This window comes from Tachypleus tridentatus, chromosome 11, assembly GCF_004210375.1.
Source record: "Tachypleus tridentatus isolate NWPU-2018 chromosome 11, ASM421037v1, whole genome shotgun sequence".
Lineage (NCBI taxonomy): Eukaryota > Metazoa > Arthropoda > Merostomata > Xiphosura > Limulidae > Tachypleus > Tachypleus tridentatus.
This window is the reverse complement of record NC_134835.1, coordinates 94,948,443-95,020,531: the sequence shown is the minus strand read 5'-3', so window position 1 is coordinate 95,020,531 and position 72,089 is coordinate 94,948,443. Positions and strand designations below refer to the sequence as shown.

The following is a 72,089-nucleotide window of genomic DNA, read 5'->3' as shown; positions in this document are numbered from 1 at the left end:
CTATTAAATATTATATATAAAATGTGATATTAATATTATAATAAAAATAATATCTATGTCACATATTGAAAATTTAAATTTACGAATTTATTATCACTCAGTAAAGCTAAGATACGAAATATAGAAGCATGTAGCTGAATTGCTTGCTCTATTGCTGCAAAGGTCCATGTATTATGTTATTGCATATGATTTTAAGCAAGTAGTCAATAAACTCTAAGATTCTTCTAGTAATAATGCCCAGCAACGGGAATGGAGTAGTTTATAAGTTACATTTAAATAACTCAAAAACAACATATTTTTATGTAATAGAAAGAACGAAATTAAACTTACAGTCTCTTCATACTTATGCTTCTAAGACGTGGACCAAACTGCTCTAGCATTGTTTTTTTACTTTGGCCATCGCTAGCACTTATCATTGTTCCTCTTATATATATTTGTTTCATAAACAGTATTATTATATTTTACTTATGTATTATGGGTCTGTGTTAATTTTAGGTAAATAAATATGGTGATTAGTGTTAATAATTTTCTAAACCTATGGATTGAGTGTCCGGGCGTATTTTTCTTATAGTTAAACAACATCAAACTATCTACTGTGTCCACCAAAAAGAATCGAAGCTCTGATTTTAGCATTGTAAATCCATAGTTTCATAGAAACTTCATAGGCCTGCTTGCTGTCTTAGCAGGAAATGAAGTGAGTGTAAGGAAAAGTGATGTTAAACTATACAGTAGAAAATTCCACTACTTTATGATTATCACAACTCTTTCAACACAGAGTCGGTCTATATACCAACCATGTGACCTCTTTGTACTTATTTAAAGTCTCTTTGTAGTTTTAATACTTCTAACTTAGAGCGGTAAATCTACGGATTTACAATGCTAAAATCAGGGGTTGGAGTCCCCTCATGGACTCAGCAGATAGCTCGATGTGGTTTTGCTATAAGAAAATACCTGCACCTACTTGTAACTTTCAATATAATGAATATATTTTCGCAAAATCTGACAGTATTTAACTTAATAAGTAAGTTTTTAACATACAAAAAGCATATGTTTAGTAAAGTGATTCTATTAAATAAAATAAAGATTTGTAAATATACTGAATATCTGCTTCGAATAGTCCGTGTGCAAAGTAGTTGTCATGTTAAAATTAAAAATACTTTTCGTTATTTCAAAACTCAAACTTCCTTTGTTTAATCCCTAACACCTCGTTATTGCATTTCAAACGTTATTTGCAGTAAAACTTGATAGTTTATATTATTTTCTCTAACTCACAACGGGAATGGTAAATCTGACCGACCTCGTAACTACCAAAATAATATCTTCATATTGTAATATAAAATACATTCGTTTATCCTAATTATCTCTATGTTTCTCTATGTTCAGAACAGTATACATCTATCTATAGTTAACTTTTATTGTTTTATTGTCCTTGGAATCGTGACTAATTACTGTTTTCAGGCTCACAAACTGTAACTTACTCAGGGAACGAGCACGTTACGCTATCGAATTATATTACCCACGAGTTACTCCAACATGCTAATGTAATATAAAGAATAAACATGAAAACAAGAAATAAAATATTTATAAAATCCTCTTTTTTGTTACTTTTGGTTGTCGAGGAGAGTTAACCCTTATTTTTTTTATAACACTCGTAGTGCTGCAATTTATAATATTTAATTAAATAATGTTTTAAACAACATAAACTAATAGCATTCAAAAGTAGACAAATTCCCTTACCTCTCAAAGCTGACTTCCTAACTTTGCCACTACAGTCGTTACAAATTCATCCAAGCTAGCAGCGTTAACGTTGTGTGTTTTTTTTTAATTAAGCACAAAGCTACACAATGGGCTATCTGTGCTCTGCCCACCACGGGTATCGAAACCCGGTTTTTAGCGTTGTAAGTCCGCAGACATACCGCTGAGCCACTGGGGGGGGCAATAGAACTGCATTGATCGGTAAACGACTCTGAGCGAAATTCACACCTAACTGTTCAGAACATAATATTCTACAGGACGTCATTTGATAGATGAAAACATTGCGTTTGTATTGGTTACTGGTAATATATATTTAAAGGAAAGAGCGAACTGTTAACGAATTATGAAAGTGAGGATGTGACAGAAGTAGCCTGATTTTCTATTCAATAACTCTGTAACCAAACATAGTTTAATTTCCAAGGGGTGTTAGATAAAATATGGATTATGACATGCTGAGAGAAAATGTGTTATGTTTGTCACACTAGGGGAAATTCAGGATTTTTGTAAAATTATTGCCTTGTAAAATTAAGAACGTAAAATTTATATACTATTAAAACGTTGATTATTAATTAAGATTTTATGCTATTCTAATTGATATAACTTAAACAAAAAGTAGTTTAATAAAATTTTTAAATGTAAGACACTAAAACTTTGCGTCATGCACAGTGAAAAATACCCGGGTGGACTGAGTTAAAGAATATTTCGAAAGCTCTGAGATTTCCAATAAAAAGACTTGGAGCTATTATAAGTGTTTCTTATTATCTAGCATGGTAAATCACATCCAATGCTAATTAAGAAATATAATGTGAGTAGTATAGCTTATAGCTGCAAGAAGGTATGTTATATCATTTTTTCCAGCCACCAAGAAAAGTTCTGTATCTGTGCTGAAACTAGCGGTCTTGGTCCCCAGAGCTCTGACTTTGCTTTAATGTTAAGACAGAAAACCACCAAAATGTTTCATGCACTTTTATCTACATTCAAAAGCAGCTTGATGCATTTTATGTGAATTTTTAAATGGTGAAATTAATTTTGTTTTATAACTTTATATTAATATTTTTAAAGTTTTTGATTACTTGTAATTTTGTGAAAAGAATTTGCTTTCTTTTCTGTAATTTTAAAGTGTATCTTGTATTAATATTACTGTGCTACATTCAATTTGATTGCGTATTTTAAGATGATTTTCCGTTTTAATTTATAATCTTTTGTTTTGTGTAAAATTTTCTTCTTTGTTCTTTTTGCTTATTTTTTATTTTGAAGATAATATTAAGTTACCTCAATCTCTTGATAGAAGCACCAGAGCTTTTAAGTATTTCTTACATTTTAATGTTAGGTACATATGTTATGGTCTAAATGTATAATGTTTTGTTTTACATATCTTCTTATTTAATATAAAGTTTTATAATGTTTCTGCAAATGGAACTTGCAGTCTCAATATAAAATATAATTCGAGAAAGCTAATAAGTATCTCTTGGCCTAGTTACTGTTTTAAACTGGGTCATGTATGTAGGATATCACATACATTGTCTTGTGGAAAAGATTCCTGCAAAGTAAAACATAAAGTATTCAAATGATGATGTCTTTAACTGGAAAAAAATACGTCAGTGACAATATATCACTTATTTTGTATCAAGAATGACTGTCAATGACGTTAGTAGTGCTTTCAACCTTAGAAGAAAGGTATTGTTTGTTTTGTAGGTAATCTCATATTTTCACAAACTGTAAAGCACTAAGAGAGAATGAGTTATGAGATACTGATTTAATATAAATATAATTTCCAGCAAAGGCGATGAAATAATACAGTTTTTTAAAAACTTTATTATTTGTGTGAAATACAGATTTTTTTCAATGTGTTTAACTTGTGCTTGGTCTCTTTTTGTTTCTTTAAACTCAGTCGAAATTTCTCAATAATACATTTTCTGCTTAAATATATTATTATCCGATTAATTTAAGAGAAACCAGCACACTTGAGAATACTACATTTTTTACATTAATACCTTATTAAAATGTGTTTTTTTTTTGCTCAAATTACCGTGTTCCAAAATTATGATTGTTCTACTGCTCAACAAATATTTCTGTTTTTATGCTATAAATATTTTGGAACGAAAAAATATAGGTTAACTCAACGAAAATTTAACTTCTTAAATATTTACTACGATGGAAGATTTTAATAAAGCGTTGAATATGATTCGAAGACTCATTCTAAAATATTCCTGGGATATCGTAGCGTATTACACAATTTAAAAGAGGTCGTATCTGAGTTTAATAAAAATACAAACACTACAAAATATAAACATTTTATCGAAATTTTAGTTCTTCATAATATTTAACACTTTAGACAAGTTTTTAAAGTTTTTAAATAACTCATGAAACATTCTATAATTCAGAAAAAAATATTTTGAGCTGCATATACAACATTGCAATTTTGACGATTTCTATAATAAATAAAATATTTCCGTGATTATTTCAATTAAAGAACAAAGAAAAACTTTCTGTTACTCATAATCTGAAAAAATAACCACAAACGAAGAAGTGTGTTATTTTTTAATATAAAACACACTAGTTAACTAACCTTCATGATCGAACATATTAATGTGTAAGTGTCAGTAACGTACACTGGCACGTATCGGCACCATTTTTAAAAAAAATTATAAATGATGTTAAAATACTAATATCTCATTAAGCAAAAACGTGTTTCTGCTTTGATAACATAGGCCTTAGAAGTCAAACTTTTATAAGTTGTTTTCATTTTTATAAAGGATTTTACATAATTAAGCTAAGCAAATTTATTAATAATATTTTTAAAGTCGCAAAGATAAAAAACTCTTACTTAGATTAAATCATTATTTCATTTACTACAGTGAAGAAATCTAACAAAAGTACAAACACTGAGTAGATAAGATCGAGTGAATATTCGCCCAGGTGATAAGAGCACTGTTATTTCATTAAAAAATTAAACGATTATAAAATTATAACACTTCAATATACATTAGCACAATATAAAATTTTAAGAATTTACATTAAAATAAGACCATGGATCTAGAAACCTGTAGTAATAATAATATGATACAAGAAGGCAAAGCAACGGTCACGATTTCAATCAATAAAATATAAAAATACGAAAAACAAAAATACAAACATTTGTTTAGAACTTTAATGTATATATCAGGAAATATAACTAAGTAACATTTAAGTTACTGAGAAATTTAGGTGAAAAATACATCACAAAATACCATTATATAGAATTCGATTACATGTTTCCAGAATTATGTATAGCTTATGTATCTGAAGAACGATGAACGAAAACATTCTGGAACATGTGTCAACATAGTCATCTAACACGTTCAGAAGTTAAAATTAAAAATACTTGTGTAAATATAATTAAAATATTCAAACGATCAATGTTTTAGTTCAAAATTAAACACATTAACCTAGGAATGATTAATAGTGTTAAAATAGGAACTCTAAATGTTTAAATGTCGAATCACGTCATCTTCAAGAGTGTGAAAACAATACCTGTGTAAATCTTATGTATATATATATGCGAAAAATTCAAACTAACGTGGCAGGGGTTTAGTTTGGAGAGAGAGAAATCAGAAGAGTTCTCTCTCCAACTGGGGTGTTCAGGAACTTTGTAGTTCCTCTTCGTCCCCTTACATGAGAAATGTTTTAAAAATATCCGTGGAATTTTTACTTTATTTTTAACATTTCAAAAAATGGAGTGGTGTATTTGTGAGTGAGAGGAAGGACGGGAGAACCGGACGAAAGCAGCGAAAGTGAAGTGAGCCAGACCTTGGCTCGAGGACGGAGTACACTGGCGGCTGGCGAATAGATTTTTAAAATTTACTGTGATTGATTAGATACCCTTGACTGGGTAAAGTACACGCATATATATATGCGTGTAACCAGTAGGGTTTATATAGTGAATACATATAGATTATCACGCCATCTGCATACTTTTTTTACCTTTCAACCTTTCATCCTTATTTAAGATATAAATATTTAGTGTTTTAGTATTTGTATATTTTCCCTAATATTTCTAGCTGTCATATAACTTTTATTTTTAGCATTTATCTTACATTTGTTTATTTTAAAGGTGAATTTTACAGAAAAAAGAAAACTTTGCAGTCAAAAGAACTACTCATACTGATTAATTTTGCAGGTTTACATTTTTTATAAAAAATATGTTCTAATAAATGAAACATAGAACTTGGTGCAGAAAGATCCCTTTCCGAGCAGCAAACCGAACGTTTTAGTTTTTCCGTTTGCCGCTAGGAAAAGTACTATGAAGTAATAGTTGCCAAACAAACCGCCAACGCCAGCGCGTTGAATGTAAATAAACATGACCAGTGCATACGGAGAAACAGAGGCGAAGTCTGTTTTGACTTTGTGTTCTGAACAGTGTCGAGTAGCGCCATATCAATTCGAACCTACTCTGAACGAACCTAGAACAGTTACTTTTGACACAGATCTGACAAGTTCTAGTGATGTGGACAGTTCCACGAGCGAGAGTAGCGGAACTGTGAGTGATACTGACAGCGCCCAGGCCGGTTGGGAGTCAATCATACCACCAGTGGAAGAATGGTAAGTCTAAGTCATGACAACAAATATGGTCTGTATTATTTCACGTGCAATTTTAAGCATCTCGAAACCTGTCTGGTGTTTTTAAATTATTCCTATCACAGACTGGGTTTTATTTGTTTATACTTTGCCGACTATGGTAACTAATACTCGGCCCTTCCACAATCATTGTACTGGATATTTATGACTCGTAACAAAATGAATTTAATTATACATCATAATTCTGTCTATAGAATAAAACTAGATGTAGCAGTCTGAATAGTTAATTTAATATTTACCATAAGTGTATGATTTATATGACATATTCCGTATGTTTGTGCAAGGTGTAGGTGTGGTTTAATGCGAGCAGATTCCAACCAGGAGAGAGTCCGTTTGTTGTCGCTCATACGACAAGGTGTCAAACCGATTAAAAGATAAAAAGTGCATTACCCAACCTCGAGGCTTTGACAGAAATTGCCTGAATATCCATGTTTTGGAAGCATTATACTATGAATTTGTTGACTTCAGTGGTGCTTTCGGTGATGAGGAACCAAGTCACGAGTGAGTATTTTTCAAGATGCAGTTAAACCTAAAATAGTATATTCGAGTTTAACCTACAATTAAAGATACTGTTTATCCAAAACTATGATCCTACTTGAAACCCACGGAATCCAAAACAGTGGGATCCGACACAAAACATGAGCGTTCAAAGAGATCTTAACAAAGCTTTGCATAGTGTGAAGGAGTCCAATTCTTCCTATTGACCATTCGCACCCACTGTCACCACCTTGCCGGTTTCTTTTCCTTGCACGAAAACGAAAAGAAGCTTTTGCCCGATGCCGAACCGTTTTTACAACCATAAGTAACGCAGTAAACCATGTTATCATAAAACAAACATAAAGTAGCAATATCAAGACAAAATATAGTCTCATAAAGTATGTAATCCGAAAAAAACACAGATAGATTTACATAAAACGCCAGTACTGAAAGGAACAAAATGGTCGGCGCTCAACGAAGCGTGTTTGGCAACTATTACGTTATAGTTGTAAAATGTCACGAAAACAGCCGAACGACCGAGAGAAACTTGAGTTCGAGAACCCGTAAATTTTGTTTCATTTTTTACTCTAAAACTAAAGTGTTTAAAAATATGGCAACCACACAGGAATTATACCTAACCAAAGTACAGTTTCTGAGACATTTATTAAATTTGTTGAAAATTCACCTTTAAAGTTCTTCTAGTTTGACCAATATATATATACAGCCGTATTACATTTCATTTTATAAATACCAATTTTTTTTATATTATTATTATTCTCTCATCTTTAATTTTGTTTAATTTTTGACTAATTTTATTCAATGGCCTATAAATCCGATTAAGATTTTTTTTAATTATATCGAAATATTTGGTACAGCAAATTTGAGACCTATAATAAAAAAACATTTTAATTTTATCTATTTTATCGAATATTTTTTTAGATTATTCCTCTATCAACAGCGTTAGGTGAGAAACCTTTATCTAATGATACACATATTATCCAAAACAATTCATTTTTTCTTATTTGATAACAGACATAAAGAGGGTTGAAAATATTGTTTTTAAAGTACTTCGTGTGGTACAGTATGTTTTGGAGCATTATATAAAGTATTTATGCTAGAATTTTGATGCAGCCTTGCCTACCTATAGGGCCCGGCATGGCCAAGCGCGTAAGGCGCGCGACTCGTAATCCGAGGGTTGCGGGTTCGCGTCCGCGTCGCGCCAAACATGCTCGCCCTCCCAGCTGTGGGGGCGTTATAATGTTACGGTCAATCCCACTATTCGTTGGTAAAAGAGTAGCCCAAGATTTGGCGGTGGGTGGTGATGACTAGCTGCCTTCCCTCTAGTCTTACACTACTAAATTAGGGACGGCTAGAACAGATAGCCCTCGAGTAGCTTTGTGCGAAATTCCAAAACAAACAAACAAGCCTACCTATATCCAGAATTCATGGTAAGATGATTAGAAAGTTGAAAAATACTTGTACGTTAGATTCATCTTCAAAATTGACATTTCGTTCCAAAAGTTATTTATTCAAATATCTCTTTACTAAATAAAATGTGTAAAGTGAACTACAAAGATAAAATAAACTTACAGCTAAGTACAAGGCAACAACGCAAAAAATCATTTGCTTTCATGTTGTTGTTTTTGTTTTTTTGCAAAGCTAGGTACATCTTTATGCTCTAACTACTGTATAACGTATTAGACAAAATGATAATGGATCAAAATGTTTTTCTCATGTTTTTCTTGAAGCCATATTGTACAAGAGTTCAATTAGCAGCTTTTCTTAAAACACAAAGAAACAACTGTTATTACCTTTTTCTTAAACTCCAAATAGTGGTGATAATTATTAATATTTTTCCAAACCAGGGAAAAACTGTAGTAATTATTAACACTCTAAATTTAAAGAAAACCAGTAATTATTACCTAATATAATTAAAGAACTAGGAGTAACTAGTTTCTACTTTCAATAACAAAATAAAACGTAAAAATTATTACTTTTCTATACAAAAAGTTTTATAACTAGAAAAAATAGAACGTAATGCTCTCAAAATGCCAAAAAAACAGAAATGATTCCTGCTAGTTCTGTAAAAAACTTAACTATCATGAAGAAAGTTCAGATACAAACATTCTATCTTAATGATTACCATTTCATGGTGAAATGCTTTAATATTAGGTCGTTGTAATATTCTAAATACTTCAACTGTCATTCTTTTAAAGCGTTATTTACAATGAAGAATATCATTTTGACAAACGACTGATTTTCGTACTTCTCTTTTTCTTATATGATCTTACTTTTAAGTTCATTATGAGGTTAAAGACGCTGCACTGAGTAATATGCTTTATTGAATTGATAAACACTAGCCTAGAGTCTTTGGGTAGTTATGTTTGCTGGTACGTAAGAAGGAAAATGACATGTTCTTGTCACGAAAACAAACAGTTACATATTTTAAAACTCGTAATTACATTTCTGTTCTGAGCGATGACTCTTTCACTATTTTCAAAAAGTTCAGAAAAAAATTGGTAAAAAGATTCACGTCCTATGTACCTGATAAACGAGAAAGAAAGAAGGGTTATTATGATTAAGCTAAAACAGTAAAGACAGTAAATCGACTGTGTAATGTACAATATAAAGAAACACATTTGGATAAAATATAATAAAGTTGGTTTATTTTATTTTCACGATGTGTTTGGTATTTTATTATTATAACGTTTTTGTGATATATTCAAACATACTAAAGGAGAGAGGAATAACCGATTCATCGATCAACAAGTAAAACCTCTGTGAAATTAAAAACAATATGTCGATAAACACATACTGAGATACAGATGAATATAATTTTCAGAAGCCTTGATAAAACACTTTATTGGAAAAACGTAATAGCTTAAAATGACGTTATATAATTTAGTTTTCAATCCGTGACTTACACATCTAGAGAAATTCATGTCCTTGCTCAGAGAGCAAAAAAATTGAAGAGACTACACTTTAATTTCGGTTTATATAATTACCTGGTGCCAGTTAGAAACAAATACACTAGGTGGAGGAAACGAATATATACACCAGTGGTAGGCAATCTTTATTAATTGCAGGTAAATTATATTTATATATAATATGAGATCAACCTACTCACTTAAATACTTGTTGAAGAATCCGCAAGCGATTGCGGCCCTATGTTCCTAGATGGAATCTAATGGTGATAACTAACTAACTATAATATGAGATATATTTAGCATTGTCTTGGATCATTAATAGTCATATAATTTACAATAACCGGTACATGTATTTAAAAGTGTATGTTTATTTACAGCTTGAATATTTTTCTCTAAAATTGAATTTAAACTTCTCTGTAGCTGTGACTCTTTCCTTTAATGTTTTTGTTCTTCTCACCAAGCCGAGAATTTTGAACTTAGCAATGATTGTGCCCTCACGGGATGCAACCGTGAAGCCAACTTTTTGAGTGTCAGCCAAATCGTTGCCGAAGATCACAGGTTGCCGACTACTGATCTACACCATTACTTCTTGCTTTACTACAAATTCCTTGTAACTGAGTAACAATAACATTATGGGATGCGTTTACCAAAAGAAAGATGCTAAGCACCCAGTCGTGAGGTAAATGTGAGTTGTTTTCGGAGTAGAATTTTACTTTTTGTAATTTAACGATGGCATACAAGCATTTACAACTAAATTACTTTGAACTTTATATATCTTTCATTTTTCGAAACTTTTGATGAATGTTTTACTTTAAAATTTTATAATCGTAAATAATGCTTGCTTATATCTTTAATGTGAAAAATGTTGAATAACATTATATATCTAGTTTCTGGTCCTAATCTAAAGAATAATATAAAATTCATATACATATACCTTAAAATCTAAAACATGTTTTCGTGGTATGATTGATCTTATCTGTACAGTACGAATCCAATCAAGATACCATATGTTAGTTCTCGAGTATATACATAGTTCGTTATAAAGAAAATCAAGCCCAAATAAAAATAAAAAAAAACACTGCACGAACTGGAAGGTTTACCATGGTACAGGATACAATGTGGGATATGAAATGTTCCCTAGGTTTTGGAGGTGACTACGAAAGTCGAACTCACATTGCGGTGGCGATACACCGTTTATCAGTCTTAACCTCCGTTCGCTAGTTTCACATGAAGACTAATTAAATAACAAAATAATCAAGGAAATAAAAATAGAAATTGGGAGAATGATGTGTGGGTGCTCAAGCCCTCGGCGTCTCAAATTCTAAAAAAAGAAAAATTAAATGAAAATAATAAGGCACCACCACTTGAGAGTAAAAAATAACTTAACTAAACTTATGCCTCCCGCTAGTACAGCGGTAAGTTTACGGATTCACAACGCTAACATCAGGGGGCTCGATTCCTTTCGCTGGGCTAAGCAGATAGCCTGCTGTGGCTTTGCAATAAGAAAACACAAACACTTATGTCCTTAAGTTAGCATTCCAGCCCGCCATTATGGTGGTAGGGCAATAATTAGGAGCTCAGTGGACGAATTATACTAATGTGAGAGAGCCCCAACCGATTATCAAAACTAACTAGTATAACTCCTAATCACTACCGATTAGGTCTACTGTAACTACAGAATTTTAGACTCTAAACAAGTTTTGTATGTAAAAGTCGTTCATTTGCATAAAGTTGTACCAAGTTGTTTAAATGACCTTACTAAAAATACTTTAATTTTTACTTCTTTACATTTATCTAATATATTCTTATATTTATCACAGAATATTTTAATAATTTTATTTAAAATTATTGACTAAAGTTAAGAATAAACCTATATAAATCAAATTCTTATGTACATTTATCTTTTCTATACGCTATTCCTAAACTCCATAAATCTCCAACTAAGTCGCGGTCACCCGCGGGTACCGTAGTAAGTCTATGAATTTAGAACGCTAAAATCAGCGGTTGCTTCTCCTCGGTGGACTCAGCCATGAGAAAACACAGAAGCTAAATTTAGATTAATTTTAGTTCAATAAAAACAATTGTTGAACAAATTGTTTGATTGTATTTGAATTTCTCGCAAAGCTAAACGAGAGCTATCTGTGCGAGCCATCCATAATTTAGCAGTGTAAGGCTATAGGGAAGACAGCTAGTCATCACCACCCACCGCCAACTCTTGGGCTACTCTTTTACCAACGGATAGTGGGATTGACCGTCCCATTATAATGCCTACACGGCTGAAAAGGCGAACATATTTGATGTGACAGGGATTCGAACGCGTGATCCTCAGATTACAAGTTGAGTGCCTTAACCACATCGCCATGCAAATGTTTTGATAGAAGAAAATATTTTGCTTTTCTAATATATGGCTTACCATCTTTTAATAGTAATGTACCATATTCTTTTGATATATGCATAATAACTTCACATTTATTTAGATTTTTGTAAAATTTGTAATAAATTGCAATATTTATTATAAATATTGATACAAAAATTGATATTTAATAGATTCAATGATAAAACTTTAAATACATTTGTTAAAATATTCTGATATAAATATAAGAATTATATTTATAGAAATAAAAAGTAAAGAAAATTTGCTGAAAGTTTCTTTTAAATAATTTCAGTTGTTAATATGGTCATCTAAACAATTACTTTATGTGGATGAACTTTATGTGTCTTAAAAACAGGTGCTGGTTGGGAGTTATACTAGTTAGTTTAGATACCTGGTTGGGACCTTTCATACTAGTACAATTCGTTCCCTGGGTTACTATTTAGTGCCTTACCACCATAATTGGGGATGGAATGCCAACTTTAGGAAGTAAGTTTATTTAGGTTACTTACCCGCAAGTGGTGGTGCCTTATTATTTTTATTTAACTTTGTTTATTAACTTTTCTTCTTTTTCTTTGCTTTGGAGAGCAGTCATCTTCCAACAACTGTCTGCAGACTGTGAAGGGTGATATAGATTTGGAACGTTGTGAGTTTAAGCACCCGCACATCGTTCTCCTAATTTCTATTTCTATTCCTTTTACGAGGAGGTTAAGACTGATAGACGATGCATTGCCACGGCAATGTGGGTCCTACTTCAACAGCCACCTCCAAAACCTAGGGTTCACTTTATATCCCACATTATAACTTGTACCCTGGGATCTCTTAAATTGATACAAAGTTTTTTATTTTTGTTTGGACTAGGTTTTGTTTATAACAAATTACCATTGTTGTTTTTAATGCAGTCCTTCCATCTGATTTTGTTTTAGTTTCCTTACCTCTTCAGTATTAATATTTTCTCTCTTATATATAGAGACTTTTTTTCCTAAAAGTTATGGATTGAGCAATTTATAAGAATATTTAACCTTTAAACTTTAACAGATTTTACATCGAAATATTTTAATTGTTGTAAAGTTTAGTTCTCGTTATCCCATACGTTTTATTTCTTGCCACTGAACAGCGCCTACTTGCGGTTGCGAACATCTGATTCAATTTTGCAACAAACGAAATTCGATAAAAACAGTATTCTGCTTTTACTGTACATGATATTGATCTGCCATATACAGGTTGCAAAGAAACTACATCATTAATGGTTTGAGACATCTGTAACCAACTTAAAACTATCTGCTGTGAGTGGCTGACTTTTACCGATGAGGTGATTTTTCCATGTAGTGAAACATCCTTATGTGTTTTATGAATACTTCTTGTATGCTTCTTGAATAGTTTTAAACATTTCAAACATTGTAGTTCAACATAGAAAGTCAAACTATACAATGCTGTGTTAGACAAATATAAAAGGGATAGGCTAAATAATCACCGTTTGCTTTTTAGAGCACGTGATTTAAGGAATTTTCGATAGTAATTTTGCCTTGTCACATCTACGATATTATGGATTTTGATTATACTTTAGTTGTGTTATTCAGTGCAGTAGTTTCCATCGGCTGATAAAAACTTTAAATACTTTAAGTCAACAAATGTTTGACATTAAAAATAATAATTATTTTTAAATAACCATTTATCTGTTTTCGTATCTTTTTTTTCTTCTGAAATTTGATTCTAAGGTTGTGCTAAGTTAATGAAAAGAAAACGTTGAATTTATTTCAAGATTTGGTATTCGTTAGAGAGGAAAACAAAAAGTTTAAAAGAGTTCTGAAACACAACTTTCTGGTAAATATTTTTTTTGTATTGCATATTAGTTAAATAACATATAAGAATTGTGTCTTCAACATATAAACTGTCAACCATCTTTTGATCAAACTGAGTATTCTTTAGGTTAAGATATATAAGAAGGTCTGCCTTTTATTCAAGTCTTGAAAGTAATGTTTGAAAAGCTTTAACTCAATTAGATATAAACTTTTAAGCAACCCTTGTAAATATTGTATGGACGAGATAGAACACTGCTGACATATAACAGTGTCTTCCTGCTTACGTTAAAAGAAAAAACGTTAGGAAGCAAGAACGACATTACTCATGGGTATTCCATAAATGTATACTGTTATAACAATATCCGTAATACAGTTTTCTTAAAGCCAAGTTGTTTTTATATTCCCAACATCTCTGAATGCTGATTTTCTCTCCTTTTTTTTGTAGTTAAGTACTAAGTTACACAATGGGCTACCTGTGGTGATCCCACCATGAGTATCGAGACACAATATTAAGTACAAGGACCTGTCCGCAGAACCACTGGAGAGCAGGTGAACGCTGATGATTTCGCTAATCAACAGTCATTGGTGGAAACTAAAATTTTGTTCTAACTAAAATGCTTATAATTCACTTCAACTAAGTAATAATAATAGTATAATATCACACATTTCAAAATAGCTGTTTGTTTATAACACCGAAAACGAAGAAAGCTTATTTTAAATAAGCGCTTTGTAAAACATAAGCATATATTCTCATTCAGCACCTCACGATATTGTATATTAATTTAAAAAGCTTCTTCAGTTTGATAGTTTTTCACATTTACTAAACTCAAGTGCTATATCCTTGTGCACAAAATGTGAAGAGCACATTTTGACCAAACATTCTCTTCTATAGGCTTTGTCTACTTTCGCCTTATGTGTGCATACAGCTTGATCACAAACATTATGTACGAACATCAACAATGAAAACCAGTGAATCACTGGCTGCAAACAAAACTCTAATGATATTTCCATTGTTAAACATAGAATAAGAATTCGCTTTGAATAAGTCGAATGTTTTCAGTCAAAGCACATTATCTACTGGAGCTTACACTGATTATATACAGCAAGTGAATTATAGTTATTTCGGTACAAATCAGCGTTGATGAGTTTGCAATGTACAGATAAGAAAGAAATAAACTTGGGAACGTAAGTTTGGTATTTGAATTGCTACCACACAAATTCATATTATAAACAACACAATCATTGTGGGCTGAAAAACATAAAACAAATGTCTTGGCTGAAGTACAATCTTGGTTTTGAGCTTTATGTAATCTTCAGACACATGATACGATTATAACTTTAGAACACCATAATATATGTGCTTTAATTTCCATGGTACAGGAGTCCTGTATCGTCCAAAGCACAAGTTTTCCTTCCTCCAGGAATTATTATTAAACAGTCGAGGAGTTTGGCATCAGCTTCGACACAAGCTCTTCAATGTTCTTCTTATAATAATAATAATAATATAAAATAATACACAATTCAATTTGATTCCAGTTACATTTGTCCTTTCTATTTTTTAATTAAATGACAAGGAAAATTTTCCAATCAAGTGTTCTTGTCTTTTCTATTTCACATGTTATGTTATTCATAAAATATTATAGATTATATATTAAATTTTATAATAGATATTAAGGTATGTGCTATACATTAAATATTTAAAAAAATATCAGTTAATTAGTAAGTTTATTTATTTATAAAGTAACATTCGAGAAAGCTAAAGATACAAAATATGGAAGTATATATTTGAATGCTGAATAATATACATACATATGTTTAGTAGAAACTCTAGGTACCATGTTTTAATTGACCTTGCTATAGCTTTTATACATAGTGTGAGTGCAATAGTAGTTGACTCTAGAGTGAACACCGTCTACTTACAAATTTTGAGAAACGCCATTTTTCACACTCAAGCATCAGTGTTCACACACTCATTTTCGTATGAGTCTGGAAGATATCTATGTATAAGACTTTGGTTCAGCATCTGGCAGAATAAGCTGGTCCGTATTCACTTTTAGGCTTCAGTTAAGACATAGATGTTTGTATCGTTGAGACTTAAATAGCAGTTATTAACTTATTTCAATTTATTACAATATCAAACTTTTTAGTAACTGCTGTTCGTCATAAGGTTGTTAAATAAATGCATGTCTTAATCGAGTTTTTCTTTTTTTTTAACAAGATTAGGAAAAATAAAAATGAAATGGGACGAAATGATTACGCCCGATGTGCTATTCGACTAACGATTATTTAGTGATTACTAATTAACATTTTCCATCTTTCAGGTTCCTTCACCGATCTCTTCTATTGAATCAAAGAAGCCTCTTGATGTGAAGAAGAATTAAGCTGACAACTAATAATTATTACCACCTAAAGATCGTATGTTAAAGAACCAAATGGCAGTCAACCTCAGAAAATTTCAAGTTGTTCTAATACTGATTCCATGTGATTGAACAAACATATTCCAATCACGTTGTTAAAGAATTACGAAGGACCAGTGTGTTATTAATCATAGCTTCATTAAATACATGGTGTAAAATAACATAATAAGAGGCATTTCCAAAGACTATAAAAACCTTTGTATATGACAAACTGTGGCTACGAAATGAAAGATGAATAACAAGTTGACAGTCCTTCTACATATCATCCAATCATCAACGTCATAGTCCTTAATCGACTCTAGTGGTGTTACTTAGAGCAGCACATCTAACTTACATAATTAAAGCTGTTCAGGAACTGAGTGAATGACTCAGAAAATCAGATCACCTATCTATTATTGTCTTAACTGACTGCAGATATAAAAACTCCAGTAATATTTAGAAAGGCAGGATCAGGATTTCAGCAAATAAAACTTTTGACAGTACTGATGGAAAAGGTACTAACATATAGTATTGTATGAGTAGCATGTCTTCCGGAGACTTATCGTTAAGGTTAAGAACTAATAATGGTAAAATCCAGGATTAGTTTCCCTCGTCGGATGTAGCACAGGTAGAGCATTATTTAACAACGTGCTGAAACAATGTTACGAACACCTATAATGATGTAATGAAAATAAACGAACGAATGAAACCCTTTTTTATGGTTTATAATAAACGTTTATTTACTTTTTCGCAACCAAAACAAGACAGTCATTTTTTTATAAATATATTTTAAAATATTACCAATTTATTCAACAGGCTTGAGCGTCATAAAATGAGGCCTTAAACGTTGAATAGTATTACTTATATCATGTGATACTTATTCGTTTTCTAATATTGAAGAAGACATGTTTCTGATTTAAATGTGTTAGCAAACATGTCTAATAACATTATTTACCGCAATAACCTTAATCCCAACTACTCTGGAGTCGACAAGTATTTTATTAGCTAAATATTTTTACAAATGAGTTGTTTGATTGTAGTTAAATACAAATTGGCACAATACAGGTATTGAAACCCGGTTTCTAGCGTTGTAAGTCCGTATACATTCTGCTATGCCACCGATGGGGTGTAGCTAACCTAGTTAGCAAATATCTAGGACGAGCATGTCTGGTAATTTAAGCTTGAGACCTTCAGATTGCGAATCCAGTGGCCTAATCTTTAGGTCATGCCTAATACACTAGCATAAAATAATGTATTGCTTCTGTAAAAACGATTCAATAACAACGTCTAAAATGTATGTCCAACAGAAGTTAACCGATGACATTTCCTTTCTAACATTTCACAGTACACTACCGTGAAATCAACACCGCAAGTGTAATGTGTTGTGAGTCTTTCTTTTAGATATCATGGTTTCGTGCTTGAAATACCTTTGTTGTACTACATAACCCATAGAAACGTCCAATAATTTTAAGTAAATAATATAAAATTACGTTTCCACTTTTAATTTTGTATTTCTTTAAAAAATCATTTTGCGTGATTACTTATGTTACCGCTAAATATTATTTTTTTTAAATTTTATGTAAAACAATAAATTTTCAATATAATTTGTAAAAACATTAATCAAAAATCACTCATAAACTTTCAGTTTAGATAAGAATTGCTAATCTAAGCTAATTAATAAAGATAACAAAACTATGTATACGTTTTATATTTTTGTTTCTTACTAGAAAGTTCTCCAGTTGATCAGCGTCATTTTAAAGACTTACGAGACTATGATCTTTTACACTTGTAAACAACAAGAAATTACGAAATATAGTTTACCATCCCTGAAGAAGAAACGTCAGATCTTCTTTACAAAGAAGAAACTGCTATGATTATCGTCAACATACACAAGTTTTGATTGGTTTGCTTTACAAACTTATTTCATCTTTATATGGAAATTCTCACTAGGAATCTTTGAAAAAGTGTCTTGCTGCGAAAATTTCTGTTCATTTATTTTTTTTATAAAAACATAACATAGACGAAGATCCTGAAATTTCATAAATAAAACCTTGAATTGAAGTCCAAATAAGAAACACTTTAGTAATTAAGCTAATGCAATGTTGTTACTCCTCTGGATCTAATAAAATTACTTGATTTATATGTGGTAAGTCACACAAATATCCTAACAAACACAAGTAACATTCCATCTTCGCTACACAAGCTTGCATATTAACATTTCGAGCTAACCGAAGAAGACTCTATAGAATGCAATTAAGTGAAATTCCTTTCATTATTTTCTACCAGTTGATCAAAGTATTCCATCATCTAGTTTATTTCAGTCATGATGAAGAATGAACCATTATTATGTAGATTATGAAAATTTATTTCATGAAAATGAAAAAGGATAAATATTTGAATAATTAATTGTCTTCTGATTTATAATTCTGAACAATCAACAATTAATCTAGTTGCATGTTAACTGCTTTTCAAACCTCTTCTTACGTTCCACAGTTAAAACACAGAGTAACAAAGTAAAAACTACAATATTTAAACTAATGTAGGTTAACATGAACTAATGAAAATTGATTAAAATTAAGTTAGACAATAGTTTGTGTTTTATCTTAATTTTTGGACCTCGGTTAGCCAGGTGATTAGAGCTCACGACTCCTAATCTGTAGGTTGCTGGTTCGAATCTTCATCACATCAAACATACTCGCCTTTTAGTGTGTGGAGGCGTTATAAGTGACGATCATTCCCACTATTCGTTGATAAAAGAGTAGCCCAAGAGATGGTAGTGAGTGGCGATGACTGGTCTTATACTGCTGAACTATGGACGGCGCAGATAGCCCCTATGTAGCTTTGCGCGAAATTCAAAACAGAGCTTATTTTAATTTTCACACTTCGACTATAAGAAATATTCGTCTAACATTTACATTTCAACTACAGTGTGACGTCTTCAGATTTTATCTAAAACTGATTTTAGAATTTCTCAAAAATATCTTCAAGAATTACTTAAGCAAATATTTTCAAGCGTCTAGGTATCAATTGAGATATGGCTTAAAAGCTTTATTCAAAGTAAAACTCCATGTTTCGTATTAAGTTACTTTTGCTTCAAACTAACAACACCCCTCGGTGTGGATTCCTGTAGGTGGTGGGGGATCTCCCAAAGAAAGTTCTGTTCTTTCACATTATCTCTTCTGTGATTTGGTGGGTGGGGTCAGTGGGCGCTGAAATATTCTTTCTTTATTATGGATCCCCGAGTAAAAATAAAATAGTGAGAAAACAGAACATAGGTAAACGACCACGTTACGTCTTGAAGATTCTGAACAGCAATTTTCAACTTATTCAACACTTGTTCCTCATTTTCTAATACTACATTCTTTATCAGACAGATAGTAAGAGAAAATGTCTCCTCTTTTATTCAGAAGGGATTAGAAGAGCTTACTAGCTCTCCTAAGTCTGTCATAAAACAACGTACTGAGAAGATCTTAGTGAAAAAATCCACTGTAAAACACAGCGAACTCCTTTTGCATTCGAAAGCCATTGAGAACATACCCAGTGAAGGTACTTCCCATGCTACTTTGAATTTGTCACGAGAAGTTATTGTTGAGAGAGATTTGAAGAATACCCTTAGGTAAGAGATTCTCGCTGGTTTCTCCACTCAAGGAGTTTCTGCCGTGAGGCGTATATCCACTCACAAGTATGGAATTATGGTGCTGACCAATGTTCTAATTTTAACTTTTACATCACCACGTCCACCTGCCATCGTCAAGGCAGGCTATCTAAATTGCAAAGTACGGCCATATATTCAAACCCCATGAGATGTTTCCAATGTTAGCGGTTTGGTCACTCAAAGACATCATATTGTGGTTCCTTGGCGTGTACTCATTGTGATGGCAGGGACCATGATGCTTACGAGTGTGAAATTAACCCTCATTGTGTTAATTGTAGAGGCTCTCACCCATATTACTTTAGTTCATGCCCTAAGTGGGTGGACGAAAAAGAGGTACAACGTTTGAAACTGGTTCACAAAATTTCTTAACCAGAGGTTCAAAAGTTACTGTTTACCACTCCATCTCGGATGTATGGTGCTACACACCATCCCACTGCTATAATGGGAGTGCAGGCAAATCTCTCCGTGTTTCCAAGAAAGTCATTTTCAAAGCACTTGAAGAATCTTTTGCCCTCTGGGATTAAGAGAGTTGACGAGTCAACACCTGTCTCTATCCCCACCATTCCTTCCAGTGACTCCCCAAATCCATTTCCTTTGGCTCTGGGTTCTGGCGTTTCCTCGGGTCCATCTTTTTCTCTGGTACCGAGATGCATAACGATCATTTCTTAATGTCCTTACTCGCTGTAATCATTCTCCAACAACAGAGACCTGGCCAATCGACCCAGGGGAGGTTCGATGGAGGTCGATGGACCTCCTTCTAATAAAGACAATAAAGAAAAAAGACGTGATCAAAAACAGAAGGGTTCCCCACCCAATTATTTTCTACATAGATAAAAATGGCCACATTGATACAGTTGAATTGTCGATGTTTCCGTTCTAATTTAGATGGTATTAAGGCGCTGATCGACTCTTATAATCCTGAGTGTCTTTCCTTATAGGAACCGTTTTTGAAACCTGCCGATATAGATACCTTTCCGCAGTTTACTTTATACCGCAATGACAGGCTGTGTGATAGACGAGTGCATGGAGGTGTGGCACTGCTGGTCAACCAGCACGTGCCCGCTCAATTTCCTGGATATCATAGGGATCAATCAGACCTTGATGCTCTTAGTCTTACTGAACAGTTGCCTTCTCTCTTTCTAATCCTGGTGGACTTTAATGGACATAATATTCTCTGGGGATACTATTTATACTTATTTTTATGCACCTAGTCAGTCTTTTACTGCTATTGATCTCTTTGTCTGCTCCCTTTTACTTTTTTCTCATTTTTCTTGGAGGGTTGACAGTGACCTACGGGGCAGTGATAATTTTCCTATTATTTTGAAAGAGATTGGCCGTGCCACCTGTCAGGCGTTCCTAGGTGGAAGCTAGACGATAGACGACTGTGTGGCAGCAGTAACTAACTGACTGTGTTGTCAGCAGCTGCTCAATCTATTCCTAAAACTTAGATTCGTTTTCCACAGTATTCTCATCAGTGGTGAAATCCTGCTGTCACGTGGCATGGAAGGCTCAAAAACGGGCCTGCGATACTTTTCATAGGTTTCCCACACTTTTAAACCGCATCGCTTTCCAGTGCACGTGCTCAGCAGGTAAGATGTCAAAGCTAGAAGGAATATTGAATTAAGTTCATAACTAACATCTCTTTTGCCACCAGTTCCAAAGTCATATGAGACAAGATTCAGAATGTCAGTGGGCAATATACATTTGCCCCACTTTCAATCTTGCTCTCCGTTAACCAGGAAGTTGCTGATGCCTGGAGCATCATTGATACTCTCGGTGAAAGCTTTTCTCGTGCATCTATTACTTCTGCCTCATCCCCCATCTTCTTGGCCATCAAGACTCAGGCAGAGCGATTACCTCTTTCTTGTCGGGTAGATCATTTTGTATGACTATAATTACCCCTTTACATTAGTGAAACTCAAGCTTGCTCCTCATCGGTCTAGCAATACATCTGTCAGACCTAATAATATTCACTACGTGATGCTGCGCCATCTCTCTTTTACGTTTCTTGCTATCTTTCTGGTAGTATTTAATCGGATCTGGCAGGAGAATATTTTTACTGATGCTTGACGCTATGCCATTGTTCTCCCTTTCTCTAAGCCTGGGAAGGATTCCATGATTCATTCAAACTATCGTTCAAATGCTTTGACGAGCTATCTCTATAAGATCTTAGGAAAGATGGTTAATGTTTGTGTTGTTTGGTTCCTCGAATCAAACAACCTCCTCTCGCCCACCCAGTGTGAGTTCCGACAACAGCGCTTCACGATGGACCACCTGATTCGACTTGAAACGTTAATCAGCCTTTCTCAAGTGACAACATCTTGTTTCTATATTTAATAACCTTGAAAAAGCTTATGATACTATGTGGAGGTATGGCATCCTGCGAGATCTCCATTCATATGGGTTGTGTGGCCTTTTACCCATTTTTATTAAAAAAATTAATAGACATGCAATTCCAGGTCCGTGTGAGTTCGACACATTCCCGTTCTTTCCTCAGAGCCGTGTCTTCAGTGTCACACTTTTCATTATAGATTCTGAAGTGAACCACAGCAAACGGTTTTACCTTTTCTTATCCTAAAACAGTTGGCAGTTTTTTAACTCATCGTTTACTTCTATTCGGGACTGATGCATCAATGTATGGTCTGTGTGATACTCAAGTCATAATAGCCCATATTTTACTATCGTGCCATAATTACAACCGTGAGTGAGGGCAGTATTTTAGACATTTTTGTAAATATAGATTCGCCCCGGACATTGGGCAGTGTCATTGGCAATGGTGACGAAGTCCACCATATTAATGTTTTAAAAATTTAAAGGATATTGGACTTTTTAACACTAATTACCTTTTTATCACCTGTTAAAATTTATTTAGTTTTACATTGATTCATTTTTACGTTTATAACGATTTTATTTTAATTTTATTTTTTACTGGTTGTTTGGCGCATATAGCAAAGTAACTTTGCGCCAATAAACGCCAAACAACCAACCAATTAACAAGAAGAAATCTCTTCAAGAATTCCTACATGTTTCTCAATATTTAAATAAAATAATGCATTAAAAACTCAACTACAATCATAAGTTTACATTTCAACCAGTATAGTGGTGTAATGGTTTTAAAAGAGTTGAGACATTCTAAGTTCACACAGTATAAACTATTCTAATTTATGACTTACTTGAGATTGTTTTAAAAACTCATAACGAGAAGAATCCTTTCATTAGCCATTAGGTGTAATTTATCTAAGTATTCCGTAAGATATTACTTTACGAATATATCCGATATGACGTACTTTGAGTTCATCAGAACGAATATATTCTGAATTACCAGAGATTATTTAGTTAGAGTTTTCAAGCTTTATTCGAATCTATATTGCCTTGGTTCACTTGAGGTAATGTGTTGAATATTGCCTGAGAATAACTTTCTGAGTTTATCCGAGGTAGATTATTCGGGATTTAATTTTAGTTATTTCTTTGGAATAAAGAAAAACAAAAAGTAATGTTTTCATGTTCCATCATAGATAATACCTTCAGGCTTAAATCGAGATAAATTCCTGTAAGTTTCGCCACAAAAAAAAAACTTTCAGAACTAACCCGAAGTAACATTTTCTGAAATCACCCAAGGTAAAGTATGCAGATTCCACCACAGACAATATCTTCAGTGTAAGCCCAAGATCGCTTCTTTTGGGTTTAATAACTTTTAACGTCATCAGGTTCCATCAACGGATACCTGCAGAATAAATCTAATATCACTTCTTCTTGGTTTAATAGATTTTAACGTATTCAAGTTCCACCACAGACAATATTTTAAGTGTAAACCCGCGACACTGCTTTTGGATTTTACCGAAATTACATCTTAAGATAATGCTTCCAGAGTTAACACGAGATGACATCAGCTTCACAGTACGGTCTTTTGGTTTTAACATAGGCAATTCCTTCAGAGTAAACTTATACATAAACAAATATAGTTATAGATTTTAGCACTCTCTTGAGACCTATACTAATTGCAAGTGCCAATACACGAAACTTGGAAATACTTATAAACGTTCATGTATTAGTATTAGTGAACGTCCATCAAAAACAGCTGAAAGTTTCAAACCGGATTAAGAACTTATACATTAAATAATCACTTACCAAAAGAATATAATCATTCTTTTATTATTTCGTTTCCAACAGCTTAATTTCATTCTGCAGTAAGCCTACTAGAATTTTTATCACTTTGAATGCTCATGTATTATCGTTTTCTCTTGTTTATTTTGGCTTTAGCCTATTTGCAAAGTGAAAACACGAAACTTGTTTTCTAAAACCATCCGTCTTCTACCACTGTTATCTTTACTTCCTTAGGAAATGTATAATTCAATAACCTCGATTCAAAACATTGGTATTTTCTGTCACGCTTATAAAACTTTGTGTATTTAGTGGAAAAAAAAATCTTGAGAAATTTTATGATTCAAACATGACTCATATGAGCCGTCTCCTCACAAAGTATAAACTTTATTTCTTAATTTCTTATTTCTGCTGAATATTGTGATACTACTTATTAGAATTGTCTTTAATAAGAGACTGGCTAATTCAGAAATAAGACATCTTTAAGAGGTTTAAGTTGCTGATATAGGATCTGAAAAAAAACAGTATTTATCAGAAAATTCATAGATGAGATGAATGATTAACTAGTAATAGAAAGTTATCATAAATAATGATGAAACATGGAAAATAATATTAGAACTAATTTAAGAATCACATCCATTTAATACTAATTGAAAAAAAAGACATAGATCAAAAAACAGATTTTGAAAGTATGCCTCTTATATGAATTAAACAGAGTTTATAAAACGTTTACTTTTTATATTCCTTTATCAAATTAATAGATAATGGAGAAAAAAAAAGAAAATCAAAGGTATGCTAATACGATATGTTACTCAGCATGTTGAATACATTCAACAGAGGACGTGTTATAAAGTTATAAAAGTCACAAAATCGCTTATCTAATGCCTAGCTTTCGGAGTAATAGACAGTTTTTCATAATGGGTTAAAACGTATAAAATAAACTACGTATAAATTCTAACCTACGATGAAAGATCACTCGCTAGCCATACAAAAAAACTAGGATTTTGGATATTGATTTAAATACTAAAACTTGATTAACTGTAAAACGTGTGTACTCGATAATGATCGCACCAGTGAACAAAATGTTAAGCATATAATATAAAACATCATTTTGTTTTTTAAACTAGAGAGTGCTCTGTAAAACATTTCTACATATTTCTAGATAAAATTAAAGTCAGTCTCTCTCTTGAATGGTAATGCCCGTCTTGGCGGTGACAGCTACTGATTAGTTGATCTCTCTCATATGTAATTGTAAATTAGGGTCAGCTACGCTTGAGCCTTGAGGTCTCTATTCTAGCCATTTAGTCCAAGTGTCGAATCATGTTAAAAGTATTAGTATCAATGTGTAGAACAAAGTTATGAATAAAAAGTGATTGTCCATTTCATTAGCTCTCCTACCTCTGTGTGTGCGTGTGTGTGTGTGGAAATTACTTGGGAGAGCATAAGGGGAATTTCAAAAGCAACAGTTCTTGTCAGTATAAGTTACATTTTTTTTATAGATATCGGTACAGGACAACAAATGATTAAAAATCAGTTGGACTGAGATCCGGTGATTGTACTAGCCACGAAAAATCGTTGAAGCCCTTGACACTATTTGAACCACTTTCGGAAAATAAAAGCTGGTTTGATTGATTCATTATTGTTTTGGTGAGCTCCTTGTTCAGCGGGGTGGAAATGCATTATTGGGTGGTTGTAATAGCAAGATCGTTAAAGTATGCTCTGAATATCATTTACTCTTTTCAATGAATCAAACGGCCCACCCTGGCAAAAATAATGTCATTTACAGCGTTACATTACTACTAGTGGCTTCAACGTTTGAGCAGCAGAAGCAGAGTCAAGTATCTTATTTATTTCCCTATATATTTTTTTTATGATATCACCAGGGAGAAATGCAACTCATCAGGCTACATCATAAACTTTCAGTCGTTGACTGTCCTTTCCTCAGGAAGAAAGATGACTCATCGGGCCACATTACACACTTCCGATCATTCACTGTTCAGAGCTCACGCCTCAAAAATTACCGAAGACAAATTTTTCAGTTTGCATCTGATACCGGACTGGCTTGATCTGATATTTATTAGTTTTGTAATGTTCTTCACACTAAAATAAAATCCTGATCATTATTGATGAAAAACAAACAAAAACACTAGAATATAATATGTGCACCTATATACATTACACTTCGGCCCGGCATGGTCAAGTGGTTTAAGGAGTTCTACTCCTCATCTGAAGGCCGCAGGTTCCGAATCCCCAACCTATCAAACCTGTTTGCCCTTTCAACCGTAAGGCCGTTATAAAGTGATGGTCAATCCCACTATTCGTGGCGATGACTAGCTGCCTTCCCTCTGCCTACACTCCTAAATTAGAGACGGATAACGAAAATAGCCTTCGTGTAGCTTTCCACGAAATTTAAAAACAAACAAACATTACACTTCATTCTCTATTATCCATTACGTCGTTTATTTTATTAGTTACTATTCTGGGACAGAAATAAAAAGTACCCAGTACTACTAAAAAGAATATTGTTCTGAATAAAAAATTAGAAGCTCATCAACGACCCGAGTAAAATTGCAAACAAAAATTATGTCAATGATTTGACACTGAACACTTCAACCACTTGAATACGTTTACAAAATAAAATTACATGCTCTTTTCATAAATATAGCCCTTGTACAAGTTTGGAGGATAATAATGATAAAATTCAGAATTCGATTCTTGCTGTATTCAAAGTACTCATAGTTCATTACATAACTTTGAGCTAGAAAATACTCACGAATAACCTCAGTTCGCGAGCTATGGTAAATAAAACAGTGTAGTATAACAGCTTAATACATGAATCAAATATTTCGGGCCCGGCATGGTCAGGTGGGTTAAGGCGTGCGACTCCTAATCTGAGGGTCGCGGGTTCGCATCCCCGTTGCACCAGATATGCTCGCCCTCCCAGCCGTGGGGGGCGTTATAATGTGACGTTTAATCCCACTATTCGTTGGTAAAATGGTAGCCCAAGAGTTGGCGGTAGGTGGTGATGACTAGCTGCCTTCCCTCTAGTCTTACACTGCTAAATTAGGAACGGCTAGAGCAGATAGCTCTCGAGTAGTTTTGCGCGAAATTCAAAAAACAAACAAACAATCGCATATTTTGTAATAATCTAATTAAGTACATAAACTAAAAATAAAGGTCATAATTAAAATTGTGACATAAGCCATGTGATGTTTTAGTAATGTAATTAAATATTTAAGTTTCACACGTGATCCTTGTAATTTAAAAAAACATATATATCTTTTAAGTAATTACGAACCATATTTATATGATCGACGCAGTGCACTGATATGTTGAGTATGGTATATCTTATGTAAGAAATAAAATTACCTAGAGGAGAAAGTTTGTTTATTTTGGAATTTCGCGCAAAGCTACTCCAAGGGCTTTCTGCGCTAGCCGTTCCTAATTTTGCAGTGTGAGGCTAGAGGGAAAGCAGCTAGTCATCACCACCCACCGCCAACTCTTGGGCTACTCTTCTACCAACGAATAGTGGGATTAAACGTAACGTATAACGCCCCCACGGCTGAAAGGGCGAGCATGTTTGATGCGATGGGAATTCGAACCCGCAACCCTCAGATTACGAGGCGAACTCCTAAACCTACCTGGCAATGCCGGGTCACAAGGAGAAAGGATAATGTTGGCTGCCATGAGAACGATATGTATGAGTTAACTTAACTGAAGATAAGGATTAATTCTAAGTTACAGATACGTCCATATCCAATTTGTATTCACTTCCGTTAAAGATAGATTTCAGTTGTGATTGATTCACAGCTTCAAAATAAGCACATAATGAGGTCACAGGTCATAGCACTTTTTTATTTACTTGCCTTTTTCTTCAAATCTCGGGCATGATTATAATACGGGGAGATTGAGTTTGTTTTTGTTCACATTTTTATAGTAAATCTACTAATTACACGCTTCAGAAATACTATATTCATATCACCAGTTTAGTTATTGATTATTGTATCAGCATTAATAACTGTTAAAGGAGAACTACAGTAATAAATCTTAAGCACGATATGAGGAGGAAGAAAAACAACTAGAACGTTGTACACCACGTGCTAATTCTACTTTCCATTTCTAAAAATAATTTTGGTGTTGCATACTGAAATAGAACACTGGTTAAAGCTCGTTTTATATAATTCAAACTTTTTACCCAATAATTAAACGGGTTTGTTTCTGTATTTTCACCACCTAGACAAAACTGTATACTGATTTTTTTTATTATTCTATTACATTACTTTTTGGAAAACAAAAATTATAAACATTTAATACATTAGATGCCAGTAAGTCTAAGATTTATGATAAATAGTACATTAAATACAGATTTTTTTCCTCATAGTCATTTTAATTTGTCCATTTCATATTCTAAATTATAGGTGTGTATAAAATGCATATGAAATCTATCTCCATCTCCCACAAATCTTTGCCCTAGAGGCATTTCGTTCAATACTAAAACTTTTCAAGTCACAGTGGTCAGAACCTGATGAGCTCTAGTTTTGAGCCGAGCAAGTCGTCGGCAATGGATGTGGCAGACATAGGACGAATGAAATAGTATTATACGCTTTTCTTCTAAAAAAAAAAATGTAAACAGATCGAAAAAATATTATAGTGTTAAATAATACAGCATGCCTAGTACTATTGTTTTATGACAAATATAATTTAATTCATTACAATCACCCTTTGCATACACAGGCTTTCACACTTTCTTAATAGCTTTACTTTCATATCTAAATAAATACGACTGTTATGTATGTAATTGAAAACACTCAGCTTAGTACATTTTTTATAGAATACTTCGTTGTGTAGTACATTTTCATGGAATTCTTTGTTTTATAGCACACATTCATAGAATGCTTCGTTGTGTACGCTAATTGACGAAGTATGGGTGTTAAAATAACATCAATGTTTTAAAATATCTTGACATAACGGAACAGCACAATAAAATGTAGTAACAAGTATTTCAAACCTAATAACTTATAACTAGGCTTAAACTTTAAAGGAAGAACATTCTTAAAATTTCAAGAGATCCTTGTTTGAATTATTGAAGTAAGTTTAAAACGTTTTATTACTAATGAGAGTTTGGGAGTTTTATTTGTTATACTTGTATATTATCTTGATAACAAACCAGACTTACTAAATTAATAAGTGATCCAAACATATACACTGTTAGTAGCTAATCAAGGACATTTCGACCTCTTTTTTACGTAAATAATTGCAAACATGACATCTGAACGAAGTATATTAATGCAATTTGCTTCTCACTTGAACTAATCTTGACGTTGATGAGTTTATAGCCCAAGGTTTATTTTCTAGAGACACATTTTAGTCAGACAAATTTTCGAATAGAGTACATTAAGTATAGTAATTGGGTTACAATGACAATTAACGAATACGAGCTTGATATATATGTTTCAAAAATAAAATCCTTATCTTTATAAATGTGCTTAATTTATATTGCCAAATGGCCTTAATAAATATATATTTTTTTACTTATAAACAAATAAGTGTTCACCATATACAAACTAGGCAAAAATCACGAAAAAAAACGATAAAACTAAATATATAACATAAATATATCATTCATTATAAACGTAGCGACTTTATTCACATATCCTGTTGGTTTATAGAGAAAAACAAAACAGGATGATTAACTCCCCATTAAAGTATAAATTTGATGTTAAAATTTTACTGCATATTTTAATTTAGTCTTTTAGAAGGATAAAATTAAAAACTAGAATTTGGACAGTCTCATCAAAATGTCTTTGGTTGTTATCATTACACTAGAGACTAGCATGCTTAGGTGGTTAAGACACTCGACTCGTAATATGAGGGTCGTCAGTTCTAATCCCCGTCATACCAAGTATACTATCATTTCAGCCGTCGGGGCGTTATAATTTTACACTGGTAAAAGAGTAGTCCAAGAGTTTACTGTGGGTAATGATTATTGAGTGCCTTCCCTCTAGATTTACGCTGCTAAATTAGGGGCAACTAGAGCAGAGTCCTCGTGTAGCTTTGAACAATATTCAAAACAAACATGCAATCATCAGATTGATGATACATATGCAACTTTAAAATAAAATCTGCTAACTAAATGAACGTTTCTTTAGTGAGATTTCGAATAATATATTAGTTTCATACATCGTTTACAATGAACTGGCTAAGAAATATGTGATGAAATTAATCTCTATTGGAATCCAGTGCCACCTAAGTGCGACTTACGGAACTTATAAAATTCCACTTACGATTTTAACAGTTTACTTACTACCATTATATTTAACGTATTAAATTTAATTGCAAGTGATTTGTACTTTGTGATTTTTATGCCAAAGTAGGTATGGTCCCCATAGAATTATGTCAACATATTTAGTACAACACTATTCCAAATGCTTTAATATAAAATGCCTCTCATAACTCCACTTACCTATTACAAGAACACTTCATAAAAGACATCTAGGAAAGGAATGTACCTTGATATTACCCCAGCACGATCTGTGATTGGGAAAGTGTGGTCATATCTAATCTTTGAATATTTCTGCTATTAAAACATGCTCTTTTAATAAAAAGTATCCGTTGTTGTGCATAGAACGTAGTTGTAGCTTTGGAACAATCGTTTAATCCCATTTCCATAATAATTTTACTTTAATTAAGGAATAATTAATATTCAGGGTGCAGCTGATATTTCATGTTAATAAGTTAAAATATAAACTATGATTTTACAAGAAAGCGATGTGAATCATGGATTTTTGACTTATGGCCTTTGACGACATCAGTTGAAATTAACCAAACCTTTTGTGTCAATATTTTACAATTGGAAAATTATAATTAATTTATTCCAATCAGATTCGCAATTTAATCAGTAAGGTCTAAAAAATCTTAAGTTATTAGATAGGATTCACATCTTAAATATGTGCTACATTTTTGTTAAATATTTAAGAAATGTATTAGTTTCATTTGATCTCAAGTGACCCATTATTGACAAATGGCATGTGTCATTAATCCAAAACCGTAATCTTTAATTCTTTGTACGATATAACAATTTCAGAAAAAGAAATTAGATAAATCCCTTTATGGTCAGTCGATTCCAAGGTCGAGATCAACATTTTCAGCAGCTTCGGTCTAGGGTTAAATGCCCGAACTATGAAAATTTATTGTCCACGTCCTGTCACGGCACAAAATGCGAACTATTTAGAGACTTGAATGTGCTATAATTGTATCTTTACATTTCCTTCTTTGATTGAGCAAGATTAGCCCAAAAGTTAGCTGTGTGTCTTATTGACTAACTGCTTTCCCAACAATCAATCATTTCAAAACTTTGGTTTGGTTATGAGCAGCTAACTCTTAAGCAACTTTACACATAAAAAAATGAAAAAAGGACAATCCGTGAGCTTCCAAACCTGGTTTCGGATAAATGAATTTTTTTTTTAAATTAAACTATTTCTCTCTCAAAAGGAGTCGGCTTCCTGCTGGTTTCATAAGAAAGTCATGTTTTTTATTATTATAATGAAAATAAATTAACATTTAGTAAGTTGGTAGTGTTTTAGAAACATCTATTAATAAAAAACAATGCAAATTTAAAGAACAGTGGTAATGGAGTGTATTCGCTTTCTCTGCGTATATATATTTCACAGCGGCTATACATCAAAGTGTGCGGTTACTAAGGCCAACTTCTAATTTCCTTGGTTATATCGGGTCCACCTTTTCAAATAAGTTGCCTGTTTCGGAAACACAATGAAATGTAATAAATAAACGTGAAAGTTAAGTCAAATAACTATTATATATGATTAATAAAATAAAGTGTTGAATAATTAGATAAAGAACCATTTGATATCTGAAGGAAATGTTTATTTGTTCGTTTGTTAGGTTTCGCGAAAAGCTACTCGAGAGATGTCTGCATTATCCTTAACTAATTTAGAAATGACAAACTAGAGAGAAAGTAAGCAGTCAACACCTCCCGTCGCGATCTATGGACTTTTCTTAAACTGGAATCTGCTATCACATTATGACGCTCACACTGATAAAAAGGCGTAAATGTTTGGTAGAGAGAAGATGATACTCAAAGTGTTTACAGCATATTTCTCCACTGAAACCTTTCCAAACATTCTTTAAAATTACTTAAAAGACCATCAAAGTCATAGAAGCTTAATAATATTAAATTTAATCAACTAACCTTGGCTTAATTTCAAATACGGTAGAGATAATTTTCAAGCATTGTTCATTTAGCACCAAAATTAGATACTTTGCTTTCAACTTCACTTTTATCAAGATAACTAATTTTGTCTACTATACATATTTGTACAACCTTAAAACATGGTATCTAGAAACAAGACTTACAACGACAGTTTTCTTCTTCTCCTCGATGGTGCAGTAAAGAAAAGTAAAGAGTTTAAACTCTTCTTAAAATATGGTGGCGAGGAGTATTTTTGGAATATTTGTTTTCATAGAGAAATGTTTTGCCATAATACTCGGAAAATAATACATTGCAAAGAATGGTATTATTCTTTACTATGCAATTTAAGATAATTTGTTGTTTTACTTGTACGTGCAGATAAAAATCTATTCACTTTGACTCCAGGTATATACAGATTATAATATTTTGCTTACAGCTTGTTGGCTACAACATAACATTCTAATAACTTTCCCTATTTTCTCTATTATGATTATTATCAGAAAACCTATATTGCCATCAAATTTACCTGATTAACAACAGTCCTAAGTTACACAAAGAAAATTCTTAATTTGTTTTAAATGCATTAGTTGTTGTTAGGACGCGCTCAAAGAAACTGACGTATTATAAGATTGGATATTTATGGATTGTTTCATTAAACTTTTCAATTATTCTTGTGTGTATGCCCCATAAAAATATATAATCGGAAAATTGAGAAAAACAGATTATTGGAAAACGACCACTCATGAATGACTGTATTGTACAGTCACCGTCTCAGTCAGATTCTATACCTTTATTTCTACTCATGCACTCCTTATCCAAAAATATTTAGGGCAAATGTCTGCCTTTTTTATTCAAAAAGGATTAGAGGGGCTTGATGCCTCCCCCAAGTCGGTAAGAACGTTAGAATCTGGAGACATTTTGGAAAAAAAAACATCTTCACCACTCCATACTAAACTCCTCCTGAATTCGAGGAGCATCTGGGATATATCCATTGAGGTTATTTCCCTTGCAACTTTGAATTCTTCCAGAGAAGGCATAGTTGAAAGGGATTTAAAGAACATTTCCGAGTCGAAGATACTTGCTGGTTTCACTAGCCAAGGCGTTTCTGCAGTGCGCCGGATCTCCACTCGCAAAGATGGAACTATGGTACCTACAAATGTAATTATTTTGACTTTCACATCGCCACGTCCACCTGCCACTATCAAAGCTCGATACTTAAATTGTACGTTTAGGCTATATATTCCAAACCCTCTCTGATGTTTTCGAACATTCAAATATCTCTTGTCGTGGATCTTTAATGTGTGCTCGTTGGTGGTGGCAAGTTCCAGAACGACTATGAATGCAAACTTGAATAACATTGTGTCAACTGTAGTGATTCAAACCCCTCGTACTTTCGTTCTTGCCCTAAATAGGTGGAGGAGAAAGAGATACAACGTTTAAAGACTGTAAATAATATCTCTTATCCAGAGGCTCGAAAATTATATTCCTTTGCTCCATCTTGGTCATATACTGCTGCTTTCCGTTCTACTGCTACAGTGGGAGTACAGACAAGTCTCTCTGTGCTTTTAACAGTCACTTTCAAATGACCTCAAGAATATTTTGCCCTCCATGAGTAAGACAGTACACGAGTCAATTTCTACTTTAATTTTTTCCCATCACTTCTTCCAGTGGCTCCCAAGATCCACTTCCTTTGGCTCCAGATTCTGGCGTTTCCTCGAGTACATCTTTTTTTCCGGCTTTGAGATGCATATCGATAATCCCTTCATATCCTCAGTCGCTGGAATTTTCTTTCAATGACAAAGTCCTGCCCACTCGACCCAGGGGAGATCCCATGAAGATCGATAAATCTCCTTCTAATAAAGAGAATAAAGAAAAAGATGTGATCATAAACAAAAGAGCTCTTCACCCAATTCGCCTATACATAAATAAAAATGGCCACTTTGATACAATGAAATTGTATGAAATGGGCCATCCTTTTTCAGAACAGACAGTTTGTATTGCTCCTTTTGGTCTTCGTATCCAGGCACAGTTGGATGAATTGGGTCTGTCCTTAGATAACCTTGCTGTATCCACTGGTCAGCCCATTCCACCATGGGTTATTACGGTCCCCAAATGTGACCTATCTTTAAGTCATCTGAGAAAAGCAGACACTCCCGATTGGAAATACTGTCTGTTATTTGCTGAACAGCTTTCAAACCACCTTTCCATTCCTTTTTATACAGATGGTTCAAAACCAGGTGACTGCGTGGGCTCTGCTATGGTTTGTTGTGATTCAGTGGTTGTGCACAGAATCCCCTCTATAGCTTTTGTGTTCACTGTTGAACTGTAAGCCATTTATCTTGCCCTGGATCACAGAGGAGCTAAGCTGTACTCAAATTGCACTATTTATACTGACTCGCTTAGTTCCCTACTGCCTACTGGCCCTGGAATCACTTCACGTTAATTCTCACCCTGTTCTTGTCGATATTCAGAATCGAATGGCCCGTTTATCTTTAACATCTACTTCTATATAATTTTTCTGGATACCAGGCCATGTTGCTATTCTTGGGAAGGAGCTCGCTGACTAGGGTCCTGTATTCAAGGCTTAGCTCTGTGCCAGTTGGCAATCGATTTGGAGTGAGCAACGTGATAACAAGCTTTTCCAGAAAAAACCCTCTATTGGACTTTGGCCGTCTTGTTTCCGCAAGGATCGGAAGGAGGAGATTGTCCTAACTAGATTTTGCTTTGGTCACAGTTTTTTAAGTCATAGTTTTCTTTTATCTGGACTCTGACGCCTTAATGTGAGGTCTGTGTGACACTTAAGTCACAAAAGTCCACATTTTACTGTCGTGCCGTCATCATGACTCCGAACGACGGCACCAGTTTAGACATGTTTTATCAACAGGTTTACCGTTGACGCTGGTCAATGTCTTTGGCGATGGTGACACTGTCCACCTTACAAACGTTTTTAGAATTTTTTGAAAGGCCATTGGCCTTTGTAACGCTATTTAAGCTTTTAATACAAAAATTGAACTTTTTTGTTTTAACGTGATTCATTTTTACACATTTTAATGATTTTACGCCAGACAACCAACCAAATAATCTAAGAATGGATTGAGATACAAATCAGTTTAAACTAAGTGATATTAAGTGCACAAAACACAACTTTAAATTACATTTTATGCTGCACTTGAAGTAATGTGCTAAGCTGTCAATTACATATTGTTTATGTTCTAATATTAAAGCCGGTGTTTGTAAGTAAATTATAGAATACATAAATATTTTCTGTTTGCATAAAGGTAACGAAAGTTTGAGTTTGTTTATGTTGAGATTTCCAGGAAAATAATGGGACTTCTACCTGGGTGACATCCTATATATCCATGATTCTTTATGAAACAGTTTTAAGCAAAAATGACTCATGAAACTAAATTCTTTTAACAGAACATGAATTATTTGTAACCACAAAATAAAGATTAAACGAAGCAAATATAAAACCTTCAGAGAACAAACATAGCTGCAACTTGGGTGAAATGAATTTTATAAAATTTATCACTAAACACTTTTAGTCAGGAAATCAGTTTGTCATTTGTCTATGTAATAATAATTATGATAAAATTAACAAAATGTTAGAAATAAATAATTTTTAACTTATGCAATGTATTCTGTATTGTGATTTGCAAACATGCATTAAAATATTTTATCCTAAAGGACTGAAATGTTATGATATCAGAGGTAAACAGTTCGTTAAAAGTACCCTTCGGTAAATGTTTCTTGTCGTATTCAGTGGTAGAAATATTTGTAAATATATAGAAATTTGAACTTATGACACATGATACGTTTATAATAGGCCTGAAGAGAGTTTTTTTAGAAATGTGTTTATGACCAATTTTTTATAGTTATACACCAATTCCTCCTGTAGGGTAAATGTTAATTGCTGTGTTCTTTACTACCCGAAGCATTTTTTACGACTTTATCATTATAATTATCATTAACCCTCAAGATAGATGGAGATTTATGCATATTTTGACACTGTATGCTAAATGACAGAAACTTTCAAGTCTTGTGAAATTGGAATTTTTCATTATACAGTCTTGTTCAAAATATTTGCATATTTTTAAACAAATAATGTCATTATTATTAAGAAGAAATGTAAATGCACTTACTTCTGTCAGCTGAAAAATGTATATATATATTAAACATCTGCTTATTGTAATTTCGATAATGAAACAGGATCTATGGATATCATAACCGATTTATTAGAATAGCAAAATGTTTAATTTGACACGTGTAGAAAAATGTATAATTCAGTCACAACAAGACCTTACCGAAATATATAATTACAAAACATAGCGTTAAAGTATAGCGCCTGTAACCTTATATCTGTACATATTAAACATTCAGTATTTGTTTGGTCTTCTTTCTAGTCTAATAACCACTGCAAGGCGACGTGGCATGTTGTTGGTAAGGTTATTGATGTATTTCACCGTGATTTCACCCAAACTTGTTAATAGAAGGCGTTGTAACTCGGCTACAGTAGCTTGTTTAGAGTCGTGATTCGCAGATATTGCCTAACAGTTCTCAATGGAATTATAATCAGGAAACATTGCTGACTATGACAATATTTTAACATCTTCCTGGTGGATATAATCCTGTACAATACGTGCTCTCTGAGCAGTGACATTGTCATCCTGGAAGTTATTGCTAAACCTTGCTCTGTCATACGGAAGAAATATCGTTCCCATGTGTTGTCTGAGATTGGATCCATTAATGTTTCCTTGGATTATATGATAAGAAGTTTTCACACCATGAATAGTAACTGCTGAAACACCACCTCCTGTGTGTTCTGTGTGGGAAAGACAATCTTTCCTCATATGTTCTCCAGGCAAGTTACAAACATAAATCTTACTATCATCTTTAACAAGACGGACACAAGACTTGTCTAAAAAGAAGACACGTTGCGAATGTCATAACTGCAACTTATCATGCTATCTTGTCCAGGTAACACGGTGAGGGCGGTGAATTCTGGTTAATATTGGTTTGCATATAGTCCTTCTTGCAAAAGTAACCAATCAACCTCATATTCACTGTTTTGCTGGATATCCTGGAATGAATGTATTCGTACGGTTCCTGTCATATGGTGTTCCAAGACTTTCTTCGATCTTGACATGCTAACCTGATGAAAACACGATCTTTAGATACAATTCACTAGGTGTACCTCACTGTTTTGGCAATGCCCATGTGCTTCATATCACTTTTCTAGATAGTCGAACGATCTGACGCTCTGAAACTTCTGGGATTTGATGAGGCAAGACTCTAAAAAGATAAAGATTATACCATTTCGACGAACATATTTTCAAAACAACTTATACATACCAGAGTAACAACCTGTATATGTTTGTCCAATCATACTCTACCTTCTCTGTAAGTATTTGAACATTTTGGTTAATACAGTATCTTCTAACCACGTTTTAGATAACTGCTTAAACAGATGTTGTTCTTGTTTACCCTTTTACATCACAACAAGACTACTATTCAAATGAAACACTTTCACAGGATCAAGTATTTCAGTGATTTCAGGATTTAAGTATATGGTTCAAATAAAATATTACACCGATGTTATAAATAGTAGATTTTAATGAATGTTTCATTATGTTCTGTCATCCATTATTAATGTTACAATAAGTTTAAATTACGAGTTTAATTATTTTTAAGACTAATATATCTCTTTCACTGTTTGCGTGAAATATGCGCTTCATTTCATTTAACATCAATAAGAGTTCTATTTTCTCACATAATTATATTTTTCATCTATTATAAAAGGTGCGTTATATTTTCTTGCATCAATAGAGTGTTCATCCATCGAAGAAGATGTATTTATTTTATTTTAAACTACTAGAGTTTTCAGTCATTACAGAAAGCATGCTTTATTTTATATTACACCACACTTTTCTTTCTCATGAAAATAGCACATACTTAAATTGAATTAGTAAATATCCCACGATAGGTAGTTTTAAAGTTGATTGACAATATTATTTAGCTCTTCCTTCATAATATCTTTATTAAAACAACAAAGTAGATCAAAACACTTATTTTATATTTCTGGATAGAGGACGAATTACCATAGAATGTTGTGGATAGGCATAGAATTACTGGAAAGTGTTGTGCGATCTTCAAGATTCTTAAATCTATTTTCGCCTCTAAGATGTTTGAACTAAATTTCAAATGTGGAAGGAATTAATTTAAAACATGTTACTGGTATGACACGTAACATTTTTCATTTCAAGAGTTAAATGGTTAAAAATCATAACAACAAAGGAAAATATGAATGTTTTCTGAAAAGGAATTTTATGAGATACATTCCATTAAAGCATTCACTTTCTGACACTTTATTATAAACAATTATCAGACACTTCACCACTTTAAATAAAGTTACTTTTGCTATTTTCATTTCCTCACAGAATAATAGTTTTAGGAAGTAATTATGCTACTATCATCCATAAACCTCTTTATAGGTAACTCATTTTTCTTCATTTCAAGCATCAGAAAGTACAATTCAAAAGTTCAAGTTCAAGATACAATGTTGTATCTTGCAACATTTGTGCAACATTGATGATAAAATAATTAATATATAGTAATAGGACAATATTTGTTCGAGAATTCATATATGATGAATAAGTGTGCATACCTCAAAACAGGTTGAAAATTTCCCAATTAGCAGTTTAAAACAAACTAAAAGGATATATATATATATAATCAAGCCAATAATCTTCATATTATCGTTAACATTACTGTGTTCTTCAAAATTCATGCAGTGATAAAAGCATTGGGTGCTTGAGCTAAGTGGAAAATAGAAATCATATTTTTTGCTAAAAACGTTTAGGTTCTCAAGATAGACGATAAAAAATTAAAGTTTAATAGCAAGGTTAGTCTAATAATTAATATTAACTAATCAAGCTGTTTCTTGGTCTTACGATGCGACAAAATACAAAATTGTGACAAAGGTTAAAAACAGTGTCATAAAGGAATGAGTTTTCAATAATACATATTAAATTTTAATTTTCTAGCATATTACTTTAGTACAATCGTAAGACATTCTTCATTCTTCATATGGGCAACTAGAAAATTAACCGTTATATGATCATAATGCATTAACAAAAAAGTTAAAAACATTTGTCAAGTCTGCTGTTGCTAAGGAAATTTACAAATTTCAAATCACCAGCTACTGTAATAATAAAGTATCGAAATCAATTTTTAATAACTCCACATTCTAGACCTGGCGTGGTCTGGTGGATAAGATGCTCAAGTCCCCGTTGAGGGTCGTTATTTTGAACCTACCTTATCAAATATGCTTCTTTTATATGGCATCGGTGTGAAAATTTTCATGGCTTACATCAAATATCGGCAGACTACATTCATTTAAGATCGTAAAAGAAGAAAACATTGTTTAAAATAACTCCATATTCATTAAAAGTTCGATTAGTGACTGGTCATGTAACTTATCTCTTACTTTTTCATTAATAAAATAAATTTACATTTTTTTTCAGAACACATCTTCAGTAAATAAAAAGTAATATGAGTAATCATATAAAAATAATTTTTAACAAATCTGTTTTCAGTTTCCATATCCATATCAGTTTAAAAGTTTGCTTACGTTAAATGTCAAGATTAATATTGTATTCAAGTTAACGATATTTGCATATATATAGAACTAAAATGTTTAGAGGTTGTTGATAACTGGTTCATTCAATCAGTAGTAAACAAATACTATAAAACGTGATCCACTCATTAGCTTTATATAACCTGTATCCAATATAACTTTTAGTGTAATCATAGAAATAATATTTTAACTCGAGTTTTATGTAATCTATCTTTTCAATAGACACAGTGTTTTTTAATGTAGATAATGTTTCTAATTTGAAATTTTATTGTAGTTTTTGTATAATTATAAAAGTTATTATATTGAACTTGTATAAAGAACTAAAGCTTTAATTACTATAGAGGACATTGGTTTCAAATATTGTAAATTGTTACAGTTTCACTTAGAACATGAAGATCTCACAAGTATCGAAACATTTCTTATTTTAAACCATTTCAGCCTGTCTTAGTTTAAACTATAATAAGAACCATAAGTTCCACTAATACAGATATTTCAATTTTCGCTATCAAAGAGTAATACAGTTTTAAACAGAAACAAATGATACTAATTTTTACTAATACATATGATTCTCCATTTGACTACCTTAGTTCCAAGTTAGTTCTAACGAATAGTGAACAAACTAGTTTTAACTAATCGCTAACTGACTTTATTAATTATAATTGTTACAGTCGTTCTTAATCTTAGTTACTGTTATTAAAAACAGGAGTTTTTAAACTATTGTTTAGTGCCCGCTATGATGAAATACTTCAGCAGTTGATTTTTGTTAAACTGTGGCAGGAGAATTCATAAAATATATTCTAACTTATGTATAAATTTGCAAAAATGTTGATATCTTTCAGTCATTTTTTCTTGATATTGTGTTTTACAAATATAATCGTGTAACATATAAGCTAAAAATATTTTTACAGCTAGCGAAGAGAGCCTTGGACAGCATATACTTCAATAGTTGTGTCACTTTTTCAAACATTGTTTTAATGAATGTTTCTCTTGAATATCAAACACTTTTAATACAGTTGTACTAATTTTTTTGTGCAAGATATCTTTATGGTATAGTTAGACTGGCCATATTTTAAGCTGTAGACGAAAGGAAGATATCTCAATCAAACAAAATCCTACCATGTTCATGACGTCATGGACTTGTTGAATAAGAAAGGAGGTTCTTATGACTGAAAGTCCTTATTATCGCTCTACATGGTTATTTGTTATCTGCCCACTCAATTACAGAAGAAAAAGCATAACGTTCTCACATTTCTGGCTACTTGCTTCCTGAAGAAGTGTTTTAGTTAGTGGTTGTTTGTATTCAGAAACCAAAATTGCAGTAACCCTAACTGGACCTATCTGAAACGCATGTAAACTTGAGCAACCAATCGCTAGCAAGCTTTTCTTGCACGCATAACTTTGCGACAGATTCGATCCACACCCCTAACATCGAATGTCGGCTTCAAAAGAAGCAGTGAGCTGTTGGAAGGGAAACAGTAGACGAACATCCTCTCTGTCATCAGACCGCTGTTATCAGCGCAACAAGTGAATACAACAGGTAAGGCTATTCGAGTTCCAGTATCTCAACTATTCCAGTAACGTAGAAATTAAAATTCAATCCAGCGAAAAATTATGAATGTTATCGTCGACATCAGGTTGTTATACTTTAATCATTTACATCGTTTAGTTCATTACATGATTAAAGAAAGGAGCAAACTCATTTTGTTGCCTGCTGAAAAACGTCGTAACATCAAAAGTAAAACAATAAAACTAATATCTTAGAAAATATCTCACTCAATACTTTTCATGTTTCAGTAGTTAATAGAGTTACGCACACTACTCTTTATACGTAAACAACAATTTTGGTATTAATCAAGGCAAGTGATTAATGTTTATATTATATAAACAGCTGTTAAAGTCACTACCGTTTAGCGTTTTTTCTTACACAAGTAGAATTAAGATAGATATTTGTCGTATTAGTGACCGTAATTATATATTAAACACTGCTTAATAGTATTATATACAAGACGTAACCGCTAAATCACTAAGCAAGTTAGTTATCGAAGGAATAAGCCAATAACTGTGTATATCTATTACCATTTTACCATTACGGTTTGATGGTATTTGTTTTGATTGTCTACAAAGCTTAAATAACCCCATAAGCTAAATGAAAAGTAATAAAAATAAAAGTCATATGAGTCATTGCAAAAATGCTAAAGTATAAGATTCGGATCGCTTTTTTGTACTAAAGTGCGAATTTCGTAAAATTAGCTATAGCAATTGTTTATTCAACAATTATGTCAATACAGGCTAATTAAGTAATAATAAAATTAAGTGTACCAAAGTCTGAACTTATTGTTATTACTTATATGGTAACTAATGTATAACAAGTAAAATATTTTAATGACTTTTCAGCATAATAAACTATATTTGAAAAATATAGTTGATGAATATTGAGAGCAACCAATTATTTCCAAGCATTATATATATCACTGAAAAACAAAAGTTATACAGATGATCTTAGAAGGTCGAAACGTTGTTCTCTACTTGTCAATAAAAGTGTTAATACCCATGCCAGCCGTTCTGAGATACAAAAGTAATACAGTATTTAGTTTATATTCGTTTATATGGATATTACTATAATTTCTTTACAAGTTGTTAACCTTTACGATCTTTGTAAAATACAATGATTTCATATTTATTAGTTTCTCGTTTAAAAGTTTATCGTATAACTGTCTCTAAAAATCAGTCATCCTTGAAATCGTGTCAAAAATAGAGACAAAAATTATCCAGTAACGTCTACATAATCAATGAATTTGTTGTTATGTAAAATATGAGTAAGCCTAGAAAGAAACTGCCAAAATTAAAATATTAACTAGGATATAGATAATACATTTTTCGCGAAAATGAATTCATTCCTTTGATTTTTATCATATCGTGCACAGGTTATTAGTTCAAATATAAATTCTTAGGAATATAAACACACACTTTAGCTACGACAGTAAAACGTTGAAGAGTTAAAAGTATTAATATTGAAGTTTTGGCCTATTTAACATCACCTAATACACCCTTATTTGTAATAGAGAATTTTGGTCCGTTTAATAGAGTTTAACATACACTCGTGACAGATAATTCTTGACAGAACTTAAAGCATGATGGTAGCTTAAACTCAACACTTTCTTTATCGAAATATTAAAATCTTGGTATATTAGAAGCACCAAAATATCCCTAACCATGATATAAACATCTTGTCACGTTAATAAAAAACCAACAACCCTTAAATATAATGCAGGAATTTTGGTACGTTAACAGACCTAGAAGAAAGCCTTAATCACTACGATAAAATACTTTTTACTTTCTTTTTCTTTTTTGTCGATTATTCTTAAGTTTGGGTTAGTATTATTTTAATACACCTTTATTTTAAATATGTGGTCAGCTTCTGGTCAGTTACCTCTTTCTTTCTTTGTGAACCTGACGATGATCGAAGAAGGTCGAAACGTTGTTCACTCCTCTACGTAAGACATTTTCTCAACCCAAACGAGCCGTTTTCACATATATATTTCTCTACAAGTGGGTTTTCTCGACATCACTGAAAAAGAAGAAAGAGTTCTCCCGAACTATACTAGAGATGGCGTATTAAACTGATAGATATATATCATATTTAGGTGATTTGATAAAGTGATTGATTCAAATTTAATCAATAAGCAAAACGTAAGTTTTATGTTACATAAGTTATAAAAATGACACTTTGAATAATTATGTGACAGCTAGATAAATAGCTTTAATACCAGTAACCAATATTAAAAAAATAGAAACATTGATCATATAAAATATACTACTGGAACGATTTTGCTTCTAATTTACCAGGACATGTTAATTAATAATTTCAATGCAAACAAAGTCTAACTCACAAGGTATATGGTGATTAAATGCAAGAAATCCAGTAACGAAATTAAAACCTTCTACTATATTACATTAACAAGCTAGTCCTAACGATATTGGCGAATATTATGTTTAAAACTAACTTAACCTGGTTGAATAGGGTAGCATCAGTTTGTCTACAAATATTTTTCAAGGAAAAATTGAGAAGGTTTAAGAAACAACTCTAAATAAAAACTGGTGGGCTCTGAGACGGAGTTTTTTTATTCGTATAGTTTATGTATTGAATATTCACACAGGTATGAAGTTTAATAGCTAAAGAAACAAATACTGAAAACCCTTTGGTCAAAAGAGATGAAACGTCGTTTTATTTTGCACACATTTAATTGATTTACTCGTCTAATTACCTTTTCGTGGGTTTTAGATAGTATGAATATCTATGTAATATAATATTTTGTTGTTTTTATTGCATATAGTTACAAAATTAGTTAGAAATTTTAATATATCGGATTCAGCCTAGCTATTAAGTTGTGATGTGAAGCGAAGCATTTTATAGGTAGACAAAATACAAATTAAACACAAATTCAACATTTAAAGTATTGGATTAACTAATGAATTGACTCCTAAGAAAGAAACACGAGATCTTGGATATTAAGATTACTATCCAAAGTTAAAACGTAAAATGATTTCCTATTAATGTTTTTATATGAAATACATTTCACTTGTTCTGAGGTACTTGGAAACTTTCAAATCACAAGGATTTTTAAGTTAAGACATCTTGTATCATTTATTTTATTGTTTAATTTTATCGTTCAAGAGCACTCAAGCCCTTTCCTTAATAGAAATTTTGAAAATCCCTTTGGCCGTTTATCCATGATAGGGTAAAAGTTCAGGGTGAGAAGATGAACAAGCGTATAGTCTAATCCTACATGCATAGCCGTATAACAGTTCCTAAAATACTGCAAGCCACGTACTGCTAGTATTATTCCATTTTTACTACAAAAACGAATATTCATTTTAAATTTCTCATAAGAAAAGAAGTTGTGAAAAATCAAATGTAGTTAGATAGAAGCAAAATCAGGAATTTCAAGTACGATCGTTATTCACTTCTTATGTATATTTATAGATAGAAAATAAAACTTACAAAGCTATATCACCTGCTCATACTCAGGTTGACATGGTCATGTGACAAAAATGTTATTTTTCCCGTCATTTGACGCTTGCTACGTATTCAGTCTTTCCTTCTGTTGAAAGTGGCACTTACACAAAATATCGTTGTTTTGTTTTGCTTTTATCTTGTGTAGACAAGAATACACATGGATGTATGTGCCATTAATAGTTATATAATTTCGTAGTTGTTTTAATGTCAGTGCTGATATACACATGATGTTATTTTTACCGCCTTTCTGTCATATCATAAATACAAATGTAAGTTTTGTTCTCTTTCCCACAAACAAGTCACGAATCTCGATTGAAAACCCTAGATAGAATCTTCGTTTAGAAACAACAGTTTTATAGATTTATTTGGAATTTCAAGGTTTGAACCATAAAAACCAAACCAAAAAAAAAATGTTTTGAGTAACGTGCGAGTGTTGTTATACTAAATATAATAGCTTAAATAATGCTTAAAACTGTTTCAAACATAATAATTTATTTTAGCATGGAATGATCTTTAACACTATTCGCTAATCATAGTAAAAAGAGAAACTATTAACTTATTACAGACTGTTCAGAAAAGTTGTATTTCCTGAGTGGAAAAGATTCGTAAATGCTTTTTGCTTAATATTAAGTGTTCAGCGTTGGATTGTTTTTTTTTTAATTTCGCACAAAGCTACTCGAGGGGTATCTGTGCTAGCCGTCCCCAATTTAGCAGTGTAAGACTAGAGGGAAGGCAGCTAGTCATCACCACCCACCGCCAACTCTTGGGCTACTCTTTTACCAACGAATAGTGGGATTGACCGTCACATTATACGCCCCCACGGCTGGGAGGGCGAGCATGTTTAGCGCGACGCGGGCGCGAACCCGCGATCCTCGGATTACGAGTCGCACGCCTTACGCGCTTGGCCATGCCAGGCCTCAGCGTTTGATGCTTTAAACTTGTCTCTACTATTCACGGATGCTCAAGTTTGCTAAACTATAAATCTTTCTTTCTTAACTTAAAGAAGTTTAGTATTTTATCACGCTGTTCGTGTCTTTATTGACTTATAAAACCAGCCTTTCACAAAGTTAAATCTTTTGTTACCGGTTCGAAGAAAATTATTTGCTTAAATATAATTTATTCCCAATAACTTAGATTGTTTCAAACTCGTTTGTTTTTTACTAAACTAATAAAATGTAATAGTTGACAAGCTGTTTTTTTACTTGGAATAATACAATTCATAACGTAGTATGCGACATAACTTTTGTTAAGTAAACCTACTTTAAAATCAAAATAATACCTTTAAATAATATTATAACCTTTACCCCAAAGACCACAACTGTTTGGCTTCAGATGGCACTGGCAGTTCAAGTGTACGGTAATTCGTCGGTTTGCTAGCATCGTTGCGAGCATTAGTTTCTACGCACATTTCAACATTACTTTCAGATATCTGGATTATTAACATCAAGATATTTGAAAATAATTATTTCGTTAATGAAATAGCAATTGTTAAGTTCAAGAATAAGTTAAAAATTAAAATCGATCAAACAACTACAGATGTATTCAAAAATAAGTGAAGTTTTCAAACAGTGTCCCGCCAGCAGAAGCAATAAAAGTTGTTAAAGTATATACAGAATTGGATATTGAGCAAGAATAGAGAGTATTTTATCATTAAAATATTTATACAACCATATTATTAAGGTGAAAATATATTATTTATAGTGAACGTGTTGATTGCGTAGTATATCGTAGGTGGTTTTGTATTTGAAACAGTATAAAGCTGGTTGGTTGTTTGTAGTTAATCTAATAGCTACACGATGGACTATCTGTGCTCTGCCCACCGCGGTTATCGAAACACTGTTTCTAAACGTAAACTATTCTAATAGCAGAGCAACTGTCTCACGGTTAGTTTGTGTGTATGCTATTGTCTTTAGTTATTAAGATCTTTGAGAAAGATTGTTTTAAGTATCGTAGAAGTTAATACAACTTTAAAGTATACATTTAGAATGCTTTAACAAATAAAATGAAATATTAAGCTCCTTACTTCCATATTGTTTAACAAAACATTGAATATTTACTGGAAATGCTAGTGAATGGCAATCTTGCTTACCATAATACTGAAAAGCCAGGTTAATTTTATCGTTATACTGAAAATCATGTTCGTTTTGTCATCACATCAAATATTCAGGTTCATTTTATCATCATACTAAAAAAACCAGAACGATTTTATAAATGAATAAAAGCTAATTAACCAGGTCAAGTTAAATTAATCCCATATTAACATAGAAGCAGCTGTTGAGCTACTGTTTCTACGGTGACTCGTTTATCTTCAACTGCATGCCAGCTCAAAATACATAAAACTAAAACACTTGCTGGTATCCCTTATGCAACTGGGCAGATAGAAACATGTTAAGAGCAAATCTTGAACACTTTACGACCAGGAGTCAAAAGCACTGGTCATTAAGCCACAATGTTCTCCAAGATGTTGAGCTGGTGTAAATTATTGTAAGCTAATAAATATCGTATGAAATTAGAAGTAAGAGAGAAAATATTTAATTAGGCCAAGTAACCCTAGATTATCAAATTTCAGTCTAGTACTTGAAAACATATTATTCCAATATTAATGTATATAATTTGTGAAAGGAAAGATAGCCTCATTGACTTCAGTGAGAAACTGTAAAAAACACATCTAGTGCATCATTACGATTTACCCATAAGTACTCAGCAAGATGTGACATGATGTTACATGACAGCACTCTTATTACATACACAATGAAATCTTACTGAAATAGAGAATATGCATTTGTATTTGTATTCATCATGTTTTAAGAAGACGTAGGTCCAAGAAGTCTTGATAAAGATGAAATATAAACCCTATAACTCCCTTTTTGTCCCTGAAGAAGAAAGATCCGCCTTTCGAAAGGTTTCTATTTCAATTCGTATTTATATTTATGGCAAAACTGCTAAGGTTATCTGTTATAGCCCTAATTTTAGATTAATAACCAGAGGGAAGACAGCCGGTAAACAATGCCTTAATAACATCATCCTCGCTGAGGTAATGACTGTCACTCTTACGACGAACCAACAGCTTAAAATGCTGAGAATATTTTGTAATATCGCACAGATTCATACATGGTTCGTCAGCTCTGAAATACAGAGCTTTAACACAAGACCAAACCCTGCTCGCTCTTACAGTTGAATAATAATTTATCTATTAGTTAAACTACTAATGTTTTGGATACCTCTCAAGATAATCAATAGCAATAAATACTATTATGACGGTAAGTAATAAGATTTTGGTGTAAAACAATAACAACGTTGTCTTTTGTAGGGCAGCGTTAACTTAAAGATCCTACAAAGCTCAAGTTCGGGGTTTGTATCCTCTCAGTAGACAGAGTGTACATAATAATTGGGTATCTTCACCCTGAAATTTCAACAGTATTTTGTATGATTACGAAATAAAATTCGAAAAACTAATTACGAATTTTATTAGGCAAAACAATCAGTCAATTAAATGTCTCAAGAACATTATCAACATATTCAATGTAAACATATTCAATTTACACAATAAATATATTATCCTCATATGAAAATATATATTGGACAGGAGCTTAGAACTTCTCTTGATAAATATGAACAGACTAAAATCTAAAGGTTTAGTTTACATGGCTATTAATTTGAAGATTTTCTACAGATAAAATTAGCAGGACTTCACCTTAAAAGCATAGCTGATGAAGCGTTTTGGATAACAAACTGACGATAGTCTTACACATTTATCATGAGTCCTGCTCTAGATAAATATAAACACGTATGGAGTAAAAGTTTGCTAATACGTCTCAAAGTAAATTAAACCTATATTTTCCTTAGTTTTAATAAAAAAAAAACAAGATTATTAAAATAATTATACATAACATAGACTAAATCTTCTTTGACAGATAACTCGAGAAAAGTCGATGCTCTGTGTCGATAATCATATTATTCACAAATTGAAAAGCCCAATTTCGAAAAAAGTTTTAAAAGGCATATTTTCTATAGATCACGATAAACAGAATAATTAGCAATAATATCACTTTATAGAATACTAAACAGGCTTCATCTTGTATCTTTAACATATAAACTTATAAACACACTGAAAACCACCCAAAAATACTTCGACAAATGTTTTAAGTTTTATTGCCTTTTTACGGGCATCAGATATTTTTCCTAATTTTGACTTTAGAACCTACTTTGATTTATGTATACGACGATGAGTGATAGGTAAAGTTTTTATAAAGATATTTAAATTATTTAAATTATATATTTTTCCTGCTATAAACTTTATGGTTTGTTCATCCGTAAAGGGTTTTGGGTCAATGGCGTTAGCTAAGTTTGAATTGAATGGTTCTGAAAGAAATAAGAAGCTTTATCTACAAGTACGTTTCAAATAATCTTATTTCTATGGTAGCCCCCTGTAGCACAGTGGCATGTCTGCAAACTTGCACAGATAAAAACCGAGTTTTGATACTCGTTGTGGGCAGATCACAGCTAGCCAATTGTGTAGCTTTGTGCTTAATTTCAAAACAAACTTCTTTGGTTTGGAAGAATTACAAAATAATCCAATAATGAACGTATGTAGAAAAAATAACATTTATAATGTCTTATATATACAAATATGTGAGTATTTTTCGTAATTATCAACAATGAAGAAAAATTAAGAATATATAAACTTTTTACGGTAGTTTTTGATCGTCCAGTCTACTTAGAGCAATGATGTCTTTTCGAACGTTAATACAATAACAATTTCCGATCGTCTAGTCTACAAAAACAGTCATATCTTTTCAATTGTTTCTCACATATGATGAATAAATCTTTGTCACTGTCATCCAAACTTTACATATGAAGAAAATGTTTAAGCTGCTGTAATTTATTATTCTTAAATAATATATATATATATACATCATCTTTCCGTTATCTAACTTTAGGGAGACTGTTACACATATGTATAGCACTAAGGTCCACTGTGAGCATTTCAAGATAGAGTTTGTAGTGTAATCTAACTGTCTTTGAAAAACACTAAAGATTCCTTGTTTTACTAAAAAACCAGAGAGATAAGAGTGAAAGGACCTTTTCCTGATAAAATCGAGGCAGAATGCTTGAGCTTAATCGTTTTCCCTTTTCCTTACAACACTCATCTGTCTTCTCTCTCGGAATGGTACAAGGTGGGAAATGTTACCCTTCTTCCTTTCGAGTTTAGTTGGTGGTAGCCAAGAAGGAATTTTAGTTTAGAAATATTTCACATAGCTGTCGTTGAAGCCTTTCTGAAACTTTAATTTCCAGAAAAAATTATCAACCTAGAAACTTAAAGCACATTTAGAGCAGGAAAAATTAAAATAACAACATTTTTTGAAATAGCCGACAGATCGTATTTTTCACCAAACTTAACTGTTTTAATTTTAATTTAGACAGTCTCGCTTTAACTTCTAGATAGAAAGATCTTATTTGTAAATACACTGTTGCTAAGATCCAAGAATGAAAACAACAGATGTGTTAGCTTTCGAGTCGGCTAGCTAGCTGTCTCGTTAATAAGTTACTTTTACTCACAGTGTTATCCTCCCCTTCAAAGAAAATGTAACCGTTGATCATCAGAGAAACATTCAACAAATTTCTAATTTAAAAATATGTTTTGAATGATCAGGAATATTAATCTCAAGTAAAATTACAAAGTATAGATATTATAGACAGACAATACGCGTTTTAAAAGAAGTAAACCTAGCTAATGCTTTAAAAAGAAACTTACAATCATACATAACACTATGCAACAAAATTTTTGCTTTTTCTTATTCCTAGCCAGAAAGTGTTATTTCCCAACTGCTTATGCCTAAAGTGAATGGAAAAGACCTATTTTTCTCTTCAAAATTTGCTTTTGTGACCTGGGTTACGAAATTTTCAAAACAAATCCTGGGCACCTCATTTTACCTGCGACCACTGCAAAAAAAGTCTGAAAGGTAAGACAGACAATTTTTGCTTGCTTGAATAGTAAGATTTTATATTATACAGAATCTAGACTTTTTAAAATGTAAATACCTTTCGGTGCACCTCAAAGAGAAATAAAACAGCGTCAAGACCTTGCTAGAAGCCTTGAAGTATGATGAGCATGGCTGGGAGGTTATCGGAGACTTCAAAATGGTGGCATTCCTTATGGGTCTCCAAGGAGGCTTTACCAAGTTTCCCTGTTATCTTTGCCTTTGGGATAGCAGAGACATAGCACAAGGCCGAAAATTATGTGGAACTGCTTGAAGCTCTGGTGAAGAACTACGGCAAAATGGTTTGCAGGATGTACTGGACTTTGAACGCCGCTACGAAGGAGCATATAACGAAAACATGAAGAGTTTGTTTGTTTGTTTGTTTTGGAATTTCGCACAAAGCTACTCGAGGGCTATCTGCGCTAGCCGTCCCTAATTTAGCAGTGTAAGACTAGAGGGAAGGCAGCTAGTCATCACCACCCACCGCCAACTCTTGTGCTACTCTTTTACCAACGAATAGTGGGATTGACCGTCACATTATAACGCCCCCACGGCTGAAAGGGCGAGCATGTTTGACGCGACCGGGATGCGAACCCGCGACCCTCAGATTACGAGGCGCACGCCTTAACACGCTTGGCCATGCCGGGCCCAACATGAAGAGAGATTATATTTGGGCGCTAATACGTGGAAGTGATTTACATTATAGTTGCAAATCTTGAAAAACTACTCACTTCTAAACATTTTTGTATATCTTTTTGTAAATCTTGAGTCATATGTCGTTTTACTCAAACCTTATGTGAATGAAAATATGCAAATTTGCTCGATTTTACATAGAAAATAGGATAATTTCTAAATTTCATTATTCAGGTCACAAAAGCAAAGTTTGAAGGGAATAATGGCCATTTTCTGTTCTTTTACAACATAAACAATTAAGAAATAACACATACTATCCAGGAACAAAAATTGTGTTACATAGCGTAATACATTTGTTTTACTTGTATAATTTTGCCATTATAACTAACTTTGAACACATCGTTGTAACTATTCGTACAGCATACGTTTTTGTGTTTTACATTTCAAGTTTAAAATTCTCTAGCTCCCATGCCTAAATTCACAGTAACAGTATACGAAAGATTTCTATAAACTACTAAAGGATAAATTTAAAGATTTTATGTGGAAATAAATTAGAATAATCTTCTTTTAAGTGCATAACTAAACAATGAAATATCTGCGTCTTACCAACTGTGTACATCAAATCTTGAATTTTAGCGTTATAAACCATTATAACACTAAAATAACAAACTACAGAATAAAGTGAAAAAAGGGTTAAGCGAAGTAACGCCCAAAATGTATTATTTCGTTTGCTGTAGGGTGGAGAATTACCAAATGATATATTTACAATAAAAAATTTCCACAGATATATTGAAGAATTTAGTAATAGCTAAAGGACGATATTTATAAAAGTTTGATATTTTGGTGCTCGTAAATCGTCATAGATGGTACATTACTTTTGTATCTTTAGATATAGTAATGTGATAATACTTAGTACAGCGTTGTTTATTCATGACACATTGCTCCTGTGAACCCAGTTAAATATCTATTTTCGACATTTTAAAGTATCATTTAAATTATTTTCGATATTGTAAATTACATTCTCTTTATTACTATCGTTATCATATATAAGGAAAATATATTTATTCAACATTTATAAATCACAGCACGTTACCATTTGTTACTACGTTAGTTAAAATACAAAATACACTTTATTTTACTTTAGTCGACTCTGACATTTTATATTAACTCAAAAAAATCTGATCTTCCATTATTGGTACCAAGATTTTAGTAATTTTCACTGATTTTGAAAATTATTTTGTGCTTTCACTGAAATTAAACAAAAGTTTTAACATTATATGATGGTTTTGACATGATTAGAAGCATTCTAAAATGTATAAGATAATAATATCTTTAAAGGAAGAGCTTATACACACTAAGACAATATCTTTGAGTCTCGTTTGGATAATATAAAGTATTTTCTTTAAAATTCGGAAATGTGTTTTTTACGACTTTTTCACTAGATTTTATTACCGTTTAAAATCTGTGAAATTAGACTGATAGTAGTATGTTTAAAAACACCAGTCAGTTCTGAATTTTTTTGTAACATTAAATTTCATTAGTTGCTATTAGAAACGTGGCATAACTCAAAATTATCTTAACTACGTTCCATCATTCCATATTAAACTTACGTTAAGTCTCCTGGTGGCTCAATGGTAAGTTTGAGACTTATAACGCAACAAATTAGATTTCAATACGCGCCTTGGGTTGAGCCATATAGTCCATTGAGTAGCTATGTGTTGAACAACAAAAAAACTTACACTTTTGTTCACTAGTACTCAGCAAGTTCCCCTCCAAACAGATTGTTACTATTATTACACGTGTATCTAAAATCGGTTTCTAGCGTTGGAAGTTCCGCAGACATATTGCTTTGCCACTGAGGGACCGAAGTGGTTGGTTAAAAAACTTGCATTTGGTTCTATTATAACTATAATTTTAATGCAGAATTGTGTTTGCAATTCTAACTTAAAGCTATGTAAATGCGTTAAATGTCTTGTCGACATAAGAATTGTTTGAGGTTCTTACTGTAAAAACCAATGTGAAACATAAGTTGTCTTTTATAGAAAATGTAAAAATAATGTAAACGTTTGTTTGAAGTAAAGCACAAAACTGTACAATGGACTCTGTCCACCACAGGTATCGAAAACCGATTTCTAGCGTTCTAAGTTCTCAAATATACCGCTGTGTCACTAGTGAGCGACTGTAGAAGTTATACAGGCAATATAAAAGGCATGTATTTATTTTTAGTTAAAACGTCCTCTACATACTAACTGATTATTTGCCACCGAAAGAGTTGCTGGATTTTTTTTCATACCTCCCATCGCTTTGTCCAGCGTATTAAGTAAAAGCGGCAGTAAACACAACGAAGAAAAACGAGAAAATGTGTGAATGAATAGTTTTTTGCTACAAGATTCTGAACGTCCTGATATTGTATTCTTCAAGATTCTGAACGTCCTGATATTGTATTCTTCAAGATTCTGAACTTCCTAATATTGTATTCTTCAAAATCGTTTCAGTATTCTTCATTATCGTAGCATGAGATCAATCTTGTTTCAATATTTTTAAAACCAATCAAGTTTAGCGATTTAGCACATAATGTTGTTAATAATATACAATCATGCATTTGATCGATCACCTTATATCCAAATATTTGGAATGAAAGATAAACCGATACCCAAAGTTAAGGTTAAAAAATCAACTAAAACTCTCTTAGAGATATCTTAAGATGACAAGACAAACTTAAGACCGTACGAAAGTTCTTAGTAGTACCATAAAAATGAATTTTATATGTTCAAAATTCATGAGATGGAGAAAATTGAGCAAACAAAAATGTTAAAATAATAAAGGTTTGGGTATTGGGAAATTTTGAATTATTTCAAGAGCGTTTTTAAATTTAATATTTATTTTAGTTATAAATATGTATATAAAAGCTAGAAAGTTGTTAAGAACTTTTAAATCGTCCTTTCTTACAATAAGGCTGGGCGTGGCTTAGAGTTAGCGTGTCAAGTTATAAATCCGAGGATTCGAGACGCCTTGTCACTAAAACTTGTTCCATATTTGGAACCATGAGTTTCCTATACGAGTGACATTCAAATCGTACTGATTGGTCGGGCAGAACACGCCAAACTGTTATCTTCGGTCTGTCCGTTCAAAATTAGGGTTGTTTATGCGCAACTTCTGAAATTTAGCTTAAAAAGTGTGCAAAAACATAATTCAATTTTAAATGTTCAAAAAATTCATAAGTACGAAAAGAAAATATTCCCGAAAGCAGGAAACTGTGTTATTTCCAGAAACACAATTCGCAGAAGCTGAAGTTGCAAGCATGATGATAACTGATGATGACCACAATACAATACCACTAGTTTACCTTCCAGCCCTAGAAACGAAGTTTTATTCAAGAGAAACTATAGGACTTAGTGGAAAATAAAAGTGTGGTGCATCTAAATTTCAGTTAAACAATGAATAACTGAAGTAAAGAGATTATTCTCGAATGTATAGAGAAAACTTTCCTAAAATAATTTGCAAAATTATGTTTAGATTCAGTGTGCAAAGATACAGGAAAGTAATTCCATCTGGAGAATGTGTTCTTTTATTTTACCAAGTTAAGCTATCAGGGATTGTTAATGTTAAAAGTCAGGAGCTGTATCTTATGTGTTAGTTCTTAAAAATTATGAGGTGTATTTAATTTAAAATGAAAATACTTCTTTACAAGAGGTACTAAAATTCCATTTGTGTTATTATCATTTTTAATAGTAGTTTTCTTTGTGCGTGTTTTCTTATAGCAAAGCCACATCAAGCTCTCTACTGAGTCCACCGAGAGTAATGGAACCCCGATTTTAACGTTGTAAATCCGCAGACTTATCGCTGTACCAGCGGTAGAACAGGGCTTTTGTTTTAGTTTTTCAGTAATATTATCATACCAAAAAATTTCAGCACAGACTCTTCAGACCAATCTTATACCACAGCAGTCATTTTCTGATAATTGTTCGTGAAAAGTGTTTGATAAGTTTAATCAATTTCACAAAGACTGTTAATCCCTTCATTAGATGATGTTTAGTAGCTGCATATACCACTTCTTTCATAAATACGTAGTATACAAGACCTGAAGGTCATCATTGCATTACTTTATTAAACGTAGCTATATATATGCAATGTTGATTTATGCTGAATCATTGAACAATAATTTTACAAAAAAACCTCTTATGCAGCTTCATTAATACGAATTTTAATTTTTGGACGCATACTGTTGCAGAGATTATTCATTCTCGCAAGTAATTCTGCATGTCGAATACCTGATCAAAAATAATTGTCCTTGTTTTTTTCTTTTCATTATCTTGTAACCATATTTTTGTTCTCTGGTTATAACACCTTATCTGTAGTGAAAAATCAATATGATGAGAGGTTTTAGAAGGGCAAAGAATTTTACTAGATAACCTCCATATATACTGATAAATGTCAGTTTTGGAAGGCAGTATTGAAGCTTAGATAGTTAAAGTATGTTCCTTCACAGTAATTTTTAAAACTCAGATTGAAAAATATAAGAGCAAAGACTGTCACAGTTCTGAAGTCTGCACTTTGTATTCATAAGATGGTTAGTATTGTGTTAAAACATAATTAAAATAAAGTTATTCTGTACTTTATTTTAATTAATGTTTTAATACCCATACCAGACATCTCATGAATATATTTTTACTTCAAGTGAGTTTCTCTTCGTCATAAAGCCTGTGCTTTGTTTTTAACACCAATGATATGCCAAAACAAGCATTTTGTCTTTTTATTGTCAGCAAAAACATTTATTTAACTTTACATGAACTTATGTTATAGCTGAAAGTATGTTTGTAGCATTGACGAGAAACATAATTTTCCAAAGGACAGACAAAAATCATAGAAATGTTCACTATCATTTCATATTGTTGACATTAGATGGCGTCATTTTTCTAACTCACTGTTGATTCGTCTTTAATTTCTCAATTTTAATTTCGTTACTGAAAGTTTGTGTAAAATTAAAAGTTTGATTATTAGGATCGTAATTAGTTAGATCTTTGTAGTTGAGGAGATTTTGATCGTAAAATATACAAATATTCAAAATAAAGCAAATATTTCATAAAAATAAACTAAGTTTAGAGATCTTACAGATTTCAGAATGTATAATACTTTTTTTTAATATAATGTTCTTTGACTGTTTTTGTAAATTGTTGAATTGGTAGAACATATAATTCAAATAGTTTAGTGTACTATAAATTTTTGTTTTTGACAGGGAAATTGTTCATAAGAATGATATTATGGGAGTTCATGACCTTTGTGGTCTGGGGAGTCTTAATGCCTTCATGTGTTGGAGGAAGGGTAGCATCACATCCATTGCCCTTTAGTGATGGTGAGAAACTTTTATATATATTTTAATTTATAAGTCATTTTGTTATCGTATATCAATAAGATGTATTTACAGGCTACAAAGCATAAGATATATGTTGTTAAGACTGAAATAAAAAGAACCATAATCTCTCAAAGATGAGGGAATTGGATCTTTTCGTTTGACATCTCTTTCGAGACAAATAAGGATGCAAAACAAACCTAAGAGTTTGTATTTCTATGAAAATATTTTATGCTTAAACCTAGTTAACACTCCTACGAAAAGTGGGGCCTAATAGGCCTCAGAGCAACTTGAAAGGTTATTAATATTAGGCTAATAATTTTGTATTTAAATGAAATTGCCATTTAAATCCATTAATGAATGGATTAACGAGAATCCCACTGTCCCTATCTACTATCTAGCGAAACCACAGCCAGGGGAACGGGCTTGGAGAAATCAGGACTAGAAACGTCTTTTCGTAGGAGTGTTAAAGAAGTAAGCATGACTCCATGTCAATTAGAAAACTTTCGATGTTATTTATCATTACACTTCCAAGTTAAAGACTCTAGTGTAAAAGAAGAATCTTCCAGTAGATACTAAGTTTTGTTTTGATGTTGTCTAAAATATTTTATTCGATTATTCATTAAGTAGTAATAATTCATTTTTATTTTATTTTATTGCATAAATTTGACAAAATATGAATGATTTCTCACAACACTGTAGAATCCAATTTAATGTTTATATCTATAGCAAATAATATTTAACTCATGAAATCAGAATAAGCTCAACACTTCAAGGCATTTTTAGGTCAGGCTTTTATGAGTGTAGCCTTACTCGAAATTCAAACCAAACCAAACTTGGTTCATCCTATGTTAGGTGTAACCCAGTGATTATTCTTAAACAAATTTGGAGCCAAACAGAATGTAAGTTCAGTTTTCAGACATGTATAAAATGACGCAATGTGACATAATGTCAACTGTCTGTACTTTGCCGAGTTTATGTGCTATCGTTTTGCTCTTATATCAACCCAAGACATTTACATTGTAACCATGTAATAAGACCTCGAAAAGAAAGCAGTTCCTACATGGAGGTAATATGCAGATCAGAATACTGCTAATATTGTACATATTATCAAGTAGATTGCATGCAATTAATTGTAAAATGTGTAACTCTTAGGAACGACAAATTTTAAGAACGAGTAGTAAGATGAGTAACCGTGAATGTCACTCTCTTTCTCAGCTAAATGATATATGCAAAATGAGCACTGGGAATGAGAATAATCGATGTAGGGACGGTAATTTTTACTTTATCACTCGATGTTCTTTCATAGTCACCAGTGATGAGACATCCTTTCAAGCATAAATATTTATTTAAAAGTAAAATCAAATAGATAACTGTTTAATCTTGATAGATAGAAATTAAATTAATTATTTCATACTTATAGTGTTAGGGACCTAAGAATCGGGTTCGATACCCGTGGTTGGCAGAGCACAGACGATACATTATGTAAGCTTGTACTTAACAAACAAACAGAAACAAGTAAGCACTATCTATTGGCAGTGGTCACTTCTTACTCAGTGTAACCGTTCAGTCTTGTCTTCGCCGGTACATTCGGAGTTATACTGTTTTGAAATTGTTGGTTTTAACAGTGAATAATAACAAAATAAATCTTATTTGGGGCACTGATTTTATAATTTGACAACCAAACTTCAAAGGTGTGTACATTGATCTAACAAAAATAATACTCATACTAATTTTTTTAATTACTGGACAAAAATTTCCAACTTTTCTGGAAGACTACACGTGGCTCTAGAATCAGAAGTAGGAAAACTGATGAACAAAAGTACGCAGACCTGTGGATAATACTGAGGAAAAAGCTAAAACTTGCCAATTTAAATCATTTAGAATAGTAATAATCATGCATATTTTATGCATAATGAGCAAAACTATCTAAACAGTTTTGTTTCTTCTTTTCTTTTGTAAGTGTGGATACAAAATACCATTTTTGGGTATTTCTTGATACCTCTTGAGAGTTTTATCAATAACCATGATTCAGAATATTCTTCCCTCTTTTGATTGTTATCAAACTTTAGCTGAAAATTTCTTAATTTTTACTAAAATAAATGATTATGTATTGGTTATATGAGTTCTTTAAATAAGCAATAAATGTAATAAATAGCTACTTTACATAAGCAATTTAGAACTAATAATTATACGGAATTTTATTCAGAGTATTCTCATATTTTTAAAATTGATGCACTTCAAGACTTTAGACACTAAGTTTGTGATCTATTCCTTACTACAACAAAGGAAAGTGTATTTCTTGTGAATGATCTAAATTTCCCCGATAGTTCTTATGTCGGCCCGGCATAACCAAGCGTGTTAAGGCGTGCGACTCGTAATCTGAGAATCGCGGGTTCGCATCCCCGTCGTGCTAAACATGCTCGCCCTTTCAGCCGTGGGGGCGTTATAATGTGAAGGTCAATCCCACTATTCGTTGGCAAAATAGTCCAAGAGATGACGGTGGGTGGTGATGACTAGCTGTCTTACACTGCTAAATTAGGGACGGCTAGCACAGATAGCCCTCGAGTGGCTTTGTGCGAAATTTAAAAAAAAACAAAACAGTTTTTATGTTACTATCGATTACTAATGCAAGGAATACTATTTTAGGTAATTGAGTATTCTGAAAATATTATGCTTAATAATTCGAAACAATGAAATGTGAGGAATCAGAGTTGTCAAATTGAGAGTCTGAAATTATGTTCGATAATATAATACATTTCAATTGTTAAAGTATGATTCAAGTACGCAAAATTATATAGAAAATAAATTATTTATATTTGGCGGCTTCGAAACATTTAATAAACCATAATATTGAATAAATACACAGAAACATTCACGTTTGTAGTTGTTTTAGCTCTAGCTTTTATTTAACTCATTTCGTAATAATATGTCAGATTTAATATGTTTTGACAAATTAGTTCTCAAATCTTAATTTCCACATCGCTTTTCTTTTAGTTTTAAAGCCCATGGCTCAGCGGTAAATCTGAAAGCTTGTAACGCTAAAAACTGAGTTTTTGCATTGATGACCCATTGGGTAACTTTGTGTTTAACAAGGAAACAAACAAACTTACTTTTAAAACTTGAGATTAACTAAACAAAAGTTTTATCACATTTAAACGTTTATTATATGCACCCATTTAACACATGTTTTATCTACTAACAATCAGACTTCAAAAATGTTTCTTTTGATTATAATTGATGAAAATATACTTTGTATGGTCTTGAAACTATTCCAGCAAATGAAACAAAATTAATGCAAAGAAGATTATTTAGAGCTTGTTTCATATTTCTTTTCCTATGGCACTTAACAAAATACATGTCTTCACTATTTTTAAAGCAACTATTGTTATTACAGCAATTATAATGATGATTAATTTGTTATCAAAGTGTAAAACGTATTATTTCACTTTGTAAAAACGTGGCACTGCAAGACTTTTAATATAGAGACTAATATATAAAGAACACCTTAAACTTTTACTAAAACTATACTCAGAAGCATCAAATATTCCAATAGAACTAAGTATCTAAATTTAACTTCTGTGTGTACCTAAAGAGTTTACTATTTTTGAAATTTTCTTTCAGGTCCTTTGTCTAAAATGTTGCTGCTTTCTGAAATTCTTACAAAACATATTATTTCTCCAGACAGTATCTATAATTCGAATTGGAATCCGCCTTTCCAAATTAGGTTTCCTGAGGTTTACTTCACTGGTCTTGTTCACAAGATAGAGGAAAGAAAGAGAAATAAAATAATTCAAGAAAAAACGCAAATGCAAAATGGCTACGATGAAAAACGGGGACATAGCCTTCTTCACTTTGGAAAACGAAATTTTGATGAAAGAGTAAAATTAGATCATAAACAAGGTGATTTTCCATCGTTACCTCGGAGTTTGCCTGAAACTGCTGATTTACTTTATGTCATACTTAACAAAATAAACTCTTCACTATACCATCCATACCAGCGAGTAGACCAGAAAAGAGATGAAGGTCACCGAATGCTCTATTTCGGAAAAAGATCTATCTCTAAACCTAAAACCAAAGAATATTTCATGAATTTTGACCCAAATTTATTTGAAGGCTCTCTTTCAGAAATTAGCAAAAACGAAGACCTTAAGGAAAAACTTATAAATGCTATGCAACCTGATAGAAATATATACTTTGATAAGAATCAGAATAGCGAGAAAAAACCGGACCATCATATGATGTACTTTGGAAAAAGACTCAATTACAATAAAAGACCTGATCATCGCAAGATGTACTTTGGAAAAAGAACCGAAAAAGAAAAGCTGCCCAATCATCATATGCTGTACTTTGAAAAACAATTTCATGAACAAAAGCAACCAGACCATCATTACAAGATGCATTTTCGAAAAATACTTGACGACGAAAAGCGACCCGATCACCGAATGATGTACTTTGGTAAAAGAACTGTAGACGAAAAGCAGCCAGACCATCAAATGATGCACTTTGGTAAAACAGCTGAAGACGAAAAGCTCCCAGACCATCAAATGATATACTTTGGAAAAAGAACTGAAGACGAAAAGCGAACAGACCATCAAATGATGTACTTTGGAAAAAGAAATGATGATGACAAGCGATCTGATCATCAAATGATGTATTTTGGTAAAAGAACTGAAGACGAAAAGCGACCCGACCATAAGATGATGTACTTTGGCAAAAGAGGTGATTACAAGAAACGACCTGATTATCGTATGATGTACTTTGAAAAGAGGGGTGAAAAAGAAAAGCGATCTCATCATCGCATGATGTATTTCGACAAACGATTTATCAAAGAATTCTTACACAATCATCATATGATGTATTTGGGGAAAAGAGTTAACAAAGATAAACCATCTGAAAAACAAACAGTGTATTTTAGTAAACATCCCCTTTCCGAAATTCATCCTGATGATGAAATGGTGTATTTTGATGTAACTCTTGATGGTGAGAATCAACCTGATCATAAAATAGTGAACTTTGGAAATAAAGTTCATGAAGAAAAAAGGGCCAATCATAAAATGATACATTTTGGTAAGCGACCTTTCTACAGAAATGACGAAGGAGAAAAATCTGGAGGCTTACATAGAAGTCTGTATAAAAGGAATGGTCACAATATACTTTACTTTGGGAAAAGAATGAGAAACTCTGAAAATCTAGAAAATCGTATGAACTCCTTGATCCACCTATATTTTCAACGTGCCATACCAATTGATAAAGTATATAATTCAAATGATAGAAGCTTGTTTAATCATGATGTTTCTACTAGTAGCAATCAAGACTTTGTATCTCATGACATGGAACAAACTAATCAACCATCACTATTTCATGGGAATATAACTGAAAAAGATAATCTTACAAAAACTAATTTAAAAGTAATTCCAAAAGTCATGAAGTTATTGAAAGGTTATGAAACTAGCGCAAAAAATTATTTTCATCTGACAAAACGTTTAGAAACTCGATCTGCAAACCAAGAACAAATAAACGATGTTCAGTCCAAAAAAAATAAATACTTAATCTCTGCAGAGCATTTGGATTTGGCAGTTAAAGACAATCCGAACAGCGGCAATAGTAGTACTGGAAAAATAGTTACTGGTGAAAATCATAAAGCGTCAGATCACAAAAGAGTGAAACGAAGCACGTCAAACCCTGATGGAACAGTAGCTGACGTCGTGAACGACTTCACAGGATATGAATTTATGCCATATAGCGAGGAGAAAGACCTTCTTTTGAAAAAGTGGTATTTTGAAAACACTGCTTTATTCCCATCTCGTTCATCATGGCCACGTGTACCAGTTCTAACCGAAAAAATTCAAGAACAATACCCAAATCTTCAATACTACTTTAGAGAAGATAGGGATACCAACAGGAGAGATGAGGAGCGAAATGCTTTCTTACACTTTGGCTAACACTGGACTTTATGAAATTCCAATGCCCCATGAGAGCAGGCAAAACATAAACACTTTTCCTCAAGTAGTTGTTCTCTTAAATCCGAAATAAATCATAAAATGTATTGAAAAAAGCACTTATGTTTCTTAATTATTTCCCACTTCGTGAAAAGATGAGTACGTTCGATAACTACAAATTTCACTCGTCATTTATGTTAACTGTCTTTGAGCTACAAAGAACAGATATGTAACATGTAATATTACTGAAATGAAACATTCTATGTATAAGTGTTTTGAAGTACTAAAAATGTTGTATTTCCAAAATAATGGGAGAAAAATAGACTCTCTGCATTAAATGGATGTTCTCAAAACAACGAGGTAAATCATTTCATATTTAATTAAATTTATTGAACTACCGTGTTTAAATAACATTTATTTTTAAAAAAGGAAAAGAATGAGGGAGATTTACAATAGATATTAAAAACACGATAATACAAAAACATAGTTTCATTACAGATAATTCGGAATTACTTAAAAATTTGAATTGCTTTCTAGCTACTCGTTTAACAGACCGTGTTGTTGTTTTTTTGTAGTTAGAATACTATGAACGAACTTTACGAGATTTTAATATAGATGATAAAATTTGAAATAATTCTCAAACTATGGTAATTAAGGATTTTTTTTAGTATTGTCGTGTTTTAATACTTATTATGAAAGGAAAACGCTCTAAATTTGTGACACACATTGTTGAAATATATCAAAACACCATTTGGAAGAATACACATATTTGTTTGCTTTAATCACGAATTACTGATTCTAATAATATTTAAACTTCAGTCCGTCTAATAATAAAATTGAAATTTTATCCAGAAGAATAAACGACAACAAAATAGGTTTTGGGTTTACTCTTCCTTAAAATTCTCTCATTTATGATTTTTAAGTCTTTAAAATATTTGAGCTACAATATGCTCTAATGTCTAATTATGATCTATAATATAAAAAAAGATGGAACTCAAAATCATGTAATCTGGTCAGCACTAAAATTAATCTAAACTACCGTCAGTTGCATTAAGACTTACTTCTACGGTCGCTTTGGAAAGGACAGAATATGTTTGTTGAACTTAAAAGTCGGCGTGCTAAAAAACAGATGTAGTATGAGCGCATTTTTCAATACCCCTGAAAAACACTGACAATACTAGACATGCATTGGATAACTAACTAATATAGTAAAAATAAGTGCAGCATGAACACACCATTGTATTGTCCGAAAACTATATCATAGAAGATCCGTAACGAGTACGTATATTTAATACCACTTGACATAATTAACGCTTAATCTGTAACAAAAAATAAGTCATGCTTGTGCTAGAACAAGGTGTAACTTTAGTAAATGAGAAGTGTTCTTGAATATGTCTCTTCACATGTCTTCCATCACGCTTCGCCAGTTTTTGTACGTTTTAAATCATCAAACTTTGGTAAAACTTAGTTCACTCGAGAACCACTGAGTTGAAACTTCTCGTGAACTAATATTATCAGGTACACAATCGCCTCTGCAAGTAGTATTTGTGTAGTTCACATGATCATCTACAATCAGACTATGCCATTTACTCAAAATTGGAGCATGTTGTTATCAAAATGGCATGCATAAAATAGTATTTTGCTTTTGTGTTTTTGCTATTGTATATAGCAGATAACATGCTACAAATCCCATATAATCATTGAAATCACACTTTTGTCTCATGTAATGTTTATATGATGTGATGTGGTGCCTTAGTCCTTTCATCTTATACATTCTTTAATATTCGGCCGTTTGGTATTTCAGAGATTACTGATTCTCTTATTGTGGTTACATTATAGTAGTTTTATAGAATATTATTAAAATTCCAAAGGGCTTAAGTTAATGTTTTTGCATACCAAATAACATTTGAGTGTAAGATTATGAGACAATTTTTCGAAAAAAAATTCAATCCGTTGATATAAATTTTATTAGGTGCAATAGGGAAACAGTTACTTAAAGAAATATTTTAATACATACTAAATACTACTGTCTTCTTTAGGTATGATACAAATCCATACAAAGAGGTTTATACACAAAACAAAAATGTCTCTATGGTCTATGGGTAACGGGATGTTATCATATGACGACAAAATATTGTGTCACAACTATTACTAAAGGAAGATCATAGAGAGAGGAGAAACTAAGGGAATAGTATTTGCCGGTATAGTTAATGTTACTAGGTTTTCATGATATCCATGCTTTGAAGAATATTTTGTTTTATTTGATGCTTTAGTTGGCGTGAGACGGACATTTTTCCCCAAAAAGACTTGTTTTAAATTGATTACGTGTTAAGGCTGAATTTTCAAAATCCCCTCTACACGTGTAACTTCGATGTTCTTCTCGTCTAACTTCAAGAGATTGGACAGTTTCTCCAATATATTTATTACCACGTTCACATTCTACGTTATATATACCTTGTTTGTTTTGTATTATGAGTATATTTTAATGAAATAATGAAATACTTATCTTATGTAAGGAGTTATAAAAAATCTTTACATCAGCTTTTAAGTTGTTAAATAAATGGGTTATTTCACTATCCATTTCATGAATAAAAGGAAATGATACGAACCTGTCATGGTTAATGTTATTTAAAGGGAAAAGCTGACATTAGTGTGAAATTATTTGAACTTTCAAGTTTGATAAAAAACCTTTCTATTATATCAGGGCTAAAACACTTAGGTACAGAAACATTTTTAAGTAGTTAAATATAATGTATAAGTCGTTTTATTCACCGTCCCTCCGACCTTCCTTCAGTTAATAACTCTGTCACAATATATTTTGCCCTTTCAGCCGTGGGGTAGCTGAAAGTAGCTAAAAGGCGTTTACAACAGTCTATGCAACGAACCGAAGCTAAATTATTTCAAAGTAAAGTAAATGAAAAATTATAATAAAGGCAAACTTAGCTGTTTATGCAGAAACATCTGAATGCATATTCACAAAATGATAAGCATACAGTGTAGAACGAACTGCACATGTATATTTTCCACCAAATAAGTCGAGAAAGGTCATAGAAATTGTACTGAGTGTAGAATTTGGGAAAACTTACACGAGTGTTAAGTTTGTTTGAAAGATTTTGCAAATAAAAAATTAAAGCTGAAATTTAAATCAGTAGTCACAAAAACATTGTACCATCGTGTATCATAATTGTTAGATTGAAAAGTTAGACTAAACAAAAACTAAGTAACGTGTTCCTGAATTGAAAATCCAGTATGCAATCTGAGCTTCTCGGAAAAAGGTATTTCTACCTATATGAGATTTGTAGTATTTGATCAAGAAAAGTTCCGGGCAGACAAATGCAAGTGTATTATTGATAATGTAGCATGCTAAAATACCTGAAAACATAAACTGTTCAACTTAAGATTACTTTTTACTTGGTATAAAAGAAAGTATTAAGTTTGAATGTAATAAATAAGTATGTAGAAGGTGTTCGTTATGATTTTAAAATATATTAAAAGTAATAACAACACGAAAAAAATCAACTATGTTTTAAATTTCGGTTTCACATAAAACCAATTGCGAGTAAATCAATTTTCATAAAGTTCAGCCCTCCAGTGGCTCAGCGGTATGCCTGAGGACTTACAACGCTAAAAACAGGGTTTCGATACCCGTGGTGGGCAGAGCACAGATAGCCCATTAAGTAGCTTTGTGCTTAATTCAAAAACAACAACAGCATAAAGTTCATTTGAAAAGTGTTACGTTTTTCAGGAACTTCTGCTTTTACTTACTACTACAACTAGTATTCCCCGGTAGGACAGCGGTAAGTCTTCAAATTTACAACACTAAAATCAGGGGTTCAAATCCCTTCGTAGACAAAACAGATAGCCCGATGTGGTTTTGATATCAGAAACACACATATACACTACACTACTACTGTTACTACTACAAGTGATATAATGTTTAATTTCTTAAATTGCTACATTGTGTCAGATGTTCGTGAATTGAACTTTTCAAGTGTAATAACACTGTCATACTTGAATTAGAGCATTTACAACGAAAAAGTAAATAAAACTAGAACGCCAACAACATTAAGAACGAAAATAAAACGCGATTTTATGACAGTTTGTTTATCGAATTTCGTGTAAAGCAAGGGCTTCTCTGTGCTAGTTTAGAAGTAACACACAAAACCAGCTACTCAACACCGCCCACCTTTAATCCGTAGACTGTCCTTTTTCCAAAAGTGAAGACGAAAGACTTTCGAAACGTCGTCCTTTGCACTTGTATTTTTAACAATAGGGAGTTGTCGTTATTACATTTTACTCAGCTTACATTTTAATATTAATGTAAATTTTCAATATTAATTGCCTAACTTTCTCATTAGGGTTTTTAAATTAGTCATATTCTAGAACGATATTATTGTTAAACCATTCAGCTTGAGCATAAGAAAAAAAATGAAATATTATCCAAACTTATAAGGTTATTTCAATTGAACATTATAGGCTAATATTTTGATTACATAGAAAAATAAAGCTGATAACAATTTGTGCTTTACTTTAGGCTTCAAACGTGTTAAATTAAGGTTACATTACGAGAGTCGCTAACGTATTAAATTTAAATAAATAGTTCTGCCCTCTTAATTAAAGGAGAAAAAAATTAAAACATGAAGAGCATAAGCTTTTGTATCAACTTATGTCATTATTGCTATATACAAGAAGACACATGTTTACACGTTTAGAGAAAAACAGTAAATTTTATACATCGCTTGTGTAATGATCCGGTCAAAGAACTTCCAGAAATCTATTGCAAAATCCGGTCAAAGAACTTCCAGAAATATATTGCAAGATTCGGTCAAAAAGCTTTCAACAATCATATTTCAGAGGAGTTCTAAATAACTATATTAAGCAGTTCTCAGAGCCCGGCATGTCTGGATAGTTAAAACACTCGACTCGTAATTTGAGGGACGTAGGTTCGAATCCTTGTCACACCAAACATGCTCGCTCTTTCACCCGTGGGGGCATTATAATGTTACGGTCAATCCCACTATGCGTTGAAAAAAAAAGTAGCCTAAGAGTTGGCGGTGGGTGGTAATGACTAGTTGCCTTTCTTCTAGCTTACACTGCTAATTTAGTGTACATTTGCCGACGGCTAGTGCAAATAACCCACGTGTAGCTATGCTCGAAATTCAAAACAAACCAATCAATTTGCTGAGTCGATTTAAATAACAATATGGCTGAAATATTTAATTTATGTTTTACAGTTATATCCCGCGATTAAGTTATATTTGTTAATTTGTACGACTACGCTAAACAGTATTGTGGTTAATTAAAAGTAGAAGTTTTGCACTAAATATTGTGTTTCAGGTGCATTGACAATTTGATATTAAACATCGTTTATATTCTTAATAAACGAAAACATAAAAAAATGCAACAAACAAATGAGCTTCAGTCTGTAAGTACCTAATAAACAGTGATTGAATACCCCATAATACACAGTAATTTAATACCCCACAAAACAATTATTTGTAATATACATTGTTGCTGATGATACTTAAGGTCACATAATGTAATTTCAAGTTTATTTTAACCCTGGGTGAAAGATAGTTACTCCTATATATGTTTTAATACATATATTTTTATAACGATAAATTAGTGGTCGGTTGTTTGGAATTATGCACAAAGCTACATAATGGGCTATCTATGTACTGCCCACCATGGCAATCGAAACCCGGTTTCCAGCGGTGTGAGTCTGCGGACATGCCGCTGTGCCACTGGAGAGCATAAATTAGCGCCAGGATAAATTAAAATTAAATTATGACAGTGTAAATATAATATAATAGTATCTTTCATTAGAAAATTAGTAGAATTTCTTTATTTGCATGCACTTCTATGAGCAAGATATAATACAAATATATTTAAGTGTAAACGTATGAGAGATTTTGGATTTCATATAAAATCTAGAAGCTAATTAGGAAAACGTTCATGGTCAGAACACTAGTTTATTATATTTTAAAGGTCGAAATGCTGATAGAGTAATAGGAGCTTTTTAGCTTTGTATAACAAATCCTTAGAGATGAAGTAAACGTGTAACAGTAATATATCATTAACACCTACTAACTAATATTTCTGGCTGTATACCTACCCAAATATACATATTTACAGTATTGGAACTAATTGTGGAAACAGTAAGTGAAGTGGAAATAAAACGGCGTACTTCTGAACTTTTCTCCTTATTTTACAAAAATGAATTACACCAAAGTACACTCATGAGCTGTCATCCAACCAAACAAAGAGACTCGGCCCGGCATGACCAAGCGTGTTAAGGCGTACGACTCGTAATCTGAGAATCGCGGGTTCGCATCCCTGTCGCGCCAAACATGCTCGCCCTCCTAGCCGTGGGGGCGTTATACTGTGACGGTCAATCCCACTATTCGTTGGTAAAAGAGTAGCCCAAGAGTTGGCGGTGGGTGGTGATGACTAGTTGCCTTCCCTCTAGTCTTACACTGCTAATTTAGGGACGGCTAGCACAGGTAGCCCTCGAGTAGCTTTGTGCGAAAATTCAAAACAAACAAACAAACAGACTCATACCGATAAAATAATAGACAGACATGCTCTTTCCAACAGCATTGTGGTAATGAGGTGATCTTTGATAAACATGCAGAAAAAAAAGTTTTTGAGCAACTAAATCTAAGCTATGCAAAACATAAGAATGAAATTTAATGTTTCAAAAGGAGCTATTAGGATAGTAGGTGAAAGTAATAGAAACTGCCGACGTAGAAAGTCCAAGATTAAAATCATATCTCGAGAACAGAGAGATACACTTTAAAATTAAGTGGCGCCAGAAAAGATAACCAAATCAAAAGACAGTAATGGGTATAAGACTTCCAACAATGAGAGAAGCAGTGCTGTAAGAGGTTTTGTTTTCTTACAAAAATTCAAGTTTTCATTGTTTACAATAACCAATGACAGCTTTTTCGGTGTTCCAGTCAGCTATTGTATAACAACTTGAATGAAGCTTGCTGTGAGACGAATGCAAGTGTGGTTTGCGTTAAAGCATGTGCTGTTTGATGTTTCATACAAATCTGATGGGATTGACAGACTACGGCAATTCTTATCCACCAAGAAAATTCCAAAAAGAACAAAGTCCATTGAACAGTAATTCATCTTTTTGCATGAAATTTTAGAAATTTAAAGAAAATTGTTCTGCACTTAATTTGCAACATTACTGTACATAGTACGTTTCTATTACTTGGAATGGAAGGAATAATTATAAATTATGTTTCTTATGGCTCTGAGCAATTTCAAAAAAAAAATTTTTACTATATGCATTCTATATTTGTGTCTGTGTTATAAAAATTGGACTATTTTCGTTTATAGTAATTAGAATTATTATAGAGTAGAATAATACAGAGGCAATGTATTCAAAACTGGCACAGCATGCCCAGGTGGTTAAGGTATTCGACTCGTAATCCGCGGGACACGAGTTCGAATCTCCGTCACACCAAACATGCACGCCCTTTCAGTCGTTGGTAAAAGAGAAGCTCAAGAGTTGGCGGTGGGTGGTGATGTTTAGCTGCCTTCTCTCTAGTTTTACATTGCTAAATTAGGGACGGCTAACGCAGATAGTTCTCGTGTAGCTTCACGCAAAATTCTGAAAACAAACAAACATATTCAAAACTAAATATGGATTTCTTTAAACTGACTCTATTTACTAAAGCAAAATTTTAAGTGTCATTGTCTGGCCCACCTCTGAGATATTAGAGCCATTACTCTGGTGTGTATTTGCTGTTCATATAGTTTTAGCTGAAATGTATCAATTGAAATTTATGATACATAAATATATATATTTAAATCGTACAGTGTCTTAGCGGCAAATTTGAGGGCTTATAACATTAAAAATTATATTTAAGTATTCGATATGGACAAAGCATAGATGGCTCATTGTGTTTAACAACAAACAAATACATAAAATAAAATAGAATAATACGTTAGAAGAATATGCGTAATAATTGTAAATTCATTGAAAACATGAAGATTAATATCAAATGTATATACAAGTTTTTTATCTGTAATACATTCTCTATAGGAAATATATACAAATGGATAACATTCCATACCCCTGTTTGCTAAAACAAAACAAGAGACTAGCTACTGGACTGATGATTGATTTGGTTTGTTCTGAATTTCGTGCAGAGCTACACGAGAGCTATCTGTGCTAGCCGTCCCTAATTTAGCAGTATAAAACTAGAGGAAAAGCAGTTAGTCATTACCACCCACAGCCAACTCTTGAGCTACTCTTTTACCAACAAATAGTTGGATTGACTGTAAAATTATAACGCCCTCACGACTGAAAGAGTAAGCATGTTTGGTGTGACAGGGATCCAAATCACAGACTGAAATAAAAGCGTGAAAACTATGTGCTTTCCGTTGACCAATCAAATAGTTACGACGTCAGTTCAGTAAACTCGGCGTGTGTCCGTGAAATTCGATCACAAAGAACGTTCAAACGAACCTCGTCTTGAGACAAAACTCTATTGGTAAGATTTTTATACAAATTTTAAATCCGTTTTTGATTGTTTTATAGGAACTTACAACAAAGGTCTGAAATGTTTAGCAATTATAAAAGTTTAATTCTTAATAAAGTCAGCTTATTTGTATATGGTTTTGCGCATACACCATTGAAACTACGTTTGTTAGTGTCGTTTACTCAGGTTTTTCTTTATAAATCAATAACTGTACTGTAATAATTAGCCAAGTCAGTCGTCACACTGATTTTTTAGCTCATTGAAAATATAGTGATGAACGAAAAACAATACATATACTTTTTCATTAAATTTATTGGAGCGCCATATATATATATATATATAAGAAAAATTTTCTCCTATTTCAGCTGACTCTTAAAAAATGTAACTCAGCCGAGAAAAGCCAACAACCAGAAATTACTGCAGTTAAACCAAGCAAGAATCGATCTTACTTGGCAGAGGTTTAGGCATTGAATCTTGCAAGCCCCTTCGGGGCTTGTGAGACAACCAGGGTCGCTCAGAAACTTTTGTTTCAACGTGCGGTAAGTTTCGTTTGGTTTGAGTTTCGCGCAAAGCTACACGAGGGCTATTTGGTCTAGCTGTCCCTAATTTAGCAGAGAGAAAGCAACTAGTCATCACCAACTCTTGGGCTACACTTTTACCATCAAATAGTGGGATTGGCCGTTGCATTATAACGTCCCATGGCTAAAAGGTCAAGCATGTTT

General features: G+C 32.5%; 2 protein-coding genes across 2 annotated transcripts; both read left to right on the top strand.

Moving 5' to 3' along the window:
• The first annotated feature begins 6,094 nt into the window (after nucleotides 1–6,094).
• Nucleotides 6,095–10,449, top strand: LOC143231397 (uncharacterized). The gene is made up of 3 exons (XM_076465941.1): nucleotides 6,095–6,336; nucleotides 6,657–6,873; nucleotides 10,238–10,449. Exons 1-2 carry the CDS (start codon nucleotides 6,095–6,097, stop codon nucleotides 6,748–6,750), a joined length of 336 nt encoding a protein of 111 aa, XP_076322056.1. The 3' UTR covers nucleotides 6,751–6,873; nucleotides 10,238–10,449.
• Nucleotides 10,450–41,380: 30,931 nt separating this feature from the next.
• Nucleotides 41,381–63,212, top strand: LOC143232821 (uncharacterized). The gene is made up of 3 exons (XM_076468732.1): nucleotides 41,381–41,483; nucleotides 56,814–56,930; nucleotides 60,552–63,212. Exons 2-3 carry the CDS (start codon nucleotides 56,831–56,833, stop codon nucleotides 62,870–62,872), a joined length of 2,421 nt encoding a protein of 806 aa, XP_076324847.1. The 5' UTR covers nucleotides 41,381–41,483; nucleotides 56,814–56,830; the 3' UTR covers nucleotides 62,873–63,212.
• The last annotated feature ends 8,877 nt before the right edge of the window (nucleotides 63,213–72,089 follow it).

Bases quoted from the DNA above. Each gene is read 5' to 3' on its own strand.
- LOC143232821 (XM_076468732.1), top strand. From the start codon at position 56,831: ATGATATTATGGGAGTTCATGACCTTTGTGGTCTGGGGAGTCTTAATG. The intron at 56,931-60,551 runs GTGAGAAACTTT...ATTTTCTTTCAG, and splicing joins TCCATTGCCCTTTAGTGATG to GTCCTTTGTCTAAAATGTTG.
- LOC143231397 (XM_076465941.1), top strand. From the start codon at position 6,095: ATGACCAGTGCATACGGAGAAACAGAGGCGAAGTCTGTTTTGACTTTG. The intron at 6,337-6,656 runs GTAAGTCTAAGT...TGTTTGTGCAAG, and splicing joins ATACCACCAGTGGAAGAATG to GTGTAGGTGTGGTTTAATGC.